The following is a 64,077-nucleotide window of genomic DNA, read 5'->3' on the forward strand; positions in this document are numbered from 1 at the left end:
AGTTCTCTTATATTTGATGTGTTTCCCTCAGTTTTAGTTTGTAATCCAGATTTGTTTTTTTTCTCTCAATAAAGTTATGAATTTCGAACAGCGGCATACTACTGTTGCCTTTATCAAGAACTGTTATGTCTTTTTTGTTATTTCTACTTTTTTTTAATAGGAATTGATTTAAGCCTGAAACGTTTAAACTTACATAATTTCGAGCTACTATATTCGGATATGATATTTAATGTTTTAAATTATGCTAATAGAATAGAATGATTTCATCTGAGATTTTAATCCTTTCAGCTAGAAAATGGAAAATATTGTGCTGCTCAACTACAGATAGGGTAGTAATAACCTGGAATGAGGAACACAGTTCGAGAACGTCGCGAGGAACACACATATAATCCACCGAGTCGTATCTACCGTTTAAACCACACGTTTTTGATTCAATGTTTAAAGTAAATTTGCACGATATCTAATTTAAAATCAATGTAAAAAGGAATAGAATAACGACATCAAAGATACCAGATTTATCATTTTATATACCAGACATGCGTTTTGTTTACAACAGATTCATTGGTGACGCTAAGATAAAAAAAAATAAAAGGTCTACTGAATTAAGAGTCTTAAGGGCATTGAAGATTTAATAATCCAAACGGTTTTCCCAAAATACAACTAAAACAATGTAATTTTTAGCTAGAAAATCTTTATTATTATAAACAACTCAAAGTTTATAAACACTAAATATGACCATTTCATTCCTATTTCATATTAACACAGAATAGCTGAATACTGGGCTGAGCAAAAAAACGTAACATGTTAGTATTGTTTAAACTAACAAATATTAACCCAAACGTTATAACATCAACACTTGCTAGCATGCCGAGACTAAAAAATTGTAAGTTTTGGTGCAGAAATATATTGTCAAAAGCAAACGTTTCTTTAAAAAAATAATAAACTGTCTGAAACATATTGGCTGAAAATAAACGATGATAAAGAATAAGTATGTACTGAGACGTTGTTCAAATTGTACAATGAAATAATGGGAAAGAGTCTTAATGCCTAAGGAGATGCTGAACACTAATCAGCAGATTGGACATTAAAAAAAAACTCACAAAAAAGAGATAATAACAATCTTCTCTCAAGATAAGTATAAAAATGTTATATGATTGACAATGTGACAACTCTCCTCAAGAGACAAAATGGCCCATAAATTAACAGCTACGGGTCATATATCATGCTTTAGCATAAAACTGTCAAAAAATGTTTTTATTCTCGTTACACTCAGTGCTATCTTTTTAATTATATGGTCAGATTACTTTTTAACTGTTCAGTATATCTGAGGTAGGATATGCACACCTTTGCTGTGCATTATCAAGATTTAAGCACAGTAAAAACAAACAGATTTCATCCATGTCATGTGTTAATATTGATTTAATTCTTTCGAAATAGGTGGTCAATTGTATAGAAAGCGCATAAAATCGACAAAAAAATCTAAAATTTACTTTAAATCATCACATTTTCAATGTTTATTCCAAAGATTTTTCTTCAAAAACTATATGTTCTTGGTACAACAATTTCCATTTCTATCATATAGAATAAGAATAGCAAAATATTGGTAAATAGTTATCAAAGGTACCAGGATTATAATTTAGTACGCCAGACGCGCGTTTCGTCTACATAAGACTCATCAGTGACGCTCACATCAAAATATTTATAAAGCCAAACAAGTACAAAGTTGAAGAGCATTGAGGATTCAAAATTCCAAAAAGTTGTGCCAAATACGGCTAAGGTAATCTTTGCCTGGCATGAGATAATCCTTAGTTTTTCAAAAAGTTTGGTAAACAGGAAATTTATAAAAATGACCACATTATTGATATTCATGTCAACACCGAAGTGTTGACTACTGGGCTGGTGATACCCTCGGGGACGAAACGTCCACCAGCAGTGGCATCGACCCAGTGGTGTAAATAGTTATCAAAGGTACTAGGACTATAAATTAGTGCGCGTTTCGTCTACATAAGACTCATCAGTGACGCTCACATCAAAATATGCACAAAAACAAAGTCGGTGACCATATGATTATTTTATATAAATAAAACTGAAATTTAGGTATCAACAATATTATATTTTCAATTTTTAGATATAACTAAACGATCATATGCAAACTTTATACCAAAATCTGTGACATAGCCCATTTACTGTTCCTTGACCTTCAGTTAGGAGGTCTTATAAAAGATAAACTTATAAAATAAAAATACCATTTTCCAGTTTCAAAACCATAACAGTAGTTACAGAGCATGCAGTCTTAAAATACCTTTGACTTTGTAACCCGAAAGTAAAAATCCAATACCAGTAATTTACTTTCTTGTTTGGTTTCATAAATTATGTCTCAAACTTTGAAACAAATATATCAAGTTAGAAAATAGATGTAAAAATTACTAAAAAAAGCAGTGATTACCTGTACTTACTGAAACAATTAGTAAATACATGTAATCACTAAATCGACTAGTAATTACATGTATATGTCGTGTACAAGTTGCGATTTTGTACAGGTTATAACATGTACAAAAATATTGTACAATCGGTTATCTAAAAATACTACCATCGCTAACATTTTTAACAATAAAAATCGTGGTTACCCTTCTATCGATAAGTGTCATGCCAAAAAATGACTTACATGTCCCCGTCTTTCCACCAACAATACGGTAAGGTCCACGTTTAATGGTCGCACATTTTCTTTAAATTTTGAAACCGATATTACTTGAAAAACAAACAGTATTATTTATTTACTCACATGAAACAAACCGGGATGTGGTATTCAGTACGTAGGAGAAACTGGAAGATATTTATCAAAACGCACTCAAGAACATCTGTATCGTTTTAAAAGACCTAATAAATTCAAAAGTATCATTTACCAACACCTTAAGAAGCACAACCATCCTTTTAAATATTTAGCAGTTCAACCTTTAGAAGTAGTAAATAAGCAGCCTGGTGAATCGCATTCAAAGTTTGTACGATCACGGAAAATAATTGAATTAAATTGGATTAAAAAATTACAGACAGTTTACCCTCTCGGTCTAAATGATAATATCATGGGAATTGGTAATATATCTAGAACCAATTCCGTTAACATTTTGGATATTGTTTCTAAAACTGTTCGTAAAAACCGTTCTCACGGTTGTAGAACAAATCGCAATCAAAGAAAATTTCGGGTCAATCATACCAATATTTCGGACCTTATTTCTATTTCAAAAAACAACGGCAGACATTATCTGTTAACAAAACTCTGTTCGTTACCGGTTAATAAGTTAAATAAAATTTTGGAGGATTGCAACACAATTTCATATAGCAGTCCTAAGTATGAAATTGTTCAAATTATTATGGCATATTGTTATTCTAAATTATTTCCCAAAATTGATCGCCCTGAAGATCATAAAAAACATTTTATTAAAATTAAGTATGTCAACAAAGGCTTTGATTTTGTAAATATTGCCGGTATATTTAACGACCATTCTGTTAAAGAACAAATTCCTGGATATTTTGACAATACTGAGCTACCTCTTATTTGTTATATTTACAAGAAATCTACCCGGAAATTTGTGTTTAATTATAGTCAATTGTGTAAAGATGTTAATATCAGTGAAAATACACCTACTTCATGTAATTGCAGTAATTCCGAATATATTTATGGACCCATTTCCCATGTTATAACAGGAGATCTTAACATCGTTCAAGACCGAGAGTTAAAATCATTTCTCAGTAAAGGACCTAAATATCGTCCCCCGTCAATTATTAATTGGAATGAGTGTCGTAATATCATCCACGACTCACTCCTTACTTACTGTATGAAATGGATAAAACGGGAAAAAGCTGACAAAAAATCTTTGGACTCTTTTTTTAATTCAGTAATGAAGATAGTTGATATACGTATTCAACATTTTAAAGAACATTTTACTATTAACAATAACCACAATAAACCTATTTCTCGTATCAAACATAAACTAAAAGAACTAGCCAAGGAATTTGTTTTTGTCCCGGCCGATAAAGCTGCTAATAATATTATTATTGTTTGACGTAAATTTTACATCGAGGTTCTGAAAAAGGAAATCACCAATTCACCAACATTCCAACTGACTCCATTTTCAGAAAACGAAATCTGTAACAAACATAAACTTTTAGCCACCGCTTTACAAGCAGAGCCAAATACAATGAAAGTTCCAACTATGTATTGGCTTCCGAAGCTACACAAAACCCCTTACAAATATAGATTTATTTCGTCTTCAAGCCATTGTTCAACTACTAAATTGTCTATTATTCTTACCAGCACACTTGGTACAATTAAAAACCTTATAATAAATTGTTCAAATAAGGCCTTCGAAAATAGTGGAATAAATTACTTTTGGAGTGTCAAGAACTCGTTGGAAGTACTTGATAAATTGCATGCTTATATTGGTGATTTTGAATCTGTTCAAAGTTTTGATTTTTCTACCCTGTATACCACATTGCCTCACATTCTCATTAAGAAAAAATTCACACATCTAATTAAATGGGCATTCAAAAAATCAGAATGTGAATATATATGTTCAAACTCTTTTAGGTCATTTTTTAGTAGCAATAAACAAAAAAACTATGTTAATTGGACATGCTTTGATACTATATATGCCCTTGAATTTTTACTAGATAACATTTTTGTTCGCTTTGGGGATTCCGTATATCGTCAGATTATCGGAATTCCAATGGGGACTAACTGTGCACCACTTATTGCGGACCTCTTTTTGTATTGTTACGAGTTACAATTTATGACAAAAATAAGCAAAGACCCATCAAAACAACATCTGATAAACAAATTTAATAATACTTTTAGATATTTGGATGATATTTTGGCTCTCAATAATGACGACTTCAGTATGTATATTAATGAAATTTATCCTGGTGAACTCACTTTAAATAAAGCTAATACTAACAATGACCACTGCCCTTTCCTCGATCTTGATATCTATATCACTAACGGAAAGCTGAATACTAAAATTTATGATAAAAGGGATGATTTTTCATTTCCTATCGTTAATTATCCGTTTTTAGATGGTGACGTTCCCTTGTCACCATCTTACGGTGTTTATATATCTCAACTTGTACGATTCGCTCGTGTATGTAACAATGTTTTAGATTTTAACGAGAGAAATTTATGTATTACTGAAAAATTATTACACCAGGGTTTTCGATATCACAAACTAGTCAAAACATTTACTAAATTTTATCATCGGTATAAAGACATCATTCGTAAATATAGCTCAACATGCAGACTTTTTATAAGTTCAGGTATTTCACATCCAATTTTTTATGGAAATATTCTGTATAAAGCACAAAGGTGTCAGTATTCACCTCATAAACTTACAAAACCTTTGAATAGACTTATTAAGAAGGGATATAATTACGATACTGTTGTCAAGTCATTAAAGATTGCATATTTTGGCGTTAATATTGAGTCACTGATAAGGTCTTTGCGTCGGAACTAAACACATTTATTCTAAAAACAGTTGTTGGCATGACACGGGTTATGTTCTTCTCATATATGTTATGATGGTATGATACTAAACCCCTTACGGGAAGGATTGTGCCTGATGTTCATATGATGAAATCATAATCTTTCAGTCAGTTTAATTGAAGTCTGGAGCTGGCATGTCAGTTAACTGCTAGTAGTCTGTTGTTATTTATGTATTATTGTCATTTTGTTTATTTTCTTTGGTTACATCTTCTGACATCAGACTCGGACTTCTCTTGAACTGAATTTTAATGTGCGTATTGTTATGCTTTTACTTTTCTACACTGGTTAGAGGTATAGGGGGAGGGTTGAGATCTCACAAACATGTTTAACCCCGCCGCATTTTTGCGCCTGTCCCAAGTCAGGAGCCTCTGGCCTTTGTTAGTCTTGTATTATTTAAATTTTAGTTTCTTGTGTACAATTTGGAAATTAGTATGGCGTTCATTATCACTGAACTAGTATATATTTGTTTAGGGGCCAGCTGAAGGACGCCTCCGGGTGCGGGAATTTCTCGCTACATTGAAGACCTGTTGGTGACCTTCTGCTGTTGTGTTTTTTATTTTGGTCGGGTTGTTGTCTCTTTGACACATTCCCCATTTCCATTCTCAATTTTATGATGCAAAAATACAAGTTATAACATGTACAAAAGTACCTCATACATGTTATAACCTGTACAAAATATTGCTTAAAAATGGTTTTAACTTGTACAAAATCGAAAAATAAGGATATGCTTCTATTATCGCAACAGATGTTATTGACATCAATAATATTTTCATAACTTTTTTTATTATTCCTTCATGTTAGTGTGTTTTGTCCTTTTTTGATACAGTTAATGCCCAGGGGTCGGTATTACGAAGCATTCCTAACACTTGTCACAAGATACATGTATATCTTAGGACGTGTCTTATGATTCTCTTATGACTATCTATGGACATATCTTTATTTGATGAATTGTAAATGTGAGTGTTCACTTTGAAGGCAATAGTAAAATACTTTCATTCTAGTTGACACTAAAAGACATAAGAGGATAGCCAGGACAGATGTGTCTACAAATAAAATTGGGAATGGAAATGGGGTATGTGTCTAAAAGATAACAACCCGCCCAAGGATCAGACAACATCCAAAGGACACAAATACATGCTTTCAAAGTAGAGGATATATATTTAAAACATAAAAATGACATTCGCCTAATGAAATAATGTTAAAGTTGATAAAAAAAATTGAGTGATAAATTTACATAAGTCATGCTGAAGGCCAAAAATGTTGAAGAGTAGATCCAAAGATATTTATAATGAAACGTGGTGCAATGAAAACTATTTCAGCTCTCTCTTGTTTTTACAGAGTAAGCATATAAGACATTGTTTTAGTCTTTGCATGCTATAAAACGAGAGGGAGGAGTATTACCCAATATTATTAGGCATCGTTCTTAAAATTTTGGGAAGAATTTAGTTACATGTACTAGTATCTAATGTAATTTTCATTGAGGAAATGCATGCTTTTAGTAAATAGTGTCACACTTATTTAAGCCATGATAGACTACATAAAACATTCAATCACATGAAAACACATTTTGCCAACATAAGTCATAAAACATATATTATCATTGTCCTCTACAGAAAGAGACATGTTATGGCCTATTTATTGTTGTTGTTCTTTATGCATTGGTGAATTTTAATGTGTATTTTACTTCATTAAGATTTATCTTAAATTTTGTACAAGTTAGAACCATTTTTAAGCAATATTTTGTACAGGTTATAACATGTATGAGGTACTTTTGTACATGTTATAACTTGTATTTTTGCATTATACAAGTTATAACACGTACAATATTTTTGTACATGTTATAACCTGTACAAAAACGCAACTTGTACACGACATATATACTGAATTGTTCATTAATTACGTGTAATTTCTAATTTCACGTATATATACATACACGTATAACGAACTTTTTAAGGTTTCATATTTTTCTTAAAAAAGTTTATATATAGCAAAAAGTAAAAACACAAAAATACTGAACTCCGAGGAAAGTTCAAAAAGGAAAATCAAAAATCAAAAGGCAAAATCAAAAGTCCAAACACATCAAACGAATGGATAACAACTGTCATATTCCTGACTTGGTACAGGCATTTTATAATGTAGAAAATGGTGGATTGAACCTGGTTTTATAGCTAGCTAAACCTCTCACTTGTATGACAGTCGCATCAAATTCCGTTACATTGTCAACGATGTATGAACAAAACAAGCATACTCAAAGAGTAAAAATGTCAAAAATAGGGGTACAGCAGTCAATATTGTGTTATCATCTTAATATCACTATAAAAACAACAAATGTAACGAAGAAGCACAAAAAGGCATACATCAAATTTAACATACTCATTTTGCTTTTTCTTATACGACTTAGCAAGCAACTTGTATGTGTAGAAGTAGTTTTCAGAAAAGAAGTTGTTGCGCCTTATTTCATTTACTAAGAGCTTTTCTTTTGCTTGATATTACCTTGTTTGGTTTTGTGTTTTCATTTAAGGATATATGACTTAAGTCCCTTTCTAGATTTCATTAATACAAAAACAATATCAATATAAATGCATATTCAAAGATATTCTAACGTTTTCTGTGTGTATATTTAAACATGAAATTTTAGATATTTTATTATAAACGATCCATAGATCCAATTATGATATATTATCTCAGTGCTTAATTGTTCATTATTTATTTCGAATGGTGTATTGGCAAAGGCGAGATAATCAAAATTGAAATAACCAAATTCTACACTGTTCAAGAAATAACTAGTATTAACAGATTGTCTTCCTTAAAAATATTTTATTATATTTTACTTAAATGTACATTCTGTGAATCTTTTGAGTTAAAAGATTTTTAATCTTATATTAATGTTTAGTCATATTATTTTAATTTTTCCTACCCTCGATTATTACTTCATGTTTTTCTTGTAACGATATACATGGCGAGTGCTACTGGTAGAACGGATACTACAGGAGCATGCAATATCATCCTGGGTTTCGGATGGGATTGAGTTGTTCATTCTTATGTTTTCTAAAGAGTATTTGTAGACGGCTATTTGTATTTCGTCTTTCTCTTTTTTATCATGGTTCATTTTTTTCCTCGGCATATGAATTTAGTGTCCCATTTGAGTTTGTCAGGTGCCCTCGATTGTTATTTACCTTGGAGTTTCAGTATTTTTGGTTAATACCTTTGACTAATGATGGTAGCGATTGATGCCCTGAGTTGTTCTTTGATACCTTGATTTATTTTTTCAATCGATGTATAAGAGTTGAACATCAACTATTGCTTGAATTTACAGTGTCGAATGTGACAACGTGCGTGAATTAACAAAGAACATACAAATATGTGAAACTATCGGGGAGTTTCAAATCGACTTTTCTGTTTTATTAGTTTCATAGTAATTAATAAAACACGTGTTTTGTTCACAGAATTAATATCATACATTTGATAACCACTAATGGCACTATGTCCGTACTTCTGAAGGTGAATCATAATTTCCGGAAACTACCATTCGTCCAGTAGTCAGTGTTCGAATCCTGACATGATTTACGTTAAAGATTTTGTTGATAATCTTTCAATAAAAAGCGTCTATTATGCTCCATCCAATTTTGAAATCAAACGGTTGGTATATTTATTCAATCCCTCCAGGTTTTTTTTTCTCGAACGTATTTTTTTTTCTTTGAGTTTTTTTGTGTAGGTAAATGATACACCTGTTCAAACCAGTGCTGATGGACTCCTCAAATAGCTTTGAATGTGTGATAAGATTACAATTCCTGTCCGCAACGTTGACTTAAATTGCGGTTTTCTTATAGTCCTTTTGGTTTCTGGGCTCTTCATCTTTTTAATATCATTGGTATATCAAGACCAGGACTGATGGGAAAAAATGAAATCAGTTTAAGTCTTTGAAACAACCACGATTTTTATCACGGACCTGACACAAATCAGGATACATAAAATGGAAAGATATTTTCAAAATATTAAAATTCGGAAAATTAACCAATATGATTGAATATTCAGAGGATATCAGAAGATCAGAACCCAGTGTAGATTCAAATGTTAATATGGATAGTTGCAGATTAAGGATTTCAGTAGAATATATCCAAGAAGATGGAGTTTAACATCAATATACATGCGATGCCTGTATGGAGGCGAAATTATGTTCTCTACATAAATTTTAAAAGAATGTGATTCAAAGAAATAAACGGTAGTTTTACAATAGGTTTTTAATTAAAAAAATATCAGACGAGTATCCCTCCCAGTCATATTCTTCAGAATGACACAAATATTTTAAATGTTCGATCAAATTCTCTATATGTGTTGTCTTATTCTTGATTAACAAAACGAAGCTGGCGATGTTTAAAAAATGACAAAGAAATGCAGTTTCCCACCCCTAAAAAATGTTAATCGGAAGGCCTTGTTGGTAGATATGCTGTATCATCTTCACAAATAATACATGATGGTCATGTAATGTTGTCATCTTAATGTTATATTCAACATTGCCATTAAAGCGGGAGGTTTGGCTAGCTACAAAACCTGGTTTAACCCATCATTTTTTCCCTAAAATGTCCTTACTAAGTCAGGAAAATGGAAATTGTTATCTTATAGTTCGTTTCTGTGTGTGTTGCATGGTCATTTGGTTTTTTGTTGCACTTTAGTGTTTCTGTTGTTTAGTTTTCCTCTTATATTTGATGATATTGCCTCAGTTTAAAGTTTGTAACCCGGATTTGTTTTTTCTCAGTCGATACATGACTTTCGAACAGCAATATACTACTGATGCCTTTATTTGGAGCATATATTCTGGGTACTGACGTTGTTTGTCGTCTTACTAACGTGTTTTTATTTGTCTTGACTATTACTTTTACTGTTAAGTCTGTTTTAGTGATATCCATTTGACGTGGCCTTCTACTTATACATCCCGTCATTGTGTTATTGGTCTATGGCAACATTTGTGTATAATTGTCTTTCATTTTGCTTTTATGCTTTGTCTATATGCCTTTTTCTGTTTCTTTGAAACATACGACAAAGCTCTTATAAATCCCGTCATCGCGTTATTGTGCTTTAGTATATTTTTGTATTCGTGCCTTTTATATTTTGCTAATGGTGCTTTGTCTATAATATGTTACTAATTTGTTTGTTTTTTTAGTGATTTAGATTTTAACACAACGATGACTGATTTTCCCCTTTTTTTTAAATCTTTTAAACTATTATGTCTCTTTGTTTTGTGCACACATCGATGGAATTTTATGTGACTGTCATACAAATGAGAGGTTTAGTTAGCTATAAAACCAGGTTTAATCCACCATTTTCTACATAAGAAAATACCTCTTCCAAGTCAGGAATACGACAGTTCTTGTCCATTCGTTTAATGTATTTGAGCTTTTGATTTTGCCTATTGATTAGGGACTTTCCGTTTTGAATTATGCTTGGAGGTCACAATTTTTGAGACTTTACTTTTTTAACATGATGAGGCACAGCTGTTTGTATTTTTTCATTATTCAATGCTATTTAACTTGTTATTATTTTTTTTTCAAACTTATTTTATTCATTCGCCGCTGGTGATTCGTATGTAGACGAAGCATGCATCTAGTCTTCTAAATCAAGGAATTGTATATTTAAATATACAATTCCTTGACTAAATATAACCCGGTATATTTGGTGAATTTTAAAAATACTACGTCGTTGTCAGTGCTTGTAGACGTTTCGTGCTCAAAGGCAACCTCATCCCAGAAGTCAGCAATCAAAGCCACGGCTCCAAATTTATTTTGAAACTGCCTTTTCTAGATGTGGCGTGAATCAGATGTGGATATTGAAACATTCCAGAGATCTTCTAGAGTACATACATGATACAATTTAAGACTATTTCGTATTGCAATAGTATTAAAACAATTGACATTTCTAAACTTTACTCAAGTATTCCCCATTTCAAACTAAAAGACAAATTGAAAGAGTTGGTATTGCTTTGTTTCATAAAAAGCAATGGCAATCGTAGAAACAAATATCTTGTCTTAGAGAAGGATAAATTCTACTTTGTAAAAAATCACTTTGATTTAAACAACAAAAATCTCTGAATCTGACATTATCAAGGTGCTTGGTTTCTTGATTGACAACATAATTGTTACATTTAGAAGACGTGGGTTTTTCTTAACTATCGACATTTCTCTGGGAACCGATTATGCCCCTCTACCAGCTAGGCTGACTTCATACAGGAAGTTCTTAAGATGAAAGAACAGAAGTTAGCAATATCATTTAACTTTTGTTTCCGCTATACAGATGATGTTCTCTCACTAAATAATTCCAAATTTGGTGAATATGATGAACGAAACCATCCGATCGAACTAATTTAAAGATAAAGGCTACAACAAGTACAGTTAAGTCTGCCTTATAACTTGACTTACATCTATAAATTGACAATGAGTTGAAAATAAAACTTTACGACAAAAGAGATGATTTCAGCTTCCCAATTGTGAACTTTCCATTTCTATGTAGCAATATTCCTGGGCTTCAAATACTAGGCTTGTTAATATTCGAATATCTCATTTAGAAAACAATTCTGAAATTAATAATAGGAAACATGATATACCCATTTCTAGAATAAAAAAAACAAACTCAAGGTACTCGCAGAGCGGTTTGTGTTCGTACCGGCAGACAAGGCAGCAAATAATGTAGTGGTGGTGTGACGCATATACTACACGAAAGTTCTTCAAAAAGAAATTATCAATTCCTCTACATTCAGGTCAGTGCGCACCACAGAGAGTCAAATCGTTAACAAGCATACCACTGCCACTACCCAGGTTAAAGCATCTTCCGAACATTTGAAAGTCCCTACCATGTACTGGTTACCGAAATTACACAAAAAACCATTTAAATTCCGTTTCATCTCCGCTTCGAGTAAGTGTTCTACTACTAATCTATCAGTGCTTCTAACTACCTCCCTTACTACTATAAAAGAACTAGTTATTAACTTTTGTAATAAAGCTTATGAAAATAATGGTATTAATTATTTTTGGAGTGTTAAAAATTCTTTAGAGGTTTTAGATAAAATACATGCTTTCAATGGTCCTTACAATTCTGTTGACAGTTATGATTTTTCTACTCTGTACACTACACTTCCACACAATCTTATAAAGAAAAAGTTTTTGTATTTGATAAAATGGTCTTTCGAAAAATCTCATTGTAATTTTATTTGCTGTAACTCGTTTAAGGCCTTTTTCTGTAACGAAAAAGGAAAGTATGCTAGATACACTTACTGGAAATGTGAGGATATGATTGAAGCTTTAAACTTTCTGCTAGATAACATTTATGTACGTTTCGGCAATAAAGTGTATCGTCAGGTAGTAGGTAATCCTATGGGCACCAACTGTGCCCCTTTAATAACAGATTTATTTCTATATTGCTATGAATCTCAGTTTATGACCAAACTCAGTAAGGACCCATCTTTGTGTTATTTGGTTGATACATTCAAAAATACCTACCGTTATCTGGATGATATTTTTTCGTTGAATAATCCAGAGTTCTCTAAATATACTTCAGAAATTTACCCAAACGAACTTACTTTAACTAAATCTAACATAAACAGCAGCAGTTGTCCTTTTCTAGATTTAGACATTTCAATTTCAAACGGGAAACTTTACACTAAAATTTACGACAAAAGAGACGATTTTTCATTTCCTATTGTTAATTTTCCTTTTTTAGACGGCGATGTGCCTTTGGCTCCATCATACGGTGTTTATATATCGCAACACGTTCGGTTTGCCCGTGTGTGTTCTGATGTCATAGATTTTAACGAACGTAATCGATGCATCACTGGTAAATTGTTGTGTCAGGGATTTCGATACCATAAACTACTTAAAACTTTTACTAAATTCTTTCATAGATACAAAGATTTGATTAGTAAATTTGGCTATACCTGTAGAAAGCTTGTTAAAAATGGTATTTCACATCCTTAATTTTATGGTAATTTTGTTCTTAAAGCGAGGAAATCACTATGTGATCCTTGTAAACTCATCGAACCTTTAAACAAACTTATAAGTAAGGGTTATCGTACCAATATTGTAATTAGATCTCTGAATATAGTTCACATTGGCACTAATATTGATTTTGTCATTTAGCAAATTAAAACAGAACTAAATTTCATTATCTTTTGAGGCGAGATATATAGAGACACAGACACGTTAATTTTTATTTCTTTAGAAGTCGCTCTTCACTATCCTACTACCTGTCGATACATTTATTTTTGGCATTGCACAAGTCATGTCTTAAGGTGGCTCGTGGGTACAAAAATTTTAGAAAAAAATTAAACCTTTATTTTTTCATTTCAAATTTTTTTTATTACACTATTAGTTGTTACTTTATGATATGATACAAATGACAACCCAAAAATTTGATTTGGTTTGGCCCCAAATGACTTTAAAAATTGAAAAAGCTCCAAATTATCTCCCTTTGGTGCAAAAATGCCATTTTTTGGCCTTAAATTTGAAATATCTTTTTTAACTCATCGGTGACCTATATTTTTTATTATTGTTTTCAAATAAGCTGTACATAAACTAAATAATTGTAAAATTTAAGCGATTTCTTATATTAGGTTATTTTTTAATTTCGATATTTTCTCTTTTTTCATAGTTCAACAGAAAAAAAGAACATTAACAAAAATGTATGCTTCTTCCAGAGGCAGATTTTACCCTAAATGAACGGTAACCCCATTTTTTTATTTCATTTTTCTTTTAAGTATATGATAAAGTTCATTTATGAAAAAATAAAGCGAAATCCTATATTAGGAATAAAAATTCATTTATACCCAGGAGCCCCCTTAATGACGTTAGGATACTAAATCCCTGGGATGTGTTTTAGTTGATTTTAGTCTCTGATGCATGATTTTTTATTATTAATTGGTTTTGGCTTTTAACTAGCTGTCAGTAACTGCGAGTACTCTCAAATCGTATTTTCTTGTTAATTCGACCTGTTGATACTGTTTATAATGCTTTTTTGTTATTTTTTTTATTTATATGGATCTTGTCTGTACACTAGCTTTGATTATTCGTAATATCTTAAACTTTTCACTTATTCTTACTACTGTAACATTTGTATAAACTTCAAGATTATAATTATTTTTTTAAAACCGGTTTTTTTCTAAAGTGAATATTGATTGGTTAAATATTTCTCAGTGATGTCCTGCCATGGCTTTGTTTGAATTTGTTTGTTAGCTTTTTGGTCATGAATGTTTGTCTCTAATATTTAATTAACTGTGCATTTGTATTCAGATATCGCAGATCAAATCTATTCGTTCATTGTGTAATAATACGTTTTTTGATTGAGTTAAGGTGGTACCTAACACTACAGGGAGATAACTCTGTAAAATCAGCTAAACGTTTTAATTACGTTGTGTTGTTAAGGGAATTTTAAGCTTCTCAATGATCAAAATTAGTGTTTGTTAAACTGCTATATAACCAGTGTATTTTTTCTGATAAATTGGTTGGTTCAATTTTTTTGAAATTTTTATATTTTTGTTAAAGGGTCAAAGTAAATATTTTGTCAAAATTTTATGAAAATTAAACGAGCCAAATTAATTTTAGTCAAGGTGTTGGGTACCACCTTAAGTCTGCCAATTGATATTTTATCGTGTGTTTTTCTATGTTGTGATGTTATGCTATTGTTTCAGAAAAAGGGAGAAGGTTTGGATCCATTAAAACGTTTAATCCCGCTGCAAATGTTTGCACCTGTCCTATGTCAGGAATCTGATGTTCAGTAGTTGTCGTTTATTTATGTAATATATACGTGTTTCTCGTTTCTCGTTTTTCGTTTTGTTTATATAGATTATACCGTTGGTTTTCCCGTTTGAATGGTTTTACACTAGTAATTTTGGACCCTTTATAGCTTGTTGTTCGGTGTGAGCCAAGGCTCCGTGTTGAAGGCCGTACTTTAACCTATAATGGTTTACTTTTTAAATTGTTATTTGGATGGAGAGTTGTCTCATTGGCACTCACACCACATCTTCCTATATCTATTGTATTCCCAATCATGATTTCCATGATAGAGGATTACTGCTCACAATAAAGCCACTAGTAATAAACCAAGAGTTGCAAATGGTGAAGTTGAAATAATCCCATAGAAAATTTTACTGTCGCCATAATGACCGTTATGGAATATCTGTTTCACAGATGATAGCGGATGTGTTCCTCGTGTCGAGACTTCTTTTAACGAATTTGACCTACCGAATTAGACTTATTACCGAGTGTGTTCTAATCTGAAAAACAGGACAGTTGCCACATATGGAGCATGCTCTGCTTATCCTGAGATCACACATTTTTTTGTGAGGTTTGTGTTACGTAGTCTTTATTTTTCTATGTTGTGTTTTGTGTACTTTTGTTTGTTTGTCTTTTTCTTTTAAAGCCATGGCGTAGTCATTAAATTTTCGATTAATGAGTTTTAAAGTCTATCAGGTATATTTCATAACTCTTTGATAATGCGAATGTGTTCGGCAGATGGTAAATTAAAACGTACACAGATTCTGTCACATTGACAACAGGTTATATAAAAAGGTGTTGTTTGATTGCCATGAGATATATTTTAGCTTACAATATGAATATGTAAAAAGTACTAAAAAAATATTATTTTTATTTTTTTAATTTAAAAAAATATATGTATAATACTTTTATGCGACCAGCGCATTGAACACTGAAAAATGAAGACCATGTCAAATGCAAACCTGTTACATATAACGATAGATCCGTCGTTTTGTTTTATATGTTTCGAAACAGAAGTATTAAATATGGTCTTCATACATAATATATGAAGGATATAAAAATATAATTGATACAAAAACAATAAATAAATAAATAATATCAATAACCTTAAAGCTTTTCCACACAGCTAATATAGATTTCTCTTACAAAATTATCTTAACGCTTGAAATATGACTGAACTGTTCATATTCCATTACACATTTTTAAAGTCAAATACCAATATGAATGAACAATAGATTGGAATTATTAAACTTTAAAACCTGAAATATATTGCATTGGCTAATGTTTGAAACAACCCGTTTTCCTTGATTTCCCATTTCATCTTTAGGAACAATGAGTCAGATGACAGTAAATTCGTCTACTTCCACAGTAATTGTCATGAGTATTTCTACTTCGTATGGATGTTTTTCTTCAGTCATTCCGCCATATAAACGACTTCCATGGTTATCACCTAGTGCTTTGTGCAACGGAAAACAGTTGTGACGTTCTTATAAATGGCTAATCCTTCCATGACTGTAAAGTTTTTGGGCAGTGTCTTGGAATTTTATCTGAAATACACGCAGTTTATGTGACCAGCACATTCGCAGTATCAGAGTCTTTGGTATACAATATCACACCAATATATCTAGTAAATAAAACCGAAATATCTTCCACTGAATACATTACCAGTATTCAATTTTAAATCATTAAGCATCGCACAGTCAGATTACTGATTTCTATTTAACATACTGGCCACAGAAATAAGTAGTCGAAGTTGCTGAGTTATTAGTGAAATGTATTTTGTATATCTTTGCTGTTGTTAGATTGTCGATTGCTTTGATTTTCGGGTTGTAGCTAAAACCCTGTCGTAGTTGGGAAAACTGTGCCCTACTCCTTGTTTCGGGGGGTAGGGCACAGTCCATTACATTACATTCTTTATATGTGCCAACTTAGCCGTGTTCACGCTCGTCGGATTTCATCATTAAGATGCATCTCCCATAAAGACATGTCCTGATCCTTGTTATCTCCTACAAAGTAAATATATATTTGTCATATAAAATTTATCCCATTTATGCAGTTTGAGTTTAAGTTTCAATAAAATGAATGACAATCACGAAATAAAAGTATTGCTAAATATCACTACTATCATTTTAATTTCCTGTCAATATTGGTCATGGTTTGTGATAGACTTGGATAATAGCAAACTTTTAAGTTTTGTTAGTTTTGAATCTTCAAGTAATGAAACTGCCTTTGAGTCCCATCAATCGTTGACGGAAATGAAATTAAGAAAATGAAAAAATATTGTTAACCATATCTGAATGTTTGTTTGACTCCTTTTCTCAGATCTAACAAATTTTAATATATTTTTAAAAATATTCATAAACTAATAAGGCAAAGACGATGCTGGAGAGCTCCAAAGTTATTGTTCTGCTTGTAGAAATGATATACTACATACTGGACTGATGTTTGGATGTATTATTCTAGATTTTATTGGAGGTAAATCTTTCTTTGTTGTTTGTGTTTATTTGAAGATGCTAAATTTTTTTTATTACAATTTCAATAGTGAAACCTGGCCTTTTGGAGACTTTTAATCACCAAAGTTTTAAATAAACAGAGGAGTATATCAAGAAAAGAAAGCAATTTTCATTTTTTCGAAATGCAAATGAAAGATAATGAAAAGTACTTACCGAGACCTATCGGTGATGCACCACATTCATCTAACCCGAAAGGTGAACCTTGGTATCTCATATAATCTGGAATGAGTCTCGGTAAGAATACACCAGCAAATGGATTCTCCATTGACCTGAATTAACAATTAAACAATTAAACAGAACTTTAAGTCAAAATAAGTGTTACAAAACAGCTACACAATAATCATGTACATACAATGTTCTTTGGTCATTTTCTTAACCATTGACTTTTTTTAAATAGATATGAGAAGATGTGGTATGAGTGCAAATGAGACAACTCTCCATCAAGTCACAATTTTTAAAAGTAAACCATTATAGGTCTTTTACATGGATCCTTGTTATTCTGAATAGATTACTATTTGTTAACGCGGAGCCTTGTTATTCTGAGTAGATTACTATTTGTTTAACACGGATCCTTGTTATTCTGAGTAGATTACTATTTGTTTAACACGGATCCTTGCTATTCTGAGTAGATTACTATTTGTTTAACACGGAGCCTTGTTATTCTGAATAGATTACTATTTGTTAACGCGGAGCCTTGTTATTCTGAGTAGATTACTATTTGTTTAACACGGATCCTTGTTATTCTGAGTAGATTACTATTTGTTTAATACGGATCCTTGTTATTCTGAGTAGATTACTATTTGTTTAACACGGAGCCTTGTTATTCTGAGTAGATTACTATTTGTTTAACACGGAGCCTTGTTATTCTGAGTAGATTACTATTTGTTTAACACGGAGCCTTGTTATTCTGAATATATTACTATTTGTTAACGCGGAGACTTGTTATTCTGAGTAGATTACTATTTGTTTAACACGGATCCTTGTTATTCTGAGTAGATTACTATTTGTTTAACACGGAGCCTTGTTATTCTGAGTAGATTACTATTTGTTTAACACGGAGCCTTGTTATTCTGAGTAGATTACTATTTGTTTAACACGGAGCCTTGTTATTTTGAGTAGATTACTATTTATTGCATTTGCTCTGTTTATTTCATCGTTGACAGACTGTATGAGCCATGACGCTTTTCTTGTAGGGATTGTAATGGTTATTCTGATTTACTATAATTATACCTCATTTATGAACATTTAATAATAATCGTTTCTTAAAAGAAAAATGTTATTAAAGGAAGAATATATTTTACTTAACCATTTTTGTATAAAAAGATTTAATTTCATGGGAACTCGTTTTTTTTAAGATCGAAAACTCACATGTCAGAATTTGATTCTTCATCTTTTTCTGGTTCCCATTTCTTCCGTCTTGCACAGAGGAACCAGCAACAACAACATATTGCAATAACAAACAACAAACCGGCTATTGCAGCTACTGGAACAAGTATTTTCAACAAGTCATCATCAGTTGCTGCTGCAGTCTGACATTTATTTCCTGTGTAAGTTGTTGTACACCTGTAAAATAGTAAGGGGAGTTTGTAAGAATTTCCACCGAGATTGTAAGTTCTTTCCTACCGAAAATCAGTAGTTCTCTCCGGACATTCAGTTTCCTCCACCGATAAAAACTGACCGCCACAAAATAACACAAATGTGCCGAAAGTGGCATTAAACACCAATCAATTAATCAATTCTTAATACAGATGTACCTAAAAGTTCGATCATATCTGTTCACAAATGTGATTGTTGTCTCCCTTTTAACACGTTTGTATTCCTTAAAATATCGTTCTCCAATAAATAGAAAATATATCATTTATTTTACACTTTTTATTAAAATTATACATGAAATTCTCTGCTTCTTTGGGCGTCATAATTGACAAATCAAATTAAGTTTTGTAAGTACCTGCATTCCGGTTTATTATTTCCATTAACGAAACATGTGCCATCATTTAAACAAGTCTTCTGATGATCATAGAGAAAACATGCGTCATCAAGTGGAACTGTAAGAGGGAAAAAATAGTAATAAAACTGCTGACTAAATTTTATTAACAACACCTTTAAGTTGATACTCATCAAATACATGATAAATTAATCATTGTTCCGAATCTCTTTCAATGCAAAATTGTACAACATTAAACCATCTAAAACTTGAAATGATTTATGAACATTTAACATTAAATTTTTATAGTACTAAATGACATTTGAATAATTTTATATAGAAACTTACTGATCAAACACGCCTTTACGCGGTGATTGTAAAATCGCTAAGCTAAACTCATTAAATCATTTACATGTACATGTGTATTTCAGTGTATGCTCCATAATTACGATTGCACGTGTCTCTGAGATAATGGTTAATTTACGAAAATACGACTACCGTAATAAGTTTGTGTAAGAAAAGTATACCTTCAACTGTTGATGCTCCTGTATCGGTAACCAATACAGTAGGAGGTGACTGTATCGGCTTGACATTGCCACCTAAAGAGAGTCCGCCATTGTTCTTAATGGATGTCAGTAATGTTTGTCCATAAGCTCCTTGTGGAGATGTGTCTGCAGTATTGTTAGTTTCCACACGAAAATCCACAAAAATTGTTCCATTTACAACACTGGAAATGAAAAAAATGTAACAATGCAGATGAGATAAGATTAAAAAAAGCATATATGAACATAATAGGCTAGGCTCATATCTATATACGTTAGACGAGCATTTTGTTAACAAAAGACTTATAAAAAGGATACATGTTAAATACTAAATAAAATACGAAGTTGAGGATCGTTGAAAAGCACTGAAAAAAAGTGTTGCCAAATAAAGCCGAGGTCATGACATCTATACACATACGGGTGTAGAAAAACCTTAATATTTCGAACAATTCAAAGTTTTATATACATGTTCTTTCTTAACAGTCAGATCAAATGACATATTACTCTCTTATACTGATTGCAATAAAACATATCAATGCTTAAAATTCAACAAAAATTGTCAATCTTTACCTTGTATTCAGAATTGATACTCCAGCATATCCTGGTTCCGACTTGAAAATATCTTCAAGCTAGAAAAATAATGTATATGTAATTATGACACATATTTTTAGATTTGAAAATTAAGCAGTAAAACGATGGTTTGTGTTATGGAACTAACATAAAATAGGTTTCTGCTCTATGGATAAAAAGATGTTCGTAAGAGCTAACGTGACTTGGGTCTCCTGTACAGTGAAGGCAGATTACGAATCGTTTGGTTGAAATTCTCAATTGTTCTCACAACAGACATAAAATTAAAATAAAACTAATTTACTTACATGAGCAACACGACTTATGAGTTTGAATATCCCTTTTGTATATGTCGCTTATCTTTTAAATATCCCTTAGGTATATGTCGCTTATCTTTTAAATAATTCCAATTTGTGAATTTATAAAGCTCATGGTATTTCGGTGCTTACAAATTTGTAAAGAAAAGTGTTACACCAATGTCAATGTCTGCGGTTTTAAAATTGACTGCAGGAATATAAATGAATTTGAATGAGGAACTCACATGTGTTTAGACTTGAAATTGATAAACTCGTTTGGCAGATACAAATTGAAAAAATTAACTTACCCCTGACAATAGGTTCTGATATTCTGTAGAACCTGGGTTGTTATACACATTAGGATCAGAAGCTGTATCATCTGCAAATGTTACTCGGAAAGAGACCCCTGTTGCATTTGTACCAACTGTTGTTGCTTCAGTAGTCTTCAATGTAGTCTGTTCTGCAGTTGAAGTGGGAATTCCTGAAGTGGTTACCTGCTCAGTTGTTGTAGGAATTACTGGAGCTGTTAGTTGTTCAGTTGATGTTGGAGTTCCTGCAGTTGTCAGTTGTTTAGTTGTTGTGGGGATTCCTGAAGTTGTCAGTTGCTCAGTAGTAGTGGGTATTCCTGAAACTGTTACTTGCACAGTTGAAGTTGAAATTCCTGAAGTGGTTACCTGCTCAGTTGTTGTAGGAATTACTGGAGCTGTCAGTTGCTCAGTTGTTGTTGGAGTTCCTGCAGTTGACGTTTGATCTACAGGTGTAGTTAGAGCCTCAGTGGTTGTTTGATCAACAGTTGACGTTTGATCTACGGTTGCAGTTGCAGCTTCTGTGGTTGTTTGAAATACGGTTGTAGATGGAGCGTAAGTTGTTGTTTGATCTACAGTTGAAGTTGGTGCTCCAGCGGTTGTTTGATCTACAGTTTTAGTAAGAGCCTCAGTGGTTGGTTGATCTACAGTTGTAGTTAAAGCTTCAGTGGTTGTTTGATCTACAGTTGACGTTAAAGCTTCGGTGGTTGTTTGATCTACTGTTGTAGTTGGAGCATCAGTGGCTGTTTGATCTACTGTTGACGTTTGAGCTTCGGTGGTTGTTTGATCTACTGTTGTAGTTGGAGCTCCATGTGTTGTTTGATCTACGGTTGTAGTTGGAGCCTCTGTGGTAGTTTTATCTACAGGTGTAGTTGCAACTTCAGTGGTTGTTTGATCAACAGTTGTAGTAATAGGTTCAGTGGTTGTTTGATCTACAGTTGACGTTTGTGCTTCAGTAGTTGTTTGGTCTACGGTTGAAAGTGGTGTTCCAGTGGTTTTTTGATCTACAGTTGTAGTAAAAGCCTCAGTGGTTGTTTGATCTACAGTTGAAGATGCAGCTTCAGATGTTGTTTGATCTACAGTTGTAGTTAAAGCTTCAGTGGTTGTTTGGTCTACATTTGTAGTAAGAGCCTCAGTGGTTGTTTGATCTACGGTTGTAGTTGCAGTCTCAGTGGTTGTTTGATCTACAGCTGTAGTTGGAGCTCCAGAGGTTGTTTGGTCTACGGTTGTAGTTGCAGTCTCAGTGGTTGTTTGATCTACAGTTGTAGTTGGAGCTCCAGAGGTTGTTTGGTCTACGGTTGTAGTTGCAGTTTCAGTGGTTGTTTGATCTACAGTTGTAGTTGCAGACCCAGTGGTTGTTTGATCTACAGTTGAAGTTGGAGCATCAGTTTTTGTTTGATCTACTGTTGTAAATGGAGCGTCAGTTGTTGTTTGATCTACAGTTGAAGTTTGTGCTCCAGTGGTTGTTTGATCTACAGTTGAAGTAAGAGCTTCAGTGGTTGTTTGATCTACAATTGTAGTTGGAGCCTCAGTGGTTGTTTGATCTACGGTTGTAGTTTCAGCTTCAGTGGTTGTTTGATCTACGGTTGTAATTGCGGCTTCAGTGGTTGTTTGATCTACAGTTGAAGTTTGTGCTCCAGTGGTTGTTTGATCAACAGTTGTAGTTAGAGCCTCAGTGGTTGTTTGATATACTGTTGTAGCTAGAGCCTCAATGGTTGTTTGATCTACGGTTGAAGTTGCAGCTTCAGTGGTTGTTTGATATCCAGTTGTAGTTCCAGTTTCAGTGGTTGTTTGATCTACAGTTGTAGTTGCAGCTTCAGTTGTTGTTTGATCTACAGTTGAAGTTGGTGCTCCAGTGGTTGTTTGATCTACATTTGTAGTAAGAGCCTCAGTGGTTGTTTGATCTACTGTTGAAGTTAAAACCTCAGTGGTTGTTTGATCTACTGTTGTAGTTAAAACCTCAGTGGTTGTTTGATCTCCAGTTGAAGTTACAGTTTTAGTGGTTGTTTGATCTACATTTGTAGTTGCAGCTTCAGTTGTTGTTTGATCTACAGTTGAAGTTGGTGCTCCAGTGGTTGTTTGATCTACATTTGTAGTAAGAGCATCAGCGCTTGGTTGATAGACTGTTGTAGTTAGAGCCTCAGTGGTTGTTTGATCTTCGGTTGAAGTTGCAGCTTCAGCGGTTGTTTGATCTGCTGTTGTAGTTGCAGCCTCAGTGGTTGATTGATCTACTGTTGTAGTTAAAGCTTCAGTGGTTGTTTGGTCTACAGTTGTAGTAAGAGCCTCAGTGGTTGTTTGATCTACTGTTGAAGTTAGAGCCGCAGTGGTTGTCTGATCTACAGTTGACGTTAAAGTTTCAGTGGTTGTTTGATCTACGGTTGTAGTTGCAGCGTCAGTTGTTGTTTGATCTACAGTTGAAGTTTTTGCTCCAGTGGTTGTTTGATCTACGGTTGTAGTTAGAGCCTCAGTGGTTGTTTGATCCACTATTGTAGTTGCAGCTTCAGTGGTTGTTTGATCTACGGTTGTAGTTGCACCTCCAGTGGTTGTTTGATCTACAGTTATAGTTGCAGCTGCAGTGGTTGTTTGATCAACAGTTGTAGTTAAAGCTTCAGTGGTTGTTTGGTCTACAGTTGTAGTAAGAGCCTCAGTGGTTGTTTGATCTACGGTTGAAGTTGCAGGTTCAGTGGTTGTTTGATCTACAGTTGACGTTAAAGCTTCAGTGGTTGTTTGATCTACGGTTGTAGTTAAAGTTTCAGTGGTTGTTTGATCTACAGTTGTAGTTGCAGCTTCAGTGGTTGTTTGATCTACAGTTGTAATTAAAGCTTCAGTGGTTGTTTGATATACAGTTGTAGTTGCAGCTTCAATGGTTGTTTGATCTACAGTTGTAGTTGCAGCTTTCGTGGTTGTTTGATCTACAGTTGTAGTAAGAGCTTCAGTGGTTGTTTGGTCTACAGTTGTAGTTAGAGCCTCAGTGGTTGTTTGATCTACGATTGAAGTTAGAGCCTCAGTGGTTGTTTGATCTACGGTTGTAGTTGCAGCTTCCGTGGTTGTTTGATCTACAGCTGTAGTAAGAGCCTCAGTAGTTGTTTGATCTACAGTTGTAGTTGCAGCTTCAGTGGTTGTTTGATCTGCTATTGTAGTTGCAGCCTCAGTGGTTGTTTGATCTACAGTTGTAGTAAGAGCCTCATTGGTTGTTTGATCTACTGTTGTAGTTAGAGCTTCGGTGGTTGTTTGATCTACAGTTGTAGTTGCAGCTTCAGTGGTTGTTTGATCTACAGTTGACGTCTGAGCTTCGGTGGTTGTTTGATCTACAGTTGTAGTAAGAGCCTCAGTGGTTGTTTGATCTACAGTTGTAGTTGCAGTCTCAGTGGTTGTTTGATCTACAGTTGTAGTTGGAGCTCCAGTGGTTGTTTGATCTACGGTTGTAGTTGCAGCTTTAGTGGTTGTTTGGTCTACGGTTGTAGTTGCAGCTTCAGTGGTTGTTTGATCTACTGTTGTAGTAAGAGCCCCAGTGGTTGTTTGATCTACGGTTGAAGTTGCAGCCCCAGTGGTTGTTTGATCGACGGTTGTAGTTTGAGCTCCAGTGGTTGTTTGATCTTCGGTTGTAGTTGCAGCTTCAGTGGTTGTTTGATCTACAGTTGACGTTAAAGCTTCAGTAGTTGATTGGGCTACAGTTGTAGTTGCAGCCTCAGTGGTTGTTTGATCTACAGTTGACGTTAAAGATTCAGTGGTTGTTTGATCTACAGTTGTAGTTGGAGCCCCAGTGGTTGTTTGATCTACAGTTGTAGTTGCAGCTTCGGTGGTTGTTTGATCTTCAGTTGTAGTTCCAGTTTCAGTGGTTGTTTGATCTACAGTTGTAGTTGCAGCTTCAGTTGTTGTTTGATCTACAGTTGAAGTTGGTGCTCCAGTGGTTGTTTGATCTACATTTGTAGTAAGAGCCTCAGTGGTTGTTTGATCTACTGTTGAAGTTAAAACCTCAGTGGTTGTTTGATCTACTGTTGTAGTTAAAACCTCAGTGGTTGTTTGATCTCCAGTTGAAGTTACAGTTTTAGTGGTTGTTTGATCTACATTTGTAGTTGCAGCTTCAGTTGTTGTTTGATCTACAGTTGAAGTTGGTGCTCCAGTGGTTGTTTGATCTACATTTGTAGTAAGAGCATCAGCGCTTGGTTGATAGACTGTTGTAGTTAGAGCCTCAGTGGTTGTTTGATCTTCGGTTGAAGTTGCAGCTTCAGTGGTTGTTTGGTCTACTGTTGTAGTTAAAGCTTCAGTGGTTGTTTGATCTTCGGTTGAAGTTGCAGCTTCAGTTGTTGTTTGATCTGCTGTTGTAGTTGCAGCCTCAGTGGTTGATTGATCTACTGTTGTAGTTAAAGCTTCAGTGGTTGTTTGGTCTACAGTTGTAGTAAGAGCCTCAGTGGTTGTTTGATCTACTGTTGAAGTAAGAGCCGCAGTGGTTGTCAGATCTACAGTTGACGTTAAAGTTTCAGTGGTTGTTTGATCTACGGTTGTAGTTGCAGCGTCAGTTGTTGTTTGATCTACAGTTGAAGTTTTTGCTCCAGTGGTTGTTTGATCTACGGTTGTAGTTAGAGCCTCAGTGGTTGTTTGATCCACTATTGTAGTTGCAGCTTCAGTGGTTGTTTGATCTACGGTTGTAGTTGCACCTCCAGTGGTTGTTTGATCTACAGTTATAGTTGCAGCTGCAGTGGTTGTTTGATCAACAGTTGTAGTTAAAGCTTCAGTGGTTGTTTGGTCTACAGTTGTAGTAAGAGCCTCAGTGGTTGTTTGATCTACGGTTGAAGTTGCAGGTTCAGTGGTTGTTTGATCTACAGTTGACGTTAAAGCTTCAGTGGTTGTTTGATCTACGGTTGTAGTTAAAGTTTCAGTGGTTGTTTGATCTACAGTTGTAGTTGCAGCTTCAGTGGTTGTTTGATCTACAGTTGTAATTAAAGCTTCAGTGGTTGTTTGATATACAGTTGTAGTTGCAGCTTCAATGGTTGTTTGATCTACAGTTGTAGTTGCAGCTTTAGTGGTTGTTTGATCTACAGTTGTAGTAAGAGCTTCAGTGGTTGTTTGGTCTACAGTTGTAGTTAGAGCCTCAGTGGTTGTTTGATCTACGATTGAAGTTAGAGCCTCAGTGGTTGTTTGATCTACGGTTGTAGTTGCAGCTTCCGTGGTTGTTTGATCTACAGCTGTAGTAAGAGCCTCAGTAGTTGTTTGATCTACAGTTGTAGTTGCAGCTTCAGTGGTTGTTTGATCTACAGTTGTAGTTGCAGCTTCAGTGGTTGTTTGATCTGCTATTGTAGTTGCAGCCTCAGTGGTTGTTTGATCTACAGTTGTAGTAAGAGCCTCATTGGTTGTTTGATCTACTGTTGTAGTTAGAGCCTCAGTGGTTGTTTGATCTACAGTTGCAGTTGCAGCTTCAGTGGTTGTTTGGTCTACTGTTGTAGTTAAAGCGTCAGTGGTTGTTTGATCTACAGTTTTAGTTGCAGCTTCAGTGGTTGTTTGATCTACAGTTGACGTCTGAGCTTCGGTGGTTGTTTGATCTACAGTTGTAGTTGCAGTCTCAGTGGTTGTTTGATCTACAGTTGTAGTTGGAGCTCCAGTGGTTGTTTGATCTACGGTTGTAGTTGCAGCTTTAGTGGTTGTTTGGTCTACGGTTGTAGTTGCAGCTTCAGTGGTTGTTTGATCTACTGTTGTAGTAAGAGCCCCAGTGGTTGTTTGATCTACGGTTGAAGTTGCAGCCCCAGTGGTTGTTTGATCGACGGTTGTAGTTTGAGCTCCAGTGGTTGTTTGATCTTCGGTTGTAGTTGCAGCTTCAGTGGTTGTTTGATCTACAGTTGACGTTAAAGCTTCAGTAGTTGATTGGGCTACAGTTGTAGTTGCAGCCTCAGTGGTTGTTTGATCTACAGTTGACGTTAAAGATTCAGTGGTTGTTTGATCTACAGTTGTAGTTGGAGCCCCAGTGGTTGTTTGATCTACAGTTGTAGTTGCAGCTTCGGTGGTTGTTTGATCTTCAGTTGTAGTTGGAGCTCTAGTGGTTGTTTGATCTACAGTTGTAGTAGCAGCTTCAGTGGTTGTTTGCTCTACAGTTGTAGTTGCAGCTTCAGTGGTTGTTTGATCTACAGTTGTAGTTGCAGCTTCAGTGGTTGTTAGATCTACAGTTGTTGTAAGAGCCTTAGTGGTTGTTTGATCTACTGTTGTAGTAAGAGCCTCAGTGGTTGTTTGATCTACGGTTGAAGTTGCAGCCCCAGTGGTTGTTTGATCTACGGTTGTAGTTTGAGCTCCAGTGGTTGTTTGATCTTCGGTTGTAGTTGCAGCCTCAGTGGTTGTTTGATCTACAGTTGACGTTAAAGCTTCAGTGGTTGATTGGGCTACAGTTGTAGTTGGGGCCTCAGTGGTTGTTTGATCTACAGTTGTAGTAAGAGCCTCAGCGGTTGTTTGATCTTCTGTTGTAGTTAGAGCCTCAGTGGTTGTTTGATCTACGGTTGACGTTGCAGCTTCAGTGGTTGTTTGATCTACAGTTGTAGTAAGAGCCTCAGCGGTTGTTTGATCTACTGTTGTAGTTAGAGCCTCAGTTGTTGTTTGATCTACGGTTGACGTTGCAGCTTCAGTGGTTGTTTGATCTACAGTTAACGTTTGAGCTTCAGTGGTTGTTTGATCTGCTGTTGTAGTTGCAGCATCATTGGTTGTTTGATCTACTGTTGTAGTTGCAGCTTCAGTGGATGTTTGATCTACAGTTGTAGTTGCAGCTTCAGTGGTTGTTTTATCTACAGTTGTAGTTAAAGCATCAGTGGTTGTTTGGTCTACAATTGTAGTAAGAGCCTCAGTGGTTGTTTGATCTACTGTTGTAGTTAGAGCCTCAGTGGTTGTTTGATCTACAGTTAAAGTTGGTGTTTCAGTGGTTGTTTGAGCTACAGTTGTAGTAAGAGCCTCAGTGGTTGTTTGATCTACTGTTGTAGTTAAAGCTTCAGTGGTTGTTTGAGCTACAGTTGTAGTAAGTGCCTCAGTAGTTGTTTGATCTACGGTTGTAGTAAGAGCCTCAGTGGTTGTTTGGTATACGGTTGAAGTTGCAGCCTCAGTGGTTGTTTGATCTACAGTTGTAGTTGCAGCTTCAGTTGTTGTTTTATCTACAGTTGTAGTTGCAGCTATAGTGGTTGTTTGATCTACAGTTGTAGTTGCAGCTTCAGTGGTTGTTTGATCTACAGTTGTAGTTAAAGCATCAGTGGTTGTTTGGTCTACTGTTGTAGTTGCAGCTTCAGTTGTTGTTTGATCTACTGTTGTAGTTGCAGCTTCAGTTGTTGTTTTATCTACAGTTGTAGTTGCAGCTATAGTGGTTGTTTGATCTACAGTAGTAGTTGCAGCTTCAGTGGTTGTTTGATCTACAGTTGTAGTTAAAGCATCAGTGGTTGTTTGGTCTACAGTTGTAGTAAGAGCCTCAGTGGTTGTTTGATCTACGGTTGAAGTTAGAGCCTCAGTGGTTGTTTGATCTACGGTTGTAGTTGCAGCTTCCGTGGTTGTTTGATCTGCAGTTGTAGTAAGAGCCACAGTGGTTGTTTGGTCTACTGTTGTAGTTAGAGCCTCAGTGGTTGTTTGATCTACAGTTGAAGTTGGTGTTTCAGTGGTTGTTTGATCTACAGTTGTAGTGAGAGCTTCAGTGGTTGTTTGATCTACAGTAGTAGTAAGGGCCTCAGTGGTTGTTTGATCTACGGTTGAAGTTGCAGTCTCAGTGGTTGTTTGATCTACGGTTGTAGTTGGTGCTTCAGTGGTTGTTTGATCTACAGTTGTAGTTAGAGCCTCAGTGGTTGTTTGATCTACTGTTGTAGTACGAGCCTCAATGGTTGTTTGATCTACTGTTGTAGTTAGAGCCTCAGTGGTTGTTTGATCTACAGTTGAAGTTCCAGCTTTAATGGTTGTTTGCTCTACAGTTGTAGTTGCAGCTGTAGTTGTTGTTTGATCTACGGTTGCAGTTGCAGCTTCAGTGGTTGTTTGATCTACGGTTGTAATTGGTGCTTCAGTGGTTGTTTGATCTACAGTTGTAGTTGGAGCTTCAGTGGTTGCTTGATCTACAGTTGTAGTTGCAGCTTTAGTGGTTGTTTGATCTACGATTGCAGTTGCAGCTTCAGTTGTTGTTTGATCTACGGTTGTAGTTGGTGCTTCAGTGGTTGTTTGATCTACGGTTGTAGTTGCAGCTTCCGTGGTTGTTTGATCTACAGTTGTAGTAAGAGCTACAGTGGTTGTTTGATCTACTGTTGTAGTTAGAGCCTCAGTGGTTGTTTGATCTACAGTTGAAGTTTGTGTTTCAGTGGTTGTTTGATCTACAGTTGTAGTAAGAGCCTCAGTGGTTGTTTGATCTACTGTTGTAGTTAAAGCTTCAGTGGTTGTTTGATCTACAGTTGTAGTAAGAGCCTCAGTGGTTGTTTGGTATACGGTTGAAGTTGGAGTCTCAGTGGTTGTTTGATCTACTGTTGTAGTTGCAGCTTCAGATGTTGTTTGATCTACAGTTGTAGTGGCAGCTTCAGTGGTTGTTTGATCTACAGTTGTAGTAAGAGCCTCAGTGGTTGTTTGATCTACTGTTGTAGTTAAAGCTTCAGTGGTTGTTTGGTCTACAGTTGTAGTAAGAGCCTCGGTGGTTGTTTGATCTACGGTTGAAGTTGCAGCTTCAGTGGTTGTTTGATCTACAGTTGTAGTTAAAGCATCAGTGGTTGTTTGGTCTACATTTGTAGTAAGAGCCTCAGTGGTTGTTTGATCTACGGTTGAAGTTAGAGCCTCAGTGGTTGTTTGGTCTACAGTTGTAGTTGCAGCTTCAGTGGTTGTTTGATCTACGGTTGTAGTTGCAGCTTCCGTGGTTGTTTGATCTACAGTTGTAGTAAGAGCCACAGTGGTTGTTTGATCTACAGTTGTAGTGAGAGCTCCAGTGGTTGTTTGATCTACAGTTGTAGTAAGAGCCTCAGTGGTTGTTTGATCTACAGTTGAAGTTGGTGTTTCAGTGGTTGTTTGATCTACAGTTGTAGTGAGAGCTCCAGTGGTTGTTTGATCTACAGTTGTAGTAAGAGCCTCAGTGGTTGTTTGATCTACGGTTGTAGTTGCAGTCTCAGTGGTTGTTTGATCTACAGTTGTAGTTGCAGCTTCCGTGGTTGTTTGATCTACATTTGTAGTAAGAGCTACAGTGGTTGTTTGATCTACTGTTGTAGTTAGAGCCTCAGTGGTTGTTTGATCTACAGTTGTAGTAAGAGCCTCAGTGGTTGTTTGATCTACGGTTGTAGTTGCAGTCTCAGTGGTTGTTTGATCTACGGTTGTAGTTGCAGCTTCCGTGGTTGTTTGATCTACATTTGTAGTAAGAGCTACAGTGGTTGTTTGATCTACTGTTGTAGTTAGAGCCTCAGTGGTTGTTTGATCTACAGTTGAAGTTGGTGTTTCAGTGGTTGTTTGATCTACAGTTGTAGTAAGAGCCTCAGTGGTTGTTTGATCTACTGTTGAAGCTTCAGTGGTTGTTTGATCTACAGTTGTAGTAAGAGCCTCAGTGGTTGTTTGGTATACGGTTGAAGTTGGAGTCTCAGTGGTTGTTTGATCTACTGTTGTAGTTGCAGCTTCAGATGTTGTTTGATCTACAGTTGTAGTGGCAGCTTCAGTGGTTGTTTGATCTACAGTTGTAGTAAGAGCCTCAGTGGTTGTTTGATCTACTGTTGTAGTTAAAGCTTCAGTGGTTGTTTGGTCTACAGTTGTAGTAAGAGCCTCGGTGGTTGTTTGATCTACGGTTGAAGTTGCAGCTTCAGTGGTTGTTTGATCTACAGTTGTAGTTAAAGCATCAGTAGTTGTTTGGTCTACAGTTGTAGTAAGAGCCTCAGTGGTTGTTTGATCTACGGTTGAAGTTGCAGCTTCTGTGGTTGTTTGCTCTACAGTTGTAGTTGCAGCTTCCGTGGTTGTTTGATCTGCTGTTGTAGTTGGTGCTTCAGTGGTTGTTTGATCTACTGTTGTAGTTAGAGCCGCGGTGGTTGTTTGATCTACTGTTGTAGTTGCAGCTTCCGTGGTTGTTTGCTCTACGGTTGTAGTTGCAGCTTCCGTGGTTGTTTGATCTACTGTTGTAGTTGGTGCTTCAGTGGTTGTTTGGTCTACAGTTGTAGTAAGAGCCACAGTGGTTGTTTGATCTACTGTTGTAGTTGCAGCTTCCGTGGTTGTTTGATCTACAGTTGTCGTAAGAGCCTCAGTGGTTGTTTGATCTACGGTTGAAGTTGCAGTCTCAGTGGTTGTTTGATCTACTGTTGTAGTTAGAGCCTGAGTGGTTGTTTGATCTACGGTTGTAGTGGCAGCTTCAGTGGTTGTTTGATCTACGCTTGTAGTTGGTGCTTCAGTGGTTGTTTGATCTACAGTTGTAGTTAGAGACTCAGTGGTTGTTTGATCTACTGTTGTAGTAAGAGCTTCAGTTGTTGTTTGATCTACTGTTGTAGTTAGAGCCTCAGTTGTTGTTTGATCTACAGTTGAAGTTGCAGCTTTAGTGGTTGTTTGCTCCACAGTTGTAGTTGCAGCTTTAGTTGTTGTTTGATCTACGGTTGAAGTTGCAGCTTCAGTGGTTGTTTGATCTACGGTTGTAGTTGGTGCTTCAGGGGTTGTTTGATCTACAGTTGTAGTTGGAGCTCCAGTGGTTGTTTGCTCTACAGTTGTAGTTGGTGTTTCAGTGGTTGTTTGATCTACAGTTGTAGTGAGAGCTTCAGTGGTTGTTTGATCTACAGTTGTAGTAAGAGCCTCGGTGGTTGTTTGATCTACGGTTGAAGTTGCAGCTTCAGTGGTTGTTTGATCTACAGTTGTAGTTAAAGCATCAGTGGTTGTTTGGTCTACAGTTGTAGTAAGAGCCTCAGTGGTTGTTTGATCTACGGTTGAAGTTAGAGCCTCAGTGGTTGTTTGGTCTACGGTTGTAGTTGCAGCTTCCGTGGTTGTTTGATCTACGGTTGTAGTTGCAGCTTCCGTGGTTGTTTGATCTACTGTTGTAGTAATAGCCTCAGTGGTTGTTTGATCTACTGTTGTAGTTGCAGCTTCCGTGGTTGTTTGATCTACTGTTGTAGTAAGAGCCTCAGTGGTTGTTTGATCTACGGTTGTAGTTGCAGCTTCCGTGGTTGTTTGATCTACTGTTGTAGTAAGAGTCACAGTGGTTGTTTGATCTACTGTTGTAGTTAGAGCCTCAGTGGTTTTTTGATCTACAGTTGAAGTTGGTGTTTCAGTGGTTGTTTGATCTACAGTTGTAGTGAGAGCTCCAGTGGTTGTTTGATCTACAGTTGTAGTAAGAGCCTCAGTGGTTGTTTGATCTACGGTTGAAGTTGCAGTCTCAGTGGTTGTTTGATCTACGGTTGTAGTTGGTGCTTCAGTGGTTGTTTGATCTACGGTTGTAGTTGCAGCTTCCGTGGTTGTTTGATCTACAGTTGTAGTAAGAGTTACAGTGGTTGTTTGATCTACTGTTGTAGTTAGAGCCTCAGTGGTTGTTTGATCTACAGTTGAACTTGGTGTTTCAGTGGTTGTTTGATCTAAAGTTGTAGTAAGAGCCTCAGTGGTTGTTTGATCTACTGTTGTAGTTAAAGCTTCAGTGGTTGTTTGATCTACAGTTGTAGTAAGAGCCTCAGTGGTTGTTTGGTATACGGTTGAAGTTGGAGTCTCAGTGGTTGTTTGATCTACTGTTGTAGTTGCAGCTTCAGATGTTGTTTGATCTACAGTTGTAGTGGCAGCTTCAGTGGTTGTTTGATCTACAGTTGTAGTAAGAGCCTCAGTGGTTGTTTGATCTACTGTTGTAGTTAAAGCTTCAGTTGTTGTTTGGTCTACAGTTGAAGTAAGAGCCTCGGTGGTTGTTTGATCTACGGTTGAAGTTGCAACTTCAGTGGTTGTTTGATCTACAGTTGTAGTTAAAGCATCAGTGGTTGTTTGGTCTACAGTTGTAGTAAGAGCCTCAGTGGTTGTTTGATCTACGGTTGAAGTTAGAGCCTCAGTGGTTGTTTGGTCTACGGTTGTAGTTGCAGCTTCCGTGGTTGTTTGATCTACGGTTGTAGTTGCAGATTCCGTGGTTGTTTGATCTACAGTTGTAGTTGCAGCTTCCGTGGTTGTTTGATCTACAGTTGTAGTGAGAGCTTCAGTGGTTGTTTGATCTACTGTTGTAGTAAGAGCCACAGTGGTTGTTTGATCTACTGTTGTAGTTAGAGCCTCAGTGGTTGTTTGATCTACAGTTGAAGTTGGTGTTTCAGTGGTTGTTTGATCTACAGTTGTAGTGAGAGCTCCAGTGGTTGTTTGATCTACAGTCGTAGTAAGAGCCTCAGTGGTTGTTTGATCTACGGTTGAAGTTGCAGTCTCAGTGGTTGTTTGATCTACGGTTGTAGTTGGTGCTTCAGTGGTTGTTTGATCTACGGTTGTAGTTGCAGCTTCCGTGGTTGTTTGATCTACAATTGTAGTAAGAGCTACAGTGGTTGTTTGATCTACTGTTGTAGTTAGAGCCTCAGTGGTTGTTTGATCTACAGTTGAAGTTAGTGTTTCAGTGGTTGTTTGATCTAAAGTTGTAGTAAGAGCCTCAGTGGTTGTTTGATCTACTGTTGTAGTTAAAGCTTCAGTGGTTGTTTGATCTACAGTTGTAGTAAGAGCCTCAGTGGTTGTTTGGTATACGGTTGAAGTTGGAGTCTCAGTGTTTGTTTGATCTACTGTTGTAGTTGCAGCTTCAGATGTTGTTTTATCTACAGTTGTAGTGGCAGCTTCAGTGGTTGTTTGATCTACAGTTGTAGTAAGAGCCTCAGTGGTTGTTTGATCTACTGTTGTAGTTAAAGTTTCAGTTGTTGTTTGGTCTACAGTTGTAGTAAGAGCCTCGGTGGTTGTTTGATCTACGGTTGAAGTTGCAGCATCAGTGGTTGTTTGATCTACAGTTGTAGTTAAAGCATCAGTGGTTGTTTGGTCTACAGTTGTAGTAAGAGCCTCAGTGGTTGTTTGATCTACGGTTGAAATTAGAGCTTCAGTGGTTGTTTGGTCTACGGTTGTAGTTGCAGCTTCCGTGGTTGTTTGATCTACGGTTGTAGTTGCAGATTCCGTGGTTGTTTGATCTACAGTTGTAGTTGCAGCTTCCGTGGTTGTTTGATCTACAGTTGTAGTTAGAGCCTCAGTGGTTGTTTGATCTACAGTTGAAGTTGCAGCTTTAGTGGTTGTTTGCTCCACAGTTGTAGTTGCACCTTTAGTTGTTGTTTGATCTACGGTTGCAGTTGCAGCTTCAGTGGTTGTTTGATCTACGGTTGTAGTTGGTGCTTCAGTGGTTGTTTGATCTACAGTTGTAGTTGGAGCTCCAGTGGTTGTTTGCTCTACAGTTGTAGTTGGTGTTTCAGTGGTTGTTTGATCTACAGTTGTAGTGAGAGCTTCAGTGGTTGTTTGATCTACAGTTGTAGTAAGAGCCTCAGTGGTTGTTTGATCTACGGTTGAAGTTGCAGTCTGAGTGGTTGTTTGATCTACTTTTGTAGTTAGAGCCTCAGTGGTTGTTTGATCTACGGTTGTAGTGGCAGCTTTAGTGGTTGTTTGATCTACGGTTGCAGTTGCAGCTTCAGTGGTTGTTTGATCTACGGTTGTAGTTGGTGCTTCAGTGGTTGTTTGGTCTACGGTTGTAGTTGCAGCTTCCGTGGTTGTTTGATCTACAGTTGTAGTGGCAGCTTCAGTGGTTGTTTGATCTACAGTTGTAGTAGGAGCCTCAGTGGTTGTTTGATCTACTGTTGTAGTTAAAGCTTCAGTTGTTGTTTGGTCTACAGTTGAAGTAAGAGCCTCGGTGGTTGTTTGATCTACGGTTGAAGTTGCAACTTCAGTGGTTGTTTGATCTACAGTTGTAGTTAAAGCATCAGTGGTTGTTTGGTCTACAGTTGTAGTAAGAGCCTCAGTGGTTGTTTGATCTACGGTTGAAGTTAGAGCCTCAGTGGTTGTTTGGTCTACGGTTGTAGTTGCAGCTTCCGTGGTTGTTTGATCTACGGTTGTAGTTGCAGATTCCGTGGTTGTTTGATCTACAGTTGTAGTTGCAGCTTCCGTGGTTGTTTGATCTACAGTTGTAGTAAGAGCCTCAGTGATTGTTTGATCTACGGTTGAAGTTGCAGTCTCAGTGGTTGTTTGATCTACTGTTGTAGTTAGAGCCTCAGTGGTTGTTTGATCTACGGTTGTAGTGGCAGCTGCAGTGGTTGTTTGATCTACGGTTGTAGTTGGTGCTTCAGTGGTTGTTTGATCTACAGTTGTAGTTAGAGCCTCAGTGGTTGTTTGATCTACTGTTGTAGTAAGAGCCACAGTGGTTGTTTGATCTACTGTTGTAGTTAGAGCCTCAGTGGTTGTTTGATCTACAGTTGAAGTTGGTGTTTCAGTGGTTGTTTGATCTACAGTTGTAGTGAGAGCTCCAGTGGTTGTTTGATCTACAGTCGTAGTAAAAGCCTCAGTGGTTGTTTGATCTACGGTTGAAGTTGCAGTCTCAGTGGTTGTTTGATCTACGGTTGTAGTTGGTGCTTCAGTGGTTGTTTGATCTACGGTTGTAGTTGCAGCTTCCGTGGTTGTTTGATCTACAGTTGTAGTAAGAGCTACAGTGGTTGTTTGATCTACTGTTGTAGTTAGAGCCTCAGTGGTTGTTTGATCTACAGTTGAAGTTAGTGTTTCAGTGGTTGTTTGATCTAAAGTTGTAGTAAGAGCCTCAGTGGTTGTTTGATCTACTGTTGTAGTTAAAGCTTCAGTGGTTGTTTGATCTACAGTTGTAGTAAGAGCCTCAGTGGTTGTTTGGTATACGGTTGAAGTTGGAGTCTCAGTGGTTGTTTGATCTACTGTTGTAGTTGCAGCTTCAGATGTTGTTTGATCTACAGTTGTAGTGGCAGCTTCAGTGGTTGTTTGATCTACAGTTGTAGTAAGAGCCTCAGTGGTTGTTTGATCTACTGTTGTAGTTAAAGCTTCAGTTGTTGTTTGGTCTACAGTTGTAGTAAGAGCCTCGGTGGTTGTTTGATCTATGGTTGAAGTTGCAGCATCAGTGGTTGTTTGATCTACAGTTGTAGTTAAAGCATCAGTGGTTGTTTGGTCTACAGTTGTAGTAAGAGCCTCAGTGGTTGTTTGATCTACGGTTGAAATTAGAGCTTCAGTGGTTGTTTGGTCTACGGTTGTAGTTGCAGCTTCCGTGGTTGTTTGATCTACGGTTGTAGTTGCAGATTCCGTGGTTGTTTGATCTACAGTTGTAGTTGCAGCTTCCGTGGTTGTTTGATCTACAGTTGTAGTTAGAGCCTCAGTGGTTGTTTGATCTACAGTTGAAGTTGCAGCTTTAGTGGTTGTTTGCTCCACAGTTGTAGTTGCACCTTTAGTTGTTGTTTGATCTACGGTTGCAGTTGCAGCTTCAGTGGTTGTTTGATCTACGGTTGTAGTTGGTGCTTCAGTGGTTGTTTGATCTACAGTTGTAGTTGGAGCTCCAGTGGTTGTTTGCTCTACAGTTGTAGTTGGTGTTTCAGTGGTTGTTTGATCTACAGTTGTAGTGAGAGCTTCAGTGGTTGTTTGATCTACAGTTGTAGTAAGAGCCTCAGTGGTTGTTTGATCTACGGTTGAAGTTGCAGTCTGAGTGGTTGTTTGATCTACTTTTGTAGTTAGAGCCTCAGTGGTTGTTTGATTTACGGTTGTAGTGGCAGCTTTAGTGGTTGTTTGATCTACGGTTGCAGTTGCAGCTTCAGTGGTTGTTTGATCTACGATTGTAGTTGGTGCTTCAGTGGTTGTTTGGTCTACGGTTGTAGTTGCAGTTTCCGTGGTTGTTTGATCTACAGTTGTAGTAAGAGCTTCAGTGGTTGTTTGATCTACTGTTGTAGTTAGAGCCTCAGTGGTTGTTAGATCTACAGTTGAAGTTGGTGTTTCAGTGGTTGTTTGAGCTACAGTTGTAGTAAGAGCCTCAGTGGTTGTTTGATCTACTGTTGTAGTTAAAGCTTCAGTGGTTGTTTGATCTACAGTTGTAGTAAGAGCCTCAGTGGTTGTTTGGTATACGGTTGAAGTTGGAGTCTCCGTGGTTGTTTGATCTACTGTTGTATTTGCAGCTTCAGATGTTGTTTGATCTACAGTTGTAGTGGCAGCTTCAGTGGTTGTTTGATCTACAGTTGTAGTAAGAGCCTCAGTGGTTGTTTGATCTACTGTTGTAGTTAAAGCTTCAGTGGTTGTTTGGTCTACAGTTGTAATAAGAGCCTCAGTAGTTGTTTGATCTACTGTTGTAGTTAGAGCCTCAGTGGTTGTTTGATCTTCTGTTGTAGTTCCAGTCTCAGTGGTTGTTTGATCTACTGTTGTAGTTGCAGCTTCAGTTGTTGTTTGATCTACAGTTGTAGTTGCAGCTTCAGTGGTTGTTTGATCTACAGTTGTAGTTAAAGCATCAGTGGTTGTTTGGTCTACAGTTGTAGTAAGAGCCTCAGTGGTTGTTTGATCTACGGTTGAAGTTAGAGCCTCAGTGGTTGTTTGATCAACGGTTGTAGTTGCAGCTTCCGTGGTTGTTTGATCTACAGTTGTAGTAAGAGCCACAGTGGTTGTTTGATCTACTGTTGTAGTGAGAGCTTCAGTGGTTGTTTGATCTACAGTTGTAGTAAGAGCCTCGGTGGTTGTTTGATCTACGGTTGAAGTTGCAGCTTCAGTGGTTGTTTGATCTACAGTTGTAGTTAAAGCATCAGTGGTTGTTTGGTCTACAGTTGTAGTAAGAGCCTCAGTGGTTGTTTGATCTACGGTTGAAGTTAGAGCCTCAGTGGTTGTTTGGTCTACGGTTGTAGTTGCAGCTTCCGTGGTTGTTTGATCTACGGTTGTAGTTGCAGCTTCCGTGGTTGTTTGATCTACTGTTGTAGTAAGAGCCTCAGTGGTTGTTTGATCTACAGTTGAAGTTGGTGTTTCAGTGGTTGTTTGATCTACAGTTGTAGTGAGAGCTTCAGTGGTTGTTTGATCTACAGTTGTAGTAAGAGCCTCAGTGGTTGTTTGATCTACGGTTGAAGTTGCAGTCTCAGTGGTTGTTTGATCTACTGTTGTAGTTAGAGCCTCAGTGGTTGTTTGATCTACGGTCGTAGTGGCAGCTTCAGTGGTTGTTTGATCTACGGTTGTAGTTGGTGCTTCAGTGGTTGTTTGATCTACAGTTGTAGTTAGAGCCTCAGTGGTTGTTTGATCTACTGTTGTAGTTAGAGCCTCAGTGGTTGTTTGATCTACTGTTGTAGTTAGAGCCTCAGTGGTTGTTTGATCTACAGTTGAAGTTGCAGCTTTAGTGGTTGTTTGCTCTACAGTTGTAGTTGCAGCTTTAGTGGTTGTTTGATCTACGGTTGCAGTTGCAGCTTCAGTGGTTGTTTGATCTACGGTTGTAGTTGGTGCTTCAGTGGTTGTTTGATCTACAGTTGTGGTTGATGCTTCAGTGGTTGTTTGATATACAGTTGTATAAGAAGCATCAGTTGTTGTTTGATCTACACTGGTAGTTGGTGCTTCAGTGGTTGTTTGATCCACAGTTGCAGTTGAAGCATCATTGGTTGTTTGGTCTACTGTTGTAGTTGCAGCGTCAGTGGTTACAGTTTGTTCAGATGCTGTAGTACCAGTCTGTGATGTGATTTTAGCCTGTTCTGTTGTGGTTGGAACTTCAGTGGTTACAGTTTGTTCTGATGCTGTAGTACCAGTCTGTGTTGTGATATTAGTCTGTTCTTTTGTTGTAAAAACGTCAGTAGTAACAGTTGTGATGTTGTCTTCCACAGTTGTAAATTCTAGTGTCGTATCTATTTGTGGTGAAGTTGTAGTAGCCAAAATGAAGTCATCTTGGATGGCCGATACTAGAAATATTATGCCCCAGGTCGTCTTCATGTAAGAATTTATCTACAATAAAAAAAAAACGTTAATAACAGCAAGATCATCAATATACACAATAAAAGAAAATATTTTCAAAGTCCGCTACTTTTCAATCTATAATAATCCACTGTAACAAGGGTAGCGATTTAAAAAAAACTTATTTCATTTGTCATTGGGCTTTTTTTAACCCTTTTAATCTCGATCAGTGGACCACGAAAAGGCACTCTACCCCAAAATATCGATAAACTAGATAACAGAAATCAAGTAAAATTAAAATATCACTGAACAGTATCGCAACTAGAGTGCTTGCAGTAACTAAAAGAAAGCTCAGGGTTGAAGTCATAAAAAATTGCTCAGTGCTCGAAGCACACAAATCATGCTCGAAACATGAAAACCAGCATTTTGATTGGTTGATTTTGGAGTATGAGTACAAAAAACTGACTCGAAAGTTTAATGTACTGACTGAAACTACTGATATATAATCATGCCGACCTGCAACCTGGAATTAGTGGATGTACTTCGGAGTATATTTCTTACAAATACATAAATAGTACAGTGAGACACGATCTTACGCAAAGCCAAGTCTTAAGGTTGAAACAATTAAGAGTACGATTGTCGTACTCCGTACTCGGAATAAGAATTTAACCAATCAAAATACTGGATTTAATGTTTTATGCGCAAATTTTGTACTCATTATAAGTACTTATTAAAAGTTTTATGAACGAGAGCCCAATAATACAATTGTACAGAAGTTAATAAATGAAACATTTCAATCTTAATTTTTCAACCATAACTAACTCAGTGATGTGATGAATTAGTTTTCATAATGAAATATTCAATCCATCTTTTTCAATATGTTTGAATTCACAAAGTAGGATTTTAGTGCTTCTAAACTTCAATTACATGTAACCCAGAACTTTAATACACCATATTTAGAAAAAATTGGGTTATTATAATATCCTTAAAATATGATTTATAATTCTCATCATGTTGACAGTATACCAAACCATACAAAAATTAATGACATTTTCAACTCGAATACAAAATTAAGTAATTTTTCACTTCATATGATATGAACTCCACCCAAAAACGTATAATGAATATTATAGAACTTAATGGTGCATGCAACCGTAAAAGTGCTCTTTGATTTGGGTTTTCATTTGAATTATTAACAATTTAAATTCCTTCATGCACAAGTTATATAGTCCTTGCATCAACAAGTTCTTTGGAAACTTTTTATTTTGAAAATAGGATGATCGACATTTTGTTCATATTTACTATTTTAAGAAGCAACATATACATTTTTTTATATTTGTATTTTCTATGTTAGGTTTTGTTTTGCTCTCGGAAACTTGATATCTAATCCTTAATTATTACTTTTTTACTAGAGGAGAACCTCTATTGAAGGGACACTCGTGATACGAAGTCCGGATCCCTTTCCGAAAATTCTAGCTTGAAGCTTATCTGAATATCGAAGACCAAACAATGGCGTATATATATAGTTCAGTTATATTACAAAGAATTCTTCACTTATTTGAATTTTCATCTTTATAATATATTATCACTATCGAGAAGTGAGAAGACAACAATTGAGACGAAGAAGTATAATGTTGATACATATGTATCATGAATGATCTATTTCTATGAACCAAGGAACGAGTTATTTGATAAATATGCATGGTCACATGTGATTATTTAAATGACAAGTTATGAATTCTGCCTTGATAAATGATATCCTAAAGACAATATCCAAATTAACCTTTTTTTCATTTTCAAGTAAAAATTGGACCCTACAATTAAACGAAATTAAACATTTAAACCCTTAATATTTATTGTTTGTTGTTTGCTTAACGTCCAGTAACAAACTATCATATTCCAGTCGAGAACAAATAAAAAGTCACATTCAATTGGTATGTTGTGTAAAATCAGTCGGCCGGAATAAACTTAAAAAAGGCGGGAATTTTAACTTGCACTAGAAACGAAGGTATACTGAATACGGGTTGGGATTTTGTCTTGCAGCAAACCTTCAACGTATCGCTAAAACTAAAGAGTTGTTCGAATGATAAATTTAAACGATTATAGAGCCTGGCATCCTCCCTTCACGAGTCATCGTTTATAATGTCCACATTTCGACTGGACGTGGCTGCGTATTTGTACATCTCTATTAAGCCTAGTTGTTATACTGGATGGGAGAAATCCATATTACCTTTTAGTTTATACCAGAGACAACATTAGGTGATCATCGGAATGAACAATACAATACAACTTTACTTATCTGGAAAAAAATGCTAGTCATAATATCAAATTTTTAGTCAAATCAATCATTTTTTTCCCCGAATCATTCATAAAATTTCAAATGTCAAAAACCCATTCATAAATGTTTGTTTGTATTTACGTACAGAGAAGCATATATAAATGCTTATTTGTATTTACGTACAGTGAAGCACCAAGTTCACTTATCCAAGATTAAAGTCAAATAAACATTCGGTAAAAAGCATTCTTTGTGTGTTTCCGATAGATTTAATTTGAGATTTTTTTTTTACAAATTGTAAATACATATGATTTTAGATGAAACGATGTCAATGTTTATCCCGGTCAATACCCTTGCCATCTTATTCAATACACATTTTATAGAATATTAAAAACGTTAAAGCACTGTCGTTTCCTTAGTGGATGTAAACAATCATAATGATATTATCATAGGCAATCATACGACCTTCGACGATGAGAAAAACCCATACCATATAGTCGGCTATAAAAGGCCCCGACATAAAAAATATAAAACAATTTAGTTGAGAAAATTAACGGCCTAGTTTATAACGAAACAATTTACGAAAAACAAGTATAATAGACATGAACCAACGACAACCGCTCATCAACATACTCTCGGGAAAGGCAAAAAAAATCAGTTGAAAAGAGCTAAACTCATCACATACAAAACAGAAACATTTATGACAGACCAGACGTGGCAGGGTATTTGTACATCCATCACATCAAAAAAAGGATACAAAGTACAGATCTGAGAGTACTGGCAGTTCCCAGCAATTCTATTTTACTGAAATAGTGTTGATCAGTTGCCCTAATTCTCTTTATAGAAAACAACTTTAAATTTGATTTTGAAAATAGCAAAAAAAACATGTTCTTAAACAAAATAAATAGTTACGATGAAATAGTAAATTGTTATCTCTACAAAAAAAAATCAAATCCAGTTCGGATTTAAAATTGTATTGTGTCTTCTCGCAACTTCTCTATAAGAACATGCTTCACTGAGCTTAAGGTTAGTGTTATGATCGGAAATTGTGAAGGGTCGATTTTATCAAATTCCTGTATTAGTAGAAAGACTTCACTATATATATGTAAACATTTGCTGTAGGACGAAAAGCGCTACCTCCTTGACCGTAAAAATATGAAAAAAGAACTTAAAAAAATGAATGTGATTCGTCTACATTCTATTAACTATATGATTCCCTCAAGGAAAAAAAAGAAAGACAATATTTAATCTTGGTACTCAGTCTATGGAAGAAGCGTATCGATATAAAACTTTTCTTATATCAATGAGCGATATTGTCTAATATCAATTGTAAATATGCAGACATTTCATGCGAAAAATGTTGTTTTCGGCAACGAAAAATTAAGAAAATACTAACTTTAAAACGTATTGTTTAAATATAAACACCAATTGAGTCTAAATATATATTCAGAAGTTAGTTAGAAGCTAAAGTTTATGTCCGTGTAAAATTTGAAGTGCTGTGTTTTTCTTATATACATAAATAAACAATGCGATGCTTTTACAATATCAATGCGATACTTTTAAAATACCGTATAGCGGGTTATTTTCGCGGGTGTAAAATTTCGCGATTTTCATTGAATAAGGTATACGAAATATTTTGGCGGTTATTATTTTGGCGGATTCAACATTTTTAACATTACCTTTGCATGCACACTTTTAAATGGCGGAATTTATTTTGGCGATTTTGTTCTATCCGCGAAAATAAGCGAAAATTTACACCCCGCGAAAATAACCCGCTATACGGTATCATAGCGGTGTTTTTTTTATATCGATATTAGTAATTATTAGTATTAATATTTGACTGCTGTGTCCATATTTTGACAATTTTACCTATAATGTCTATTTTGTTCATGCATCGTTGTAAATATGACAGAATTTAATGATACTGTCATACACGTGACAGGTTTAGCGCAATATAACCAGGTTCAATCCACCATTTTCAAAATTTGAAAATGCCAGTACCGATGAGGTTTAATAAACAATGTCGTAATCAAATAGCTAAGTATCAAAATCATTGTTGACATATATATTATATAAAAAAGGCTTAAAAGCATTCTTTAAATATACAAAATATTTTACTAATTATAAACCTAATATCTCCACTCTAATGCACATTTTTGATCACACAGTGAAACCTGTATTATTATATGGTTCAGAAATATGGGGCTGTTTTAATTAAAAAAAGTTAAATAATGACACAGAACTTAATTATTTCTATAGATTATGTAAAGATCTAAAAAATGAAAAAGTGCATCTAAAATTCTGCAGATTTACATTAGGAGTGAATAAGCACGCAACAAATTTAGCCATATTTGGCGAATTAGGTCGTTATCCTCTAATGATAGATATTTTAACAAACATGATTAAATATTGGAAAATAATTCATATTAAAAATAATATTTTATTAACAAATGCATACTCTCTCTCTCAAATACATTATCTAAAGCTGGGAAGAATTGTTGGGCTAGTAGTATTGATGCTATCTTAAAATTACTTGATTTAAAAGAGTATCAGGTGCTCTCATCTAAAATAAACATTAGAAATATGGCGATAATTATAGATTATTGTTGATTATCTCAACGAGAATGATTTTCTCGCTTGAGCTGGAACAGCGAAAGTGAGAAAAGCAATCGAGTTGAGATGACCAATGATAATCTGTTTATCGCTATTTTACTTATGACGACGTTGTCAATTTCAATGTCAATTTCGTTAACAACGCACGTGGCGTCCTTAGTTTCTAGCGATAATTTTTCCATCTCAAGCGAGTAGCATGATATGAAATTTATCACAAAAAAAGATCAAAGGAAAAATGCACAAAATAGCGATAAAGAAATTATATTTAAAGTATTGCAGCATATGGAAGAAAGAATTATTTAATGATAAAAGACAAAATAAGACCTCTGGAAATAAACTTAGAACTTATCGATTATTTAAACCAAATTTTAATTTTGAGCCTTACTTATTGAAATTACCATATATTCAAAGATGTGTTTTAACAAGATTTAGAATTGGAGCTCACAAAATTGAAATAGAAAAAGGTCGTTATTTTAATATTAAACTAGAAAATAGAATATGCAAACTCTGTAATGAGGAAATAGAAGATGAGATGCATTTTCTTTTAACATGTAAAACTCTGGATAATGTTAGAAATCCCTTTCTAAGCAAAATATATAGTAAAAATAAAAATATTTCAAAACTTGATAACAAATCTCTTTTCATTTGGCTAATGGGAAATGAAGATAAAAACATTTTGATAATAATTTGTCAGTTATTAGAGGTTTTAAATATAAACAGAAATACAATATTAAATTAGATTTCTCTATATAAAATTATGTATGATCAAATATGCATTTACATAAGTTATTTCTTTTACATTTGATAAATTATTAGTATATACTACGAGGTGTGCTGTCCAATAAAGGAACCAGAATAACAGACTATTGGTCATATTGTATTATATATGTTTATTATTTACAAATTGCCTACTTCATTTTCTTTAATATTATATCAATCAACTAAATCAAATCAATCATATTATGTACTTCGTTTAACCTATTTTGAATTTACTTTACATTATGTTTGAAAATTGTATTATAATTATTCTGCTCATTCTGGGCGCCGTGATTGGCAAATAAAATATTTGTTTGTTTGTTTGTTTATATAACATTTAGCAAATTTATAATGAACGCACCGAAATAATATATACAATGTATCAGATATGCTCGCAACGCATGCATGGAAGACTTTCTTTATTGAAAACAATGAAACTAACTTTTGACAAAGATGAATCATACTGTCTTCGTTCAGATTGATTCGACAAAATTTGGCCTGTGCATCTTTGAATCTACTTTTTTTTTACAAATTAGACTTTTAAAGTTTTCCTGTTAAAGTGGTTTAACACTAGTAATTGTTTGGTTCCTATATAGCGTGGTGTTCGCTGGGAGTCAAGGCTCCGTGTTTATGGCCCTACTTTGATCTATAATGGTTTACTTAAAACAAACTATTACTTTGATGGAACGTTCTCTCATTCGAACTCATGCACCATCTTCTTCATATATCTATAAATCTCATATCAGATAGACCCCTTATAAATAACTGCTTTCCTGTCCTTCAAAACGTCATTTGGTGATGAATCTTTTGCTAAGTGCAATATGAACAAACACTTCTAAAGCTTTAAAGGTAACGACAGTTATGATGGTACAAGAACGATTACGTCAATAATAATACCAAATAAACAGCACTGAACGATCTAAATGTATAAATATGTACCGATTATCAGGTTATCTGCATGTTGATATCGTAAAATATCAGCTGCGAGACATAATTTGAAGCTTTTTGTCGAGTGAGCGTAGCGAACGAGAACAAAAAGCATTCATAAAATGTCAAGCAGCTGATATTTTACAATATCAATATGCAGATAATCTGATAATCGTTTTATCGGGCTATATTTTCGTGTTTCAGAAGTGTTTTCTTTGTTTCACCAGCACACAAAATATGACTCGATAAGTTCGGGTCAAAGTTATTAACGTCGGTTCAAACATTATGACGTCGCTGATATGTTCGGGTCAAAGTTATTACGGCCGGGTCAACGTATTTGACATCACAAAGACATGATACGGAATAATATTAAGAGCTGAACAGAGTGATATAGACAGTGGGACGACCGATAAAGAAACAATATATACACATTTCTAACGTCAACAGACATTTACATCTTATTCATTTGTTTTCTAAACATTTATTTAGTATTCATTGAAGAAAATTAATGAATTTATAACAAGCGATACTGATTGTTATTTATACGATCGATTACTATTCAAAAACGCAAGTCAAATCTCTGTGGTAACAAAGCAACAGAATGCCCTCACGGTCATCGCGATGTAAAAGAGCGTCCAGGCGGCAAGTTGATTATGTTCATATTGATATCGATTTACCAACAGGGAAAGTCTTTGATATAAAAAAGAACTGTTTTCCTTCTCAATATTTTTTCTATGTTAATAATAAATACATTTTCTGTTTGACAAGATTTTTGATTTTCGTTGTATCTAAAGTTGTTCAATTTATAGTCTAAGGCTACTCAGTTGGTATCTTCAAAGTTCGGGACATCAGCATTTGTACATTTTAATTTGTTTGGAATATTTATTTTACCATTTGAATATTTATTGTTATTTGGAACTGTATTGGATGTTTTAAGTAATGATATGTATGGTCCGCAACGAAGTTGTCGGTGCCATACAGCTTTACCCTTGTTCGAAATTCCGTAATTCTGAAAATCCGAAATTCCGTTATTTTGAAATTCCGTCATTCTGAAATTCCGTAATTTCGAAATTCCGTCATTCCGTAACAAACCATTATACGGAGTTTTTTTAAACGCCTCCATATATTGGGCTGATTTTTGTTATGTGAGTTAACCATGATGAGTTACAGATCAAGTTTAAGTTTTGTTCTGCCTGGCTAATTTTTGCCGAAATTACGGGCTATGGACTTTGATAAATTGTTTAAAATCTCAGTTATACAGACTTTTTTTCTAAATGCTTTCGGATATTGGACTGATTTTTTTTGTATGTGAACTAACTATGATGATTTGCAGATGAAATTTAAAATTGTTTTGCTCCGCTAATTTTGGCCAAAATTAAGGGTTAACAACTTCGAAAATTGTTGAAAATCACAGTTAAACTGACTCTTTTTCTATACGCCTCTAGATTTTGAACTGATTTTTGTCATGTGAGACTACCATCATGTTTGTGTCCACATTTGTTATTGAAATTGCAGATTTTTCAACATTTTAGGACGGGACAATTTGTGTTGCTTTGACATATCTAGTTTTTGTCTGTTTCGATATTACCAATGTGGATAGGCTATAGCAGGGTGACCTCAAGGGCAGATCCAGCCGTTTTCAAAAGGGGGTTCCAAACCTAGGATAAAGGGGTGGGTTCACCATATGTCCCAATTCAAATGCATTGATCGGCCACTGGACCTATATTAGAATCTAATTCAACCATTGCATCATCACTTCAAACAGAATTAGTCGGTTAAACCATGTGATTGAAAACAATAGACTGAACAGATTGTTAACAATTTCAAATATCAATAGGGTCAAGCAACATTTTTAAAATGATAAGATCGTGTAAGCGTTAATTTTGTTACAGATACGAAATTTTAGTGACATTGATCCTCAAACATTTAGCCGGTCATGAACTAAGTTTGTGAATTATGTTTGCGGTTCTTTTGACATGCATTGTGACGTGTCATCGTATTAATTTTATATTAGAAAACTATAGCAGTTATATTAGAAAAGTATCGCATTCATAAATTTTTGTTATTAAAAAAATATCGCTATGATATAAGACAAACATCGCATTGATATTTTAAAATATAGCAGTGTCTTTGACTTATGAGCGATTTTGGCATATCCAACAATTGAATTCATCTCAATTGCATTCCACATAATTTGCTACATGACATTAATTGAATTTGTACATCTACAAATGATAAATCGTGCATTTATTTCTCATTTATTCAACAATTCAATTTCCTCGTTTAAATACACCTTGCTTGGTATAACTTAAAATAATTCATGGACATTATACAGCAGACGTATGTCTTGTTAAATGTCAGCCTGTTTTAAGAAAAGAATCATTACTTTATACCGAGAAATCTTCGTTCCTTCATAAAAATGTAAACATTCGTCTGAGATTTCCCACAATGCAACTCGTTGATATAAGACAATATCGCTCATTGATATAAGAACAGTTTTTATCGTATCGCACCTTCCATAGACTGGTACTGGTTCCATATAAAACAGTCATTAGACCTGAGAACAGAAGTCTGTTAAATGTTCATGTATTTATTCTTTATCAATTGAAATTGCCCATTTCTTCGTTTTAGGTTATTGTTTTACCCCAACAACTATATGGTAATTAAGTATCTTTTTTAGAATGTTTAATGATATTAATATTTATCACAATTTTACTTTCATTCAAAAATATTTTGTTATTTGGCATGATGGCTAAATTATTCTGTATATCTGTAAGGACGTGTTTCTCAAGGTGTGGAGTCAACAGACATTTTTTGGGGTTTAAATCAAACCTTAGTTTGACAAATCTTCCATAAAGTAGATAAGTTGTAATGAATTGATTTTAAGTGCATATTAGGTAATAAAGTGATACACGCAACAAAAACTATTTACCTTAAAAATTGTTAGAATAAGTCATTTAAATAAGTTTGAATTGTAAAAGAAAACATATAAATCGTGGGATTACTTTACAAATGTTTTCTTTTTTTATTGGTGTCTATGTAAAGCTTAAAATGCCTTAACTTTGTCGTTCAAAATCACTTAGAAAGATATATATTCAATGTTGTAAAAGTCAAGTAAAATTCTCATGAAATATATAACTAATCTTCTTATTTCTCAAATCAAACTTATTCAGGGCTAGAACTTTACAGTCTGGCATTTATAAAGATTTCAACATTAACGGTACCAATATAACTGCATAAATGCACCATATGCCTTTGCAACAATTAATGAAATTGAGAATTAAAACGAGGAATGTGACAAAGAGACAAGAACCCGACCAAAGAGCAAAAAACAGCCAAAGGCCACCAACTTCGATCATCAACGCAGTGAGGAAATTCCACACCGATGGCGGGCCTTAACTGGACCCTAGACTAAAATGTACTTCCAATTGAGCGAACATGTACGTCACACTTAACTCAGAAACACATAAATGAACCAAAATTATAAAAAAAAAAACATACAAAAGTAATAACGACCAGTGGCGCCTGACTAATTTATATCCCCTCAGTGATGCTCGATGCCAATTTTTTTCAATCCGAAACTTTGGTCAGCTTTTACTTTAATTTGTTAACAAAATATTTTTTTCGCAGATATCTTCCCTTTATTGTTAATACAGATAGAGAATTTGGATGACACATGTTTCTGTGTATTATACTCCCATAAAAAATCCTTCATTTCATATATATTTGTGAAAGCCACCGTTTTTTTAAGTGAAATCTTCTGACGTAATTTAAAAATTGATAATTTTTGTAACATGTTTTGTTGCATCTCCCATTTCTATATATATGCCCAGATTTTGATGTTTGTTTATTTTAGTCTAGACACAAATACAAATGAAGTCAAACGAAAACCAAGAGACATGAATTGCAGATACTTTTGAAACTTGTTTAAAATTTAACAGGAATTGTGCCAGCTCGCGAGTTTATACTTTACATTAACGGCTTTATAAGTTCAAAATCCACACAATTTGATTCCAGGAATTTTACGCTATTGAACAGATAGGACAATTACTTTTTTTCATCTTTGTCGTTTTGTTTTATTGACTATAGTTGAAAATTGTAAACAAATGTTTAGTGTCTAAACCCGGTTATTTTAGGTCGATCCTCGTCAGGTTGCTGAACTTCGCTGATAGTTATCCCAATCTCTCTATGAATCTTCCAGAAGCATGAATATTGGTTATTATCGAATGGTGACTTAAGCACACGAATAATTTTATAATGATAACCTTTACACTAATCTAATCATGTTCAATGATTCCATATTTTGTATTCAATTGTGACGACATGTAGCATTTCGATTATCGGGCATATTTGCAACAGTAACTGGTCAATAGCACGTTCTATGTACATTTTCTTTGATTGCTAAAAGCAACCACATCAAAAGATTTGAAGAGTTTTTTTTAAATACAGATCAATCTATAACTAGTGTATTAACGAACAAAAATTGCCAATCAAAAGAGTTATTATCATATTCATATTTAACGAGGCCACAAAGTTTTAAGTTCGTCTGGGTCATGTCAAATAGTGCATGCATTGGACGATAACCGGTTTACTACGAACACAAGTTTTGGCCTGCTTTCGTTCATTTCAAAGTCACACCTAGCTTCTTGTATAGAATATATAATTATTGGTGATATATATCATAAGTCTCAGAGGCGGATTATGGGCCGGGTGGGGTGGGCTCCCCTTTGAAGCTACATATTTGGCTAATGCATATATACTTTTTACAAGTCGGGACTATCCAACATCTAGCATTGCCTTGTTGGTGTCCCCTCCCCCTTTCTAAAATTCTGGGTCATCATATGGGTGTCTACCGTGCTTTTTCTTCTTCACAAAAATATAGAAATCTAAAAGTGTATAAAAGTTGATGCGGGCTAGACATAAATAAAACAGTAACCAAATGGTTCATCTATAGGTCAACAAACAGTCTTCAGCAATTGGTAGGTTTAAGCTCCAACAAATCCAAACTTTTCATTTTCTAAGTACATTACTCTTTGCATATATTCATTTGATTCCCAAAGGAGTCGTATTGGCGTTCAATATTAAATAAAACCACAGAACCGTTAATTAGGTTCATGCAAGTTTCAATGAATTTTTAATTGCCAGTAGAACACTATCTTGATTAATCTTATTTTCACTTAATAAGAACAGTTTCAATCGATTATATAATGTGATAAGATTATCAAGGGAGACATGGTCGGTTGTCAATGTCCTGATCAAGTAATTTCTCTATCTTATGGTTTATATCTTTTATTTGAATATATAATATGCCAAATATTGTCCATATAGCTATGTTTGAGACCGCTTTTTAAAAAAATTATTAAAAACAATTTCATAAAGGTATGTCTTTAATTTATATTTTAATTAATATCAATTTGCGCTGGCGATGACAATAAAAATGCACACATATACTTTTCACTGTTATCTAAGACTATAATAAAAAGAAAAAGACGATAAAAACGAGTCAAGTTCAGCGAAAATTTGATATAACTTTCGTACATCTTGTTGGACTAGTCTCAAAGTGCAGCGAAATGTAGAAAGTTACAAAGGAATAAGGGAAAAAATTTAAGAAAAGAAAATCAGCATCAAAAAAGTTCGTGGTGTATTATGAAAAACCGAACAAAAAATACGTTAGTTATTAAAAATTAATGTTAATGTTGATATGTGGAGCAATATTTCACGGATTAATTTTCAACACATCAATGTAGATTCCATCATAACTTTTTAAATTGAGACTCACCATTCTATGGTCATTGGTAATTAGTTTCCGAAAAGTTTGTAAGAGATTTCCTAAAGTTACACTACTTGGTACGAAAAATACAGAATGAATGAAAATTAATTTGGATTATGGACCCCATGATATAAACAAGTTATATTATTGAGTGTTGGGAGGGGATTCATCTAGTTTTCTGTATATAGTCATACTTTTATAGTGTCTATTTTAGACGTTTATTGAACTGTAGCTTTTACGTATTTTGCATATTGAAAGGCTTGCTTATGTCGACACCCAATAATATTACCGCAACAACAATATTAGTGACTTAATTCCAATACGTTCAAGTTTTTTAATATCGCTATGGTTAGAGAATTCATCCGGAAAGTATTTGTATTGTGATTGGATAAATTGCGTTTATGCATAATCATTTTCAAAATGTGTGAATTTGAAAGAAAGTTTAATCATGATCTTTAATGTTCCCACACCACAACGTGAATTGTTTTCGAAGATTTATCTATAAAGTTATATGCTTCACATGAAGGACTTTAAACAAAATTATGATAATTGATAATAATGTACATGTATGGTATATATTGGTATTTAAAATTTAAAAGAACTGAATGTACGTTTGAGAGTGAATCTTTATCTAGATAAATTGTTGGTATTGTCATATGATTGATTCCTTCCTGGAACTTCGAAATATCGGTTAAAGTCAGTTGTACCTTATCATGATATAAATACCTATAGAGTAACATTCAACGTTATTTCTTACTACAGCTGCAATGGTTTTTCGATGCCTTCCGGCATTTTTTGTTTAGAACGTACAAGCTAGGACTATTATAGAAGAGTAAAAGTCCTTTTGAAAATTAACAGGCAAATGTTTTAGATGCTAAGAATATTCAAATGTAAAGTATAATGTTCAAATGTAAAGTATAATAATGAACGATGAAATAGAACATGGGATACAATATTCAGAACGCATTACATGTACGTGTAGCAAAGTCTTAGTTCATTTGCGACATTTTCACAAAACTCCAAACTTGAATGAAATACTGGTAAATATATAGTTTTCAGTATCTCAAATGAATAAAAACCATAAGGTTCACAAAAATCTTTTAAATGTATAAATGAAGAAGAAGAAAAATAATACTAAAATGTTCATTTACCGCTGTGGATTTTTATACAACTTTGGGACTGATACTGCCACTGTCTGTCGATGAGCAAAAAAGTTATACAAACGTAAGGGTTGCAATGAGATCTTATAATATATGTATATCATATCTGATCATAGTCTGTTTCAACTTTTTCTACATAATAAAATTTTATCGCTAGTCGAGGATTTGCGCATACAGTGTTCGAAATTTGATATTTATGTTGGATATATAGACTATGCAAAGACTTTTGATGACTTACAATGTTAGTATATAATGTCAAAAAACAATAGTAAGAAAAGAAAGGATAGAAATAGTAGTGGATGTGGAACTGATTCTAAACACAACAAACAAAGTAAACAGTCACGGCGAAGAGAGTTAACAGAGTACATACACGACTCAGATATATCGGTGAGTGAAATATTAAATCACACGAACTCAATTTTATATAATTCTGATGACGATCTAGAAAGCAGTATCTTTAGTGAAACATCCAAACCAGATCATAACCCTACGAAAAAACACTCAGAAACAAAAATGGCCTCAGATGCGAAAAATGTGAATAAAAACAAAGACCCTACAGTCTCTGAAAAACTTGATACTATCGTAAATGCTATACAAGATCTCAAAACAAACCAAGAAGGGATGAAACGAATGTTCGAGTCAAAACTTGATAAACTTAGAACTGATTTAATGGCAAATGTAGACAACAAAATTAGAGCACTACGTGATGAGTTATCAGTTGACATTGGTAGTGAAACAAGACGTACAGATCAACTCCTAATTACTGTTCAATCATTACAAACACGTCTAGAGGGCATTGAAGAACACAATAACACTCAATCTGCATTTAACGGTATCGGTGTCTTAAACCCGGTCAATCCGCTCAAGACAATCCAGAAATAACTATAACAGCCAGCGGCATACCCGTTACGGAAAGTGAAGATTTGCTATATAAAACTGAAAATCTTATCCGCGCACTTGGCGAAGATGTGTTTTCATATGTTCATGTTACCGCTGCAACTCGTCTGCCGAATAGATTTGATGATCGCCCAGGGATTGTAAAATTCAGTCTAAGAAATAAGGATGAAAAGGTCAAAGTTTTGAGAAATAAAATGAAACTTAAAGACAATGAAATTTACAAAAATGTATACATTAAAAGCAGCAAGTCGCGTGTGGAACGTATAATAGAGATGAACGCTCGTGCTGTTCTTAGAAATCTGCCACAGGGTAAATCGTTCCGTGTTGACGCAAATGGTCGTATTAAACCAAAGAACAACCAATCACCGCCAACTGAAAATCAGCAAAATGAAAACGAGAACCCACATCCATAGGACCAGAACCGGCCCATTTCATCTATTAAACTCGGACACATTAATGTTGGGGGATGGACTAGAGAAAATTGTGATTTAAGAAGAGGCATCATCAATGCAATTGAATGTGATATAATTTCGGTGTGCGAGACTCACTTAAAAGCGCAAGACAATATTTTTATGGCGGGTTATAGATGGTTCGGATTTAATAGAACAGAAATACATATCAATGCACCAAAAGCCTCGGGAGGAGTTGGAATCTTTGTGAAAGATCTGATATTTAAAATTTTCAATGTTTCTGTAATTGACAAGTCGGTCGATGGAATACTTGGACTAAAATTCGAAAGCCGCAATACAGATTTCAGTTTTATAGTTTTCGCATGTTATTTGCCTCCTGAAAATTCAAACAGAGGACGTGATGCCCAAGGATTTTTCGCACATTTGCTTGCTCAAATTTACATGAATAATGATAGCGATGACTTTTTTCTTCTTGGTGACTTTAATTCACGAATTGGATCCCTGTCCGAACTGTTATTCGAGACCGATGAAATTGCAAAAAGAATCCAAATAGACAAGTGTATTAACCAGGACGGGCATGAATTTATGGAATTTCTAAACGAATCAAAATTTTGTGTACTGAACGGTAGATTTGCCGACGGGGATAATTTTACTTCAATTTCGAAGAAAGGAAAAGCGGTAGTTGATTTCATATGTGTCCCGCAGGATATTTTTCAAGATATAAGTTACTTCAAGGTGTTAACGGTTCAATCGATTGTTGATGACTTTCAATTACACGATCTTATAGGTGCCAAGTCTAAATTGCCTGATCACTCAGCTATTGTGGCGGAATTCAATATCATGCGTCACTGCATCGCAACGCAAACAAAAGAAAAACGCAACTCAAATCTTCGTTATAAACTTAATCAGATACCGTTAGATTTTATGACTAGTGATATTCAACGGTCTGCCTTACTTACTTTAATAGAAAACATCGAGCGTTGTAGAGAAACTCAGGATAATATTGATAAAATCTACAATGAATTGTGCGAAATAATTTTTTCAGAGATGAACGATAAAATTCCAAAATTCGAGGATAATAGCTCTAAGAAACGTTACAAACACAGAAAACCGTATTGGAATGACAATTTGATGAGTCTTTGGAACAAGATGTCGATTAAGGAAAAGGAATTCACCCACTGTAAAGGAAATCGTAATACAAGAGCGTCATTACGGAACAGTTATATACAAGCCAGAGATATTTTCGATAAAACACTGCGACGAACCGAAAGAACATATAGAAAAATGAAAGCGGTAGATATTGAAGCTATGACTACGAAAAAACCGAACGACTTTTGGGAAAAAATTCGCAACCTCGGACCGAGAAATCACAAGTCTATACCAATAGAAATTGTCGACGAAAGTGGGAATATAGAAACAGATGAGCAATTAGTGTTGGATAAATGGCGGATTGACTTTGAAAATTTGTACACCGGAAGCAATAGTGACGAATTTGATTATGAACACTATAGAACTGTCATGTCACACAAATATCTACTAGAGACTAACATGGAGGATCCTTTATTTATACAGAATGAATACTTGAACCGAAACATTACATTAGATGAAATCCACGATATCGTTATGCACTCAAAATCAAAGTCGGCCAGTGGTTTCGACGAAATCCCGTACATTGTACTGAAGTTTCCGATTGTGATAGAGACTATATTAAAACTATTTCAACTCATTTTGGACACTAGCCTTATACCGTCAATTTGGATAAAATCTGTGATATGTCCGATACTTAAAGATCCTTCATCGGATGCACGAATGCCTATGAACTACAGAGGTGTAAGCCTGTTGTCTTGCATAAGCAAATTATATAGTGCTTTTATGAATAAAAGGATAACATTCTACTTAGAAAACGAGGACATACTGGCAGACGAACAGAACGGCTTTAGGAAAGATCGATCTTGTGAGGATCACATTTACACACTCAATTCTATCGTCCGCAACAATAAATCACTCTTTGTGGCGTTTATTGACCTCAGAAAATGTTTTGACTTCATAGACAGGGATATGATGCTATATAAGCTACTTAAAAACAACATTGATGGCAAACTGTATAACTCTATCAAAAGCATTTATCAGAATTCCGAATCCTGCGTCCGATTAAATGGCAAGCTTACAAGTTGGTTTGACTGTAAATCCGGTGTTAAACAAGGGGACAATTTATCACCAACACTTTTCTCTATATTTATTAATGATTTGGTTAATGAACTGAACGATCTAGGTGTAGGAATCGATTTAGCTGATAAGAACTTGTCAGTTTTATTGTACGCTGATGATATTGCACTGATAGCTAAATCAGAATTGGACCTGCAGTGTATGTTGGATAAACTTCATCGGTGGTGTAAACAATGGCGAGTCTTGATTAATACTGACAAATCGAAATGTATCCACTTTCGAAATGGGAAATCCAAACAAACAGAATATAATTTTAGTGTTGGTAGAAATTCTTTAGAAATAGTGAATCAGTATAAGTACTTAGGTGTAACATTTAGCTATAATGGCAGTTTTTTATTAAATGCGGAAATACTTGCAAAAAGTGCTGGCCGAGGACTTGGACACATAATTGGTAAAATACACGGATTCAAAGACTTTGGATATAAATCGTATGAGAAATTGTTTAATTCTTGCATTGTTCCTATACTTGATTACTCGTCTGGTGTATGGGGGTATCGGAAATATCAATCAATAGACAACATTCAGAATCGAGCTATTCGGTACTATTTGGGAGTTCATAGGTACGCACCAAATCTTGCTATACACGGAGATATTGGTTGGATCCCGAGTCAATATAGACACTGGAAAAATATGGTTAGATATTGGAATAGACTAATTCGATTTGACAGAAACCGCATTACAAGAATAGCATTCGACTTTGATTATGAACGATGTGAAAATAATTGGTGTAGCGATTTAAAGGATATTTTCTACAAGCTTGAATTAGGACATTATTACGAACTGAAATTACAGGTTGATATGTCATTGGTGGAACTTAACATTTCTCGTTTTTATTCAGACATTTGGAGTAATTCTATCGAAAGCGTCTCAAAATTACGTACCTATAAGACATTCAAAACTATTTTCGAAACTGAACACTATATTGAATTAAATTTAAGTAAAGTTGAACGGTCGTACTTGGCACAGTTAAGATGTGGAATTTTACCATTAAGAGTTGAAACAGGCAGATATTCAAGTGAAAAACCTGAAGAAAGACTTTGTATTTTTTGTAATCTTCAAGAAGCCGAAACTGAACTACACTTTATCTTTAATTGTCCGCTTTATTTGAATTGTCGAAATAACATTTTTGGTGAACTTTTAACTACAGAACTCTTCTTAGATCTGAATCATGAACAAAAACTGAACATTTTAATGTCTCTTCACACAAGAAAATTAGCAAAATATATCGTTCGTGCATTTCATATCCGACGTCAGGTGCTATATAATCTATGAACATTTAATTTTTGTGTATATTTATTCTAACTTTTTGAACTTTAATTTCAAATGATTTGAGAAATTGTGTATATATACATGTATAACGTGATTATGTTTAACCTTACTGATATTTTAAAAAGGTGACTTATAGGTCCAATGGGCCGGGTGTAACTTTGACTATAAACTTTGTAATTGCATTATATTTATGTTCACAAGTCACTATAATAAACAAATTACTTACTTACTTACTTACTTACTAGTGAAAATAACTACAAATGTAACTTTTCCGCAGTATTATTGGCGTATCCGAAAAGTCAGGTGTATTGCAAAGCAATGGATTAACGCTTGTCTGATTGTCCTCGTGTATCAATTGATGTGAGGGGCTTTAGCGGTCGAGTGGTAAGCATTCGAACTACTTACCTTTCAACACTGAGGTTCTGAGTTTGAATCCTGCAAAGTGCAGACCTGTGCGTTCGACTAAAATCTAAATTGACTAGGATTTTCAGATTTCCTACCGGCGACCACATGTTCTTACCGGGCACTCCCGCTTCCTCCAACAATAAAAACAGACCGCCTCGAAACAGCATAACAGTGATGAAAGTGGCATGAAACACCAATCAATCAATTAGTGTGAAGCATCTAGTTCGATATTTCATATCAGATTGATTGATTGTTATTTTCTTCTGAAAATCCAGTGACAAACATTTCATGTCTATTCAGACGTCTCAAATCAATCTGATAACTCCAAATACCCTTTTTATCGAACAAAACATTCCTCAAAAGTCAAAATCGGTGTTTTGTACAGAATTGTGCCAAATGTTTAATACTACCCATGTACATCACTGCTGTTATTGGATATTATTTCATTGTCGTAAGACGTTGTATGTTTGAGATAAAAATGTGTAAAACGTTGTTTCATTAGTACATGTATGAGGATTGCAATAGTGGAGCTGTCACTTTTTATCTTTCCTCTTTGGTAGTAAAATTTTGCTCTTAACATTGTGGTTTTATCTTGGGCAAGAACCAGATTTTTTAACGAAAAGGACCAAACGTTATCCGTTTTAGATTATTAGTTGTTTATAATTGCTTAATTTCTTGAAATGAAGTATATATTTCTTCTTGAATTGAGAAAAAAACCAGCATTGATTAAATTAAAAAAAAAAAAAACAAATTTGTTCATGTATGATATTGCAAAAAATAATACTATTACTAGTATCCATTTAAACCCAATTTATTCATGTATGATATTGCAAAAAAAAAAACCTTCTAGTATCCATTTTCGACTAAAGTTGAACAAATTTGTTTAAAACAAATGTTTGTCCAGCGGAAAAACCCATGCCCCAATAAAAGATGCATGGTTGGTGCTATGACTTTGAAAATTTTTATATAATTCTGATTTTTTAGTTTCTTATCATCCCAAATCATAGCGTAGAAATTATTTGGTCATAAACGGTAAGCTTTACTATCTTTACGCCTAGATTAATGATGAAACAAACAATAGCTATGCTTTATTAAAACTCAAGATAATGCTTAATGTTTCTTTTTATGTCAACGATTTATGATATGTCGATTGTTCACAGTTCATAAAAGCAAACCAATATTACAGCTGTTTGTGTCCTTTGTATGCATGCATGGAAAAACGATGCCTTCCCTATCTTAAATATCAAATCATTGAAGGCATTTATTTGTTCATGAATGACATTAGATTTTTACAACTTCGGTTGTTGGATTTTCTCGCCGTATATTGAAGACCCATTGGTGGTCTTCGGCTGTTTTCTGCTGATCGCAAGGTTGTTGTCTCTTTTTTTTTTTACACATTCCCCATTCCCATTCTCAATTCTATTTCTACAATATTCCTGAATATAGTCAGTGAGCACCCAGTCAGATAGAGACAATGTAAACAGTTATATAGATAAAACATTATTACGTGCAAGAAACACAGATGGACGTATTTGTTTTTCATTTTGTCTTTTATTTTAAAAAGTAATACATTAGTTTTTTTTTTTAAATATGAAGCTTTTATAAAATTTGTCAAAAATAAGTATTTTTAAATACGTTTCATGATGGGTGTGTACGATTTATTTTTCACAAAACTAGATGATCAATATACGTGATATTTCAAATTTTCTTAAGATTTTTCAGAATGCATTAACATATATTAAATATTATGAAATTGAAATCAGCAAGGTGCAGGTAGTACGATAGTACGCCCTTATCACACGGGTTCATTGATCGATATTCATTCATAAAACTTATATATGATAGATTTATTTTATTGAATGGTGCCTTTCATCTATGACTCTTTTAATAAGGCACCTTCCTAACAAAGCGGTTGTAAATTTTTAACGGTAAATGCTCTGATACACGATAAGATTTTAAAAACTAGTATCATTCTTGAATAAAGCCTACGTGTTGTAGTACGATCCTATGTACGCTAATAAGTAGTTGTAATATTTATATTTGTAAACAATCGGCTGTCGTGGAATTTCTATCCGGGTAAACAAAAGTCAAGAGGTTTCTAGGAGTATTCGCAATCGCCTGTTTATATTTATACCCATATATCAGCAACTTATTACCAGGGTTGTTTATTTACTATTGTGTAATAATCATACTGGACCTTAATTTAACACATAAATCTTACAAGGTTCGGCTCGGACTGGTGAAGTAGCTTCAGAGATGATTACGTAACTTCCTATAATCTAACGTATGTACGCTACATTAGATACAAATACAATAAACGGAGATCTTTTTTGTAAAGAGTTAAAATTATCAAGTTTATGATGACGTTTGAAAGATTGTGTCATGTAAAACAAATTTCTAATAGGGTTTGAAATATCTCAATTGCTTTACAATTGGGCGTTTTTCAGATCATTTATGAAATTTTTAATTATTTAATATATGTGATCATTTCCGTGTTTTGAAATAATATAAAATCACTAGGGTCTTCATATTACATTTTTGGGAGGTCTTAAATGGACTCGTATTTATTGTATTATTCATTCAAGACTGAAGTTTCATTGATGTCTGAAAAAAAACCATTGAAAAATTACAATATTTCAGACGGTAACCTCGTGAGGGTGACCTCGTTAGGGAGCTACCATTTGAATTTTATTTGGGGCTAGGATGAAATTTTGTCCTGCTTTTTTTTTAGTTGTAACCTCTGTCCTGCCTTTTAATTTTTCACTCTATCCGGTCCTGCTTTTCTTTTTTTTTTTTGTAGTTTATCCTGAATATTTTACATAAATTGTCATCCTTACTTTTTTTGCAAGTGTCTCATCCTGCCTTTTTTTTTTACTCAAAACTCCTGTCCTGCCTATTTTTTTTCAAATTTCATCCTAGTCCCTCCCCATAAAAATCAAATGGTAGCTCCCTTATTCTCACAGCCATGCTTTTCATTTTGCTGATTTTTAATAATAAAAAAAAAGGTCACAATTCAATGACCCCCTGATAAGTTCATGTCATTACACAGAAACTTTTACAGCATGAACATGTATTCTTTTTTTTTTAGAAATAATCTGTAAAACGGAATTTCGATGAATTTATATTTATAGTGTCTGACATTAATATTTTTCTTCTTTTTACGTACATTCTATACAATTTTAGATATTGTTCATAACCTTGTCATTGATTGTATCTCTGAAAGTTTAATACTTCATATATATTTTTCTTTTATTCATATGGATGTAGTTCACTGAACGAAATCTAAATCCATATCAATTTTGAAAAATCCCAAATATCGCCAAATTTCGTAAAAGTAACAAAAAACTTAACATTATGATAGGTTCTTCAGAATTACACATTACAATAAATAGGTTAAAGGGGCACTAGCTACGAGATGTAGAAAAAAATGAAATATGATTTTTTGTTTTTGTTTTATCATTTATAAAAGTGAAAACGTGAAGTTAAAATTCGCTTTTGAGCAACCAGCTTGGTTCAGTTTTGTCAAAATAGACAAAAAACATTGGTTATAAATTATTTATTGCAAGTGAATAATTTGACCTTATTAAATCAGTATTCATATGAACTTTAATTGAATCTCTTAGCTAGAGATGGATAACGCATGACATAGGTGTGATCAGCCTGTAAAAGGAAAAGAATGTAAACATCAAAACGGTTCAAGGGTTAACCATTTTTATTTCCTATTTCGATCTACAACAAGAGTGCACACGCTGAAATGTCTCGACTTCTTTACTAATCATAATGATATTATGTTGATAGACCTAAATATAAAGCTTTATTACAACTGTCACATAAACTCAACATTAACCAAGAAAACGAAACACTGATCAATGAACCATGAAAATGAGGTCACGGTCAGATGAACCATGCCAGGCAGACATGTACAGCTAACAATTCTTCAATACAACAAATATAGTTGACTTATTGCTTATAAATTAAGAAAGACAGACCAAAACACAAATACTTAACACTTAGCAATGGACCGTGAAAATGAGGTCAAGGTCAAATAAAACCTGCGTAACAGACATATAGATCATAAAATATTTCCATACACCAAATATAGTTGACCTCATAAGGTCATAAGCTAGACATGTACACCTAAAAATCATCCCATACACTAAATATAGTACACCTATTGCATATAGTATAAGAAAAACAGACCAAAACACAAAAAAATTAACTATAACCACTCAACCATGAATATGAAGTCAAGGTCAGATGACACCTGCCAGTTGGACATGTACATTAGAAAAATAGACCAAAACTCAAAAACTTAACTTTGACCACTGAACCATGAAAATGAGGTCAAGGTCAGATGACACATGTCAGCTAGACATGTACACCTTACAATCATTACATACACCAAATATAGTAGACCTATTGCATATAGTATAAGAAAAACAGACCAAAACACAAAAACTTAACTAAAACCACTGAACCATGAAAATGAGGTCAAGGTCAGATGACACCTGCCAGTTGGACATGTACACCTTACAGTCCTTCCATACACCGAAAATACTAGACCTATTGCTTATAGTATCTGATATATGGACTTGACCACCAAAACTTAACCTTGTTCACTGATCCATGAAATGAGGTCGAGGTCAAGTGAAAACTGTCTGACGGGCATGAGGACCTTGCAAGGTACGCACATACCAAGTATAGTTATCCAATAACTTTAAATATAATAAGAGAAAATTTAACATTACAAAAAATCTTAACTTTTTTTTCAAGTAGTCACTGAACCATGAAAATGAGGTCAAGGACATTGGACATGTGACTGACGGAAAGTTTGTAACATGAAGCATCTATATACGAAGTATGAAGCATCCAGGTCTTCTACCTTCTAAAATATAAAGCTTTTAAGAAGTTAGCTAACACCGCCGCCGCTGCCGGATCACTATCCCTATGTCAACAAAAGTGCACACGCTGAAATGTCTCGCCTTCTTTACTAATCATTGTTATTATGTTGATAGACCTAAATATAAAGCTTTATTATAACTGTCACATAAACTCAACATTAACCAAGAAAACGAAACATTGATCAATGAACCATGAAAATGAGGTCAAGGTCAGATGAACCATGTCAGGCAGACATGTACAGCTAACAATTCTTTAATACACAAATAAAGTTAACTTATTGCTAATAAATTAAGAAAAACAGACCAAAACACAAAACACTTAACACTTAGCAATGGACTGTTAAAATCAGGTCAAGGTCAAATAAAACCTGCGTAACAGATATATAGGTCATAAGATATTTCCAGTTGACCTAATGCATTAAGTATTAGAAAAATAGACAAAAACTCAAAAACTTCACTTTGACCACTGGACCATAAAAATGAGGTTAAGGTCAGATGACACCTGTCAGCTAGACATGTACACCTAAAAATCATTCCATACACCAAATATAGTACACCTATTGCATATAGTATAAGAAAAATAGACCAAAACACTAAAACTTAACTATAACCACTGAACCATGAAAATAAAGTCAAGGTCAGATGACACCTGCCAGTTGGACATGTACACCTTACAGTCCTTCCATACACCGAATATACTAGACCTATTGCTTATAGTATCTGAGATATGGACTTGACCACCAAAACTTAACCTTGTTTACTGATCCATGAAATGAGGTCGGGGTCAAGTGAAAACTGTCTGACGTGCATAAGGACCTTGCAAGGTACGCACATAACAAATATAGTTATCCAAGTACTAAGAATAAGAGAGAATTTAACATTACAAAAAATCTTAACTTTTTTTTCAAGTAGTCACTGAACCATGAAAATGAGGTCAAGGACATTTGACATGTGACTGACGGAAAGTTCGTAACATGAGGCATCTATATACAAAGTATGAAGCATCCAGGTCTTCTACCTTCTAAAATATAAAGCTTTCAAGAAGTGAGCTAATACCACCGCCGCCGGATCCCTATCCCTATGTCGAGCTTTCTGCAACAAAAGTTGCAGGCTCGACAAAAACTTATTCTTGTACAGGTAATAACGATTTTTAACATATTGTTTTAGCCTATGATATGAAAACAAACAGACATAGAAAAAATCAATTGCATGAGTTCGCTATATATTTATATCTATGATCATCTATGTTTTGCATGAGTTCGCTATC

General features: G+C 34.7%; 1 protein-coding gene across 1 annotated transcript; it reads right to left on the minus strand.

Annotated features, from left to right (window-relative positions):
• Positions 1–16,165: 16,165 nt before the first annotated feature.
• LOC134705829 (serine-rich adhesin for platelets-like) lies at positions 16,166–38,909 on the minus strand. Its single transcript, XM_063564545.1, has 21 exons — positions 38,899–38,909; positions 38,353–38,857; positions 37,777–38,259; positions 36,301–36,870; positions 35,113–35,739; positions 33,997–34,746; positions 33,673–33,903; positions 32,665–33,075; positions 32,161–32,607; positions 31,081–32,082; positions 30,439–30,813; positions 29,755–29,928; positions 28,639–29,697; positions 24,715–28,509; positions 21,442–24,621; positions 20,841–20,899; positions 20,256–20,455; positions 19,753–19,849; positions 19,173–19,367; positions 17,958–18,073; positions 16,166–17,297 (listed from the first exon to the last, which is right to left on the minus strand). Exons 1-21 carry the CDS (start codon positions 38,907–38,909, stop codon positions 17,230–17,232), a joined length of 14,355 nt encoding a protein of 4,784 aa, XP_063420615.1. The 3' UTR covers positions 16,166–17,229.
• Between the last annotated feature and the right edge of the window lie 25,168 nt (positions 38,910–64,077).

Source organism: Mytilus trossulus, chromosome 2 (genome assembly GCF_036588685.1).
Source record: "Mytilus trossulus isolate FHL-02 chromosome 2, PNRI_Mtr1.1.1.hap1, whole genome shotgun sequence".
Taxonomy (NCBI): Eukaryota; Metazoa; Mollusca; class Bivalvia; order Mytilida; family Mytilidae; genus Mytilus; species Mytilus trossulus.

Bases quoted from the DNA above. Each gene is read 5' to 3' on its own strand.
- LOC134705829 (XM_063564545.1), bottom strand. The intron at 33,904-33,996 runs GTAGATCAAACA...ACAACCACTGAG, and splicing joins CTGAAGCTTTAACTACAACA to GCTCTAACTACAACAGTAGA. The intron at 17,298-17,957 runs GTAAGTACTTTT...TTTACTTTGTAG, and splicing joins TGCATCACCGATAGGTCTCG to GAGATAACAAGGATCAGGAC.